Source organism: Bos javanicus, chromosome 9, assembly GCF_032452875.1.
Source record: "Bos javanicus breed banteng chromosome 9, ARS-OSU_banteng_1.0, whole genome shotgun sequence".
Taxonomy (NCBI): domain Eukaryota; kingdom Metazoa; phylum Chordata; class Mammalia; order Artiodactyla; family Bovidae; genus Bos; species Bos javanicus.
The window spans coordinates 10,222,460-10,294,548 of NC_083876.1; the positions used below are offsets into that span (position 1 = coordinate 10,222,460).

Sequence of the window (72,089 nt, forward strand, 5' to 3'; positions counted from 1 at the left end):
ATCATTTATGATGCTCAGGAAGTTTGCGAGCCAGGAAATCTGCCAGGGCACAGTGGGGTGTCTTGTCTCCACTCACCGTGTCTGGGGTCTCAGCTGGGTGTTGGAACCCTCTGTGAGCTCATCCCTTTGATGCTGGCTTTGGCTGCGACCTTGGTTGGTGCTGTCGGCTGGAACCCTTGTATGTGGCTTCTCCCTGTGGCCTGGGATTCCGCACACGTGGTGGCTGGGTCCTTAGTGTGAGAGAATCCCTAGGGAGACAAAGAGATTGCTGGGAGGGGATGTATCGGCTTTAATGATCTAGCCACAGACACCCCATAGCATCACTTCTATTGCCCTACACGTGCTGGGGCAGCTGGCTAGAGAGTCATTCCCAGGCTCAAGGGGAGGGGAAGAGAGCCCACCTCCTGACTGGGAGCGAGGAAATGCTGCTGTGACCATTTTGGGAAAGTTTGATGAGCCACAAGGACTCTGACGTGTGGTCCACTCTCTTTACTAAACCACTCAGAAGCCATAGAGGCAAATCTGTGGACAGGACATCATGTCTGCCTGATACACAGCCACCTCACTGCTGTCCATGAAAAATTCATCAGTGGATCTAAAAAAGAAACGGAAAATTTCATTTGTGCCAAATTGAGGAGTACAACCGGCGTGGGGCGGGGCGGGGGGCGGGGGTCTGTCAAAAGCTCTGAGAACTGCTTGTGCCCGTTAGAAGTCAAGACACGGTTAGACAAGTTTGTGAGACTAAATGATGTATTACTGATAGTTTACCCAATGCAGATCTAAACATCATCGTGGCCCCTCACAAGGTCAAGAAAGGACATTATCTGTTAAAGGAGTTGTCTTGTTGATGTTAGGAAAATATTGCTTTTTGTGGTTGATCAGGTATTCCTGGGGGCTTCCCTGGTAGCTCAGCTGGTAAAGAATCTGCCTGCAATGTAGGAGACCCCGGTTCGATTCCTGGGTCAGGAAGATCCCCAGGAGAAGGGATAGGCTACCCACTCCAGTATTCTTGGGTTTCCCTGGTGGCTCAGACGGTAAAGAATATGCCTGCAATGTGGGAGACCTGGGTTTGTTCTCTGGGTTGGGAAGATCCCCTGGAGGGGGGCATGGTAACCTACTCCAGCATTCTTGTCTGGAGATTCCCATGGACAGAGGAGCCTGGTGGGCTACAGTCCATGGAGTTGCAAAGAGTCAGACACAGCTGAGCGACTAAGCACAGCACACAGGTATTCCTGATGATGGGGAGGTTTGATCGAGGCATAATGCATATATATGATGCATGGTTAGGGGGAGAGGAGGCCACAGGGCAGTGAAGAATTTTTTATGTTTAGATATTTCTTGTGTTGACATAAAATATAAATTTTTATTTCACACGGCTTTTCTCTCCTTGTTTTCCTTTCCTCCTCATCAACTTTTATCTTGCAACATTTTATGCATCTTTCTGAATCACTGCAAATAATTTAGGGGGAAGACTAGATACAAATGAACTAAAATGGACCGGGCAGGGGGAGGAATTTCTGCGTACCAAATTAACTAGAAAATAAGAGCATGAAATTCAGGAATCAAATCCCAACAAATATTCTGTTATCTAAGCTTTAACCTTAACTTACATTGTTTTAGGATGGAAGCCCAGGAGAGTAATTCAACTTTTTCAATTTCTTAAGCCCTACAATGGAATGATTTTGATTTGTCACACTGGGGAATTATGTTAAATAGGTGAATTCATTTCCTAATTGTTCTGCAGTTTGGAAATATGAATCTCAAATGCTTCTGTGATACTTACATCATCTACTTAAAATGCTTTATATTGCACCACTTAAAAATAAAATATATTTTTTTCCTGAAAAGCTAAGAACTTATTAAGATTCCTGGCATTACTTTTTACAAAGAAGATAACACTATTTAATTTTTCAATGAAGCAATTATGTCATCTTCCTATCTTTTCCACTAACGATGAGATACTGTATAATTCTCCTGTGGTACAATTAACATTTTATTTGATGCATCTATATTAACAATTCCTTATCTATGAAAAGCCATGAGTTTTATTAAATATGTCATCTACCATATCAGTTTTGTTATAATCACGTTTCATTCTGCTTCATTTGCTTACTGCACTACTTATGGGCTGCAAAACCAATTTTCTCCTCTGTACATAAATTGATTATTTCAATGAAGAGGTAGCCACTGTAACTATTAAATGCAAAATGTACCATAACAGATGCTGCAATTGCCAATTTGGACACACCTAAAATGGGAAGCTAACATGTGACTCTTCTGTGAAAGGCATTAATTTAACAGCTTTGTGATTGTTTCTCATGGACATTCTTCAAGGCATCTGGAAATTTACCACACCAGAATGCTGCAAAAAAGGCAAGTTAATGTTCTCAGTGCTTAGTCGCTCAGTCGTGTCCAACTTTTTGTGACCCCATGGACTATAGCCCACCAGGCTCCTCTGTCCATGGGATTCTCCAGGCAAGAATACTGGAGTGGGTTGCCATGCCCTCCACCAAGGGATCTTCCCAACCCGGAGATTGTACCCAAGTCTCCCACATTGCAGGCAGATTCTTTACCGTCTGAGCCACTGCTGCTTCTGCTAAGTCACTTCAGTCTTGTCTGACTCTGTGCGACCCCATAGACGGCAGCCTACCAGGCTCCTCTGTCCATGGGATTTTCCAGGCAAGAGTACTGGAGAGGGGTGCCATTGCCTTCTCTGCTGTCTGAGCCACTAGGGAAGCCAAATAAGAGAGTCTCAGGTGGCTTGTAAATAACACACCACTCCACCTTCCCCTAGAGTGGGGAAAGGTGACCTCAAACCAGCCCACGAAAATTTATATGTGAAGCACTGAATCTTTCATGGCCTTAGCATAAAGATTAGAATTAATTACTTAAGGTTTTACTGACCTTTTGGGGTAAGTTGCAAGACAATTAAGTCTTTTACAAACAAAATCTGACAGCAGTCACGTGACTGTAATAACCAAGAGGACACATTCAGTCACTGTTCTCACCACAGACTTCCCACTCACTTTCCTGCCTTGTCGAGTCTGCCCCTGCCGCCTTGAGATGCCCTCCTCTGCCACCTTGTGCCCTCCTGTTGGAGTCCTAATCCGGGTTCCACGTCTGGATCCTGCGTGGACAATCGAGGGCTCGTCTCTGCTTCCTGCGTGGCGATCTCTCCTCCTGGGCACTCTTTGGCGACAGCGTGCATTGGCATGTTCTGCTCAGTACTTTATATGTGTTTGCCATTTTCTTGCAAACTCCTCCGAACTCCCCAACTTCCATGAGTTACTGGGGGCAGGGGGGGGGCGTGTTTGTGTATTTTTGTCACTCCCACAGCACTGAGGCCAAGGCTCTGCACCTAGAAGGTGGTCAAAATTGTTGACCGGATTATATATCGCGGTTTGTACGACGTTCAAGTTGACGGGAAAACGTGTAACACCAAACCATCACGAGATGATGGCTAGATTAGCATTACTGCACTCGGGTGACTGGATCCAAGTTTGGTTCTGTAACATTACTGTCTGTGAGCCCACTGGGTCTGGCTGAATGTGCGTGCGTGCATGCGTGTGTGTGAGACACAGAGAGAGAGAGAGAGAGAGAGACACCATTAGGTACCATGTGGAGCCTCTTAACACTCATGCTTGCGCCTTCTAACTGCTCTTGTTTGGTCCTTATCAGTGGCCTTGAGAGTGGAGAGACTGCAGTGTGAAGGGCCCTCTCCTGCCTTCCAGGACTCTGCGTCCTCCCCTCCCCTCCTTGTACCTCCCCTTCTTGTACCTGCGTACTCCCCTCCCCTGCCTTGCACCATTTCGGGTCTGAAAGGGACTTCAGACAGCCAGGATTCCCTCTGTCGCTCTCCAGAGCCCAACACTTCTTTAGCAGGGAGGGAATCTCAAATGATATTCTAAGTAATGGGATATTATAATGTTTCCTTCCCCTGACACTGGGAAAGATTGAGGGCAGAAGGAGAAGAGGGTATCAGAGGATGAGATGGCTGGATGGCATCACTGATGCAATGGACATGAACTTGGGCAACCCCCAGGAGATGGTGAGGGCCAGGGAAGCCTGGCTTGCTGCATTTCATGGGGTCACAAAGAGTTGGACACGACTGGGTGACTGAACGACAACAACAAAGTAATAGGAATGGGATTCATTATTTGGAATTAATAATATTACTTTCTCAATATTCATAATATTCTTTGAAAAACTACTGAAGTGGATTTCCATACGTGGGTCTTATTATTTTGTACTTTGTACTGGTTGAGTTTCTGCTGGTTAGGTTTTTACCTTTGAGGCTCTTTTTAGACTGTATGAAAAGCAGACAAAATAGAATCTTCTCAATGAGAGTGTTTCACAGTGACAGAGGAAGGAGGAAGTTTGCCCAGTGGGCAGTCAGGCGCAGGTGCCTCTTTCTCGGGCTGTCTGATTTGCTATGACTGGTGTCTCTGAGGGTTGGAACTGACTGGATTCAGGAGACACAAATCCCCTCTGTGAGACCCCACTCCCTACCCCTCACACTATGCTTCTGGGGCATGTTGATCTGTAAAGACTGTAGGAAAGTTTTGTCCTGTTTAATTTTCCTGTTGGAATCTCAAAGGCTGGGTTTTAGCTAGTTTTTATGGGTGCTTGCTACCTTGAGCTCTATTTGGTTTTCTATGAAACTGAAGAATTCTAGAGCAAATACTTGGTTTCTAAAGGGTTGAAGACAAAATTATAGTTTATACTTCCAAATATGAAGGTTTTTATAGCCTAACTTTTTGTGCCTACGTCACTTCTGGTTCCAGTTTAACTTTTTTTTTTTTTTTACTTTTATCATATCTATGCTTTGGTTTTTAAAAACCTATCTGAATGTATTTTACTTGGTTGTATTACTTGAATTTTGTAAGTAGTCAAGTCTTTTCTGCTACAAGATGGTTATCATAAACAAATTTCAGAAAGCACATATATAATAGATTTGACATTTGAAGAACCACATGAAAATATTTTCAAGAGAGAATAAACTGATAAGATTTTGACTGATTCTAACTTGATAAAGAGGTAATTCTGGTCAAATGTACCCCAAGATTCAGTCAGAGGAAATCAGAAGACCCTTGTGATTCAACCATTGCTAAGAAACTTCTTGAAGTTACCATGCTGCTCTCTGACCCCAATCAGTGGAAAGTATTGAACATAATTGATTTTTTCCTAGGTGACTAAGGCTCTCACAGAGGATGTCCTGTGAATATCCATTTGAACTGGGCCACAGCTGGAGACCGTGGCCATTATCTTCATTACCCCTTCCACAGTTTGGTCTCAGGTCAAACAACAAGAGGGAACACAGCCCCTCCCATCAACAGAAAATTGGATTAAAGATTTACTGAGCACCCATCAGAACAAGACCCAGTTCCCCCCACCGTCAGTCTCTCCCATCAGGAAGCTTCCATAAGCCTCTTATCCTTATCCGCCAGAGGGCAGACAGAATGGAAACCACAATCACAGAAAACAAATCTAACTGATCACATGGACCACAGCCTTGTCTAACAATGAAACTATGAGCCATGCCATGTAGGGCCACCCAAGACAGACAGGTCATGGTGGAGAGTTCTGACAAAACGGTCCACTGGAGAACGACAAACCACTTCAGTATTCTTGTCTTGAGAACCCCATGGACAGCATGAAAAGGCAAAAAGATATGACACTGAAAGATGAACTCCCCAGGTCAGTAGGTACCCAATTTGCTACTGGAGATCAATGGGGAAATAACTCCAGAAAGAATGAAAAGATGGAGCCAAAGCAAAAACAACACCCAGTTGTGGATGTGACTCGTGATGGAAGTAAACTCTGGGGCTGCAAAGAGCAATATTGCATAGGAACCTGGAATGTTAGGTCCATGAATCAAGGGAAATCGGAAGTGGTCAAATAGGAGATGGCAAGAGTGAACATCAATATTCTAGGATTCAGTGAACTAAAATGGACTGGAATGGGTGAATTTAATTCAGATGACCATTATATTTACTATTGTGGGCAAGAATCCCTTAGAAGAAATGGAGTAGCCCTCATAGTCAGGAAAAGAGTGTGAAATGCAGTACTTGGGTGCAATCTTAAAAATGACAGAATGATCTCTGTTCATTTCCAAGGCAAACCATTCAATATCACAGTAATCCAAGTCCATACCCCAACCAGTAATGCTGAAGAAGCTGAAGTTGAATAGTTCTATGACTACCTACAAGACCTTCTAAAACTAGTACCCCCCAAAAAAATGTCCTTTTCATCATAGGGGACTGGAATGCAAAAGTAGGAAGTCAAGAGATACCTGGAGTAACAGGCAAACTTGGCCTTGGAATACGGAATGAACCAGGGCAAAAGCTAACACAGTTTTGCCAAGAGAACGCACTGGTCATAGCAAACACCCTCTTTCAACAACACAAGAGAAAACTGTACACATGGACATCACCAGATGGTCAACACCAAAATCAGATTGATTATATTCTTTGCAGCTGAAGATGGAGAAGCTCTATACAGTCAGCAAAAACAAGACTGGGAGCTGACTGTGGCTCAGATCATGAACTCCTTATTGCCAAATTCAGACTTTAATTGAAGAAAGTAGTGAAAACCACTAGACCATTCAGGTATGACTAAATCAAATCCCTTAAGATTACATAGTGGAAGTGAGAAATAGATTCAAGGGATTAGATCTGATAGACAGAGCACCTGAAGAACTATGGACAGAGGTTCCTGACATTGTACAGGAGGCAGGGATCAAGACCATCCCCAAGAAAAGGAAATGCAAAAAGGCAAAATGTTTGTCTGAGGAGGCCTTACAAATAGCTGAGAAAAGAAAACACATGAAAGACAAAGGAGAAAAGGAAAGATATTCCCATTTGAATGCAGAGTTCTAAAGAATAGCAAGGGGACAAAAAAAGCCTTCCTAAATAATTAATGCAAAGAAATGGAGGAAAACAATAGAACAGGAAAGACTAAGATCTCTTCAAGAAAATTAGGGATACCAAGGGAAAATTTCATGCAGAGATGGGCACAATAAAGGACAGAAATGGTATGGACCTAACAGAAGCAGAAGATATTAAGAAGAGATGGCAAGAATACACAGAAGAACTATACAAAGAAGATCTTCATGACCCAGATAACCACGATGGTGTAATCACTCACCTAGAGCCAGACATCTTGGAGTGCAAAGTTAAGTGGGCTTTAGGAAGCATTACTAAGAACAAGCTAGTGGAGGTGATGGAATTCCAGTTGAGCTATTTCAAATCCTGAAAGATGATGCTGTGCAAGTGCTCCACTCAATGTGCCAGCAAATTTAGAAAACTCAGCAGTGGCCACAGGACTGGAAAAGGTCAGTTTGCATTCCAATCCCAAAGAAAGGCAATGCCAAAGAATGATCAAACTACCACACAACTGCACTCATCTCACATGCTACCAAAGTAATGCTCAAAATTCTCCAAGCCAGGCTTCAGTAGTATGTGAACCGAGAATTTCCAAATGCTCAAGCTGGATTTAGAAAAGCAGAGGAATCAGAGATCAAATTGCCAAAATCTGTTGGATCATATAAAAAGCAAGAGTTCCAGAAAAACATCTATTTCTGCTTTATTGACTACACCAAAGCCTTTGACTGTGTTGATCACAACAAACTGTGGAAAATTCTGAAAGAGATGGGAATACCAGACCACCTGACTTGCCTCCTGAGAAATCTGTATACAGGTCAAGTTAGAACTGGACATGGAACAGCAGACTGGTTCCAAATTGGCAAAGGAGTACATCAAGGCTGCATATTGTCACCCTGCTTATTTAACTTATATGCAGAGTACATCATGGGAAATGCTGGACTGAATGAATCACAAGCTGGAATCAAGATTGCTGGGAGAAACATCAATAACTTCAGATATGCAGATGACATTGCCCTTATGGTAGAAAGTGAAGAAGAACTAAAGAGCCTCTTGATGAAGGTGAAAGAGGAGAGTGAAAAAGTTGTCTTAAAACTCAACATTCAACAAACTAATATCATGGCATCCAATCCCATCACTTCATGGCAAATAGATGGGGAAACAATGGAAACAGTGACAGAGTTTATTTTATTGGACTTCAAAATCACTGCAGATGGTGACTGCAGCCATGAAATTAAAAGATGCTTGCTCCTTGAAAGAAAAGCTATGACCAACCTAGACAGCATATTGAAAAGCAGAGACATCACTTTGCCGACAAAGGTCCATCTAGTTAAAGCTATGATTTTTCCAGTAGTCATGTGTGGATGTGAGAGTTGGACCATAAAGAAAGCTGAGAGCTGAAGAATTGATGCTTTTGAACTGTAGTGTTGGAGAAGACTCTTGAGAGTCCCTTGGACTGCAAGGAGATCCAACCAGTCCATCCTAAAGGAGATCAGCCCTGAATGTTCATTGGAAGGAGTGAAGCTGAAACTGCACTACTTTGGCCACTTGATGTGAAGAACTGACTCATTGAAAAAGACCCTGATGCTGGGGAAGATTGAAGATGGGAGAAGAAGGGGACGACAGAGGATGAGATGGTTGGATGGCATCACTGACTCAATGGACATGAGTTTGAGCAAGCTCTGGGAGTTGGTGATGGACAGGGAAGCCTGGTGTGCCGCAGTACGTGGGGTCACAAAGAATCGGACACAACTGAGCGATTGAACTGACTGACAATCAGAGTTGTCTACATGTTAAAAGATGAGGCTGAATTTCTACTGACCCCAGGACACATCATAAGTTGATTAAGAAAACTTAAATTTCTTCTTTCAGTTTGTTTGTTAGCCACTCACTTCTTTTTCCTCATAGTGACTGACAGGAAATCAAATCCCCTCACCCCTCCATTGCAAGGAAAAACAGATATTTAATTAAAGACTTCCTTGTTGAGGTCACTTTGTTTGATTCATTGGTTATTTTGATTGAGACTATTATTCACTGGTTTGGGGCTGTTGGCGGTACCATTGGGGATGAGATCACACCTTCCTAAAGTGGAGTGGAAAACTTGGAATGGCTCTCTTATACTCAATTTGTCTGTGGTAACTCGGTAATCAAATTAAGCAAATCATGTATTTTTGTGCAAAAGAGAATTTTTTTTTTTTTTTTTTTAGAAAAAGGACTCTTGTTGGCCAATGAACAGGATAATTAGATTCCCAGTGAGGACAGCTGGTTTCTAATAAGGAAGGACATTTCAACTCAATAACTGGATGGAGATAAAAAGTCATCTCTGTCATGAGGTGGTTACCTGCCATTCTGAATGATGTTCCGTTCCCCCACACGTTGCAGTTTAAGTAGGAAGGTCTTCTGAGAGCTGAGGATGTTCTACAAGGTGGATTTGAACCCATCTCAGAATGCACTCTGAACTATCTTAAGACGTGATTTAGCAAGTTTTAGTGTTTGGTTCCTCAGCCTTTTGGTGACCTTCAGCACTTCCTAGGGTTCAGAAAGCAGGCCATTAGATGGAGTGAGGGAGAGAGAGATGGAGAGAGATGATGCATCTTTCATGTGAATGTGAGATTTCATGAGTGCACGACGCCTGGGGTTGAGCATCCCGAGGAATGGGCACCACTGTGACAGACAGCAAAATGGAATCTCCAATTGTACAAATACCCTCACTTAGGGAATTTTACGTACGTCTGTTATCAGCACTTGTCCGTTGTTTTTAAGTGAGGTGGTCGGTCAGTGTGGCCACAGAAGCAGTGGAAGAGCGCTCAGGAGAACCAAGGTGATGACACACTCAGGTCCTGAGGCAGGAGGCACACACGTCTCGGGCCGTGTGGCAGAGACACCGGGTGGTCAGGAAATGGATGACCAGGGTGGGGGGCACATTACCCTGGGAACTTTACTGAGGTTTCCTGAAGAAGGTCAAGGCAGGCAGAAAAAATAGGTTAGGAATGGCTAGTTTATTCAAACTTCGGTGGCTTTGGGCTATAGGGGTGTGTCTAGTTGCTTAGTACTTGCCCTGGGATGATGGAGACACAGGACTATTGCCTCGCAGGGCTCCTAGGGACATGGGCTTTGGGTTGCTTACTTTGCTTGTCAAAGGCCTGCTCCCAGCTGTACCCTTTCCTGTCTCTTAATGCTGGCCGCCCTGGGAGGGCAGACTCTCCCCAGCCACAGGGATTCTTTAAGATGCAAAGACATCCTAATACACAGAAAGCTAAGAATAATACCATACAGCATGGTAGTTCAGTTCAGTTGCTCAGTTGTGTCTGACTTTTTGTGCCCCCATGGACTGCAGCACGCCAGGCCTCCCTGTCCATCACCAACTCCCAGAGCTTGCTCAAACTCATGTCCATTGAGTCAGTGATGTCATCCAACCATCTCATCCTCTGTCATCCCCTTCTCCTCCCACCTTCAATCTTTCCCAGCATCAGGGTCTTTTTCAGTGAGTCAGTTCTTCACATCAGGTGGCCAAAGTATTGGAATTGCAGCTTCAGCATCAGTCCTTCCAATGAATATTCAGGACTGATATCCTTTAGGTTAGACTGGTTGGATCTCCTTGCAGTCCAAGGGACTCTCAAGAGTCTTCTCCAACACTACAGTTCAAAAGCATCAATTCTTCAGCACTCAGCTTTCTTTATGGTTCAATTCTCACATCCATACATGACTACTGGAAAAACCCGTGGTGGATTCATTTTGATATTTGGCAAAACTAATACAATTATGTAAAGATTAAAAATAAAATAAAATTAAAAAAACAAAAACAAAAACCCTAGCCTTGACTAGATGGACCTTTGTCGGCAAAGTAATGTCTCTGTTTTTCAATATGCTGTCTAGGTTGGTCATAGCTTTTCTTCCAAGGAGCAAGCATCTTTTAATTTCATGGCTGAAGTCACCATCTGCAGTGATTTTGGAGCCCCCAAAATAAAGTCTGTCATTGTTTCCCCATCTATTTGCCACGAAGTGATGGGGCCAGATGCCATGACCTTAGTTTTCTGAATGTTGAGTTTTAAGCCAACTTTCTCACTCTCCTCTTTCACCTTCATCAAGAGGCTCTTTAGTTCTTCTCTTTCTGCCATAAGGGTGGTATCATCTGCATATCTGAGGTTATTGGTATTTCTCCCAGCAATCTTGATTTCAGCTTGTGCTTCATCCAGCCCGGCATTTCCCATAATGTACTCTGCATATAAGTTAAATAGCAGGGTGACAATATACAGCCTTGACATACTCCTTTGCTGATTTGGAACTAGTCTGCTGTTCCATGTCCAGTTCTTAACACATATGACATTATATTTTTATTTATTTTTTTAAATTTAATTTTATTTTTTAACTTTACAATATTGTATTGGTTTTGCCATATATCAAAATGAATCCGCCACAGGTATACATGTGTTCCCCATCCTGACCCCTCCTCCTTCCTCCCTCCATGTACCATCCCTCTGGGTCGTCCCAGTGCTAACTGTTGCTTCTTGACCTGCATACAGATTTCTCAGGAGGTAGGTAAGGTGGTCTGATATTCCCATCTCTTAAAGAATTTTCCACAGTTTGTTGTGATCAACACAGTCAAAGGCTTTCGTGTAGTCAATAAAGCAGAAGTAGATGTTTTTCTGGAACTCTCTTGTTATTTCTATGATCCAATGGATGTTGTTGATTTGATCTCTGGCACTGCTGGGAAACACAGCAATATAAGGAGAGCAAAGTCTATAAGGACATCAAGCATAGATTCCCCAAAGCAGAGAACCACACATGTGTTGGGTGGATATCTTTCTTATTTATTCATTTTTGAATGTTTCATAACTTTTTATTGTTTCATAACTTTTTATTAAATCATTCACATTTAAAGTAAAAATACTCTTAGTTGAGGTTGATGGCTTAGTCATAATTGCTTTCTTTCTTTTAAAAATTTTTTGTTGGGTTATATTTGATTTACAATGTTGTGTTAATTTCAGCTGTATAGTAAGGTGATTTAGAGTGTTTTCTTTTACAAGTTATTACCAAATACTATTTTCTCGGTTTCCAAAATCACTGCAGATGGTGACTGTAGCCATGAAATTAAAAGACACTTGCTGCGTGGAAGAAAAGCTATGACAAACCTAGACAGCATATTCAAAAGTAGAGACATTACTTTGCCAACAAAGGTCCATCTAGTCAAGGCTATGGTTTTTCCAGTGGTCATGTATGGATGTGAGAGTTGGATTGGAAGAAAGCTGAGCGCCAAAGAATTGATGCTTTTGGACTGTGGTGTTGGAGAAGACTCTTGAGAGTTCCTTGGACTGCAAATAGGTCAAACCAATCAATCCAAAAGGAAATCAATCCTGAATACTCATTGGAAGGACTGATGCTGAAACTCCAATACTTTGGCCACCTGATGTGAAGAACTGACTCTTTGGAAAAGACCCTGATGCTGGGAAAGATTGAAGGTGGGAGAAGGGGATGACAGAGGATGAGATGGTTGGATGGCATCACTAACTCAATTGATATGAGTTTGAACAAGCTCTGGGAAATGTAGTCCATGGTGTCTCAAAGAGTCAGACATGACTGAGTGACTGAACAAAATATAGTAGGTCCTTGATGATTTTCTGTTTTATATATAGTACTATATATAAATTAATTCCAAATTCCCAATTTACCCCCCTCCCTCACTTTCCCCTTTGGTAACAATAAGTTTGTTTTCTATGTCTGTGAGTCTATTTCTGTTTTGTAAATAAGTTCACTTCTATCATATTTTAGATTCCACATATAAGTGACATCATATGGTATTTGTCTTTCTCTGTCTGACTTCACTTAGCATGATAAGATGTATGTCCATCCATGTTATTGCAAAGGGAATTATTTCATCCTTTTTACGGCTGAGTAATATTGCACTGTGTATATGCACCACGTTTTCCTTATCCATTCATCCGTTGATGGACATGTAGGTTGCTTCCACGTCATGGCTTCTGTAAACGGTGCTGCAGTAAACATGGGTGAGCGTGTATCTTTTCAGCGTAGAGTTTCCTCTGGATAGATGTGCAGATCTCTTTCTAGGGTGAGTTTGCCTGTATGTGCTGTCTGTGTCCTTAAGTCTCATCACCTCAGCTATAGTCTTCATTCCATAAAATGTTATTTATCCAAGCATAACATTCCTACTGATGATAAACACATTATTTATATAGTTTTCAAGGTAAGTGGTACATATGTTGTAAGGGTATTATTGTTTCCTGCCTTTATGGAAAAATTAGGTTTGCTATACCTGAGGTAAGGTCTCTGAAAAGAAGGTTTACTACTGTTCTAATGTTTAAGGAAGAAGAAAATCTGCACGAAAGTATGCCTAAACATTTTGTAAATTCTATAGCTGACTACCTCTATGTCTGTGTTTGCAGCAAATTATCGAACCAGGCCAAAATTTTTTTCATAGTTTCCCTCCAAAAGGTGCTGCAATATTCACATTCCACCTGGACAGTAACGCGAGTAAGTAAGCACTGAAAAAAGCACTGATTGATGCCTGGCACAATTTAATATTTTATTTTAAACCTTCACCTTCATAGAAAAAATGGATGTCATCTTTCGAGAATGTTTCTTTTCACTCATTTCCAGGTGTGTCATTTGAAAGGCCTTTGTGGGGGTTAAATGACAGACTTGAGCTGAGCTGGTGAATAATGTGTGTTTAATCAGAATGCATTCTTTGTTCACCAAATCCTCTGCCTTTGTTAAAGTTCTTTCTTCTGCCTGATAAGCTGTGTGCCCTACTTCCTTTTATAAAAGTGACTATTCTACCCAATCTGTTCGATATTTTCGTTTTAGGTAATAAAACATTAATAATTGCAAAAAAAAAAAAAAAAGATCAGGTTCTCCCTTTATCTTCACCCACTGGGAAAACCTAATGGGATGAATGTACTGTGGCAACTTAGGAGATAGAGAAACAGTGAAGTTAGTTGACTCTGCTCAGATTTGGAGGTGGTTTTTGACAGCTTGCATTTTTTATGACAAACATCACTTGGATCGCTAAGACTCGCTTTGGATTTTCCTGTTAGCTAATTCAGATGAAAGGAGAGAAATAACACTGTGTAAGCCACACAAAATAAATGGAAACCAAGAGAGTATTGTTGTGAAAAGAAATGACATTGAACTATATATATACCAAAGTCCCCATAAAAAATGAGGTCTCTGAGATATGTTATGATTATAAAGGAATTCAATTTGTTTAAAAAATGTATAGTGTCAACACTTAGACCTCTATCCAAACAAGACAGACAGATGGCCAGAAGACACATGAAAAGATGCTCAACATCACTGATTATTAGAGAAATGCAAATCAAAACTACACAGAGGTATCACCTCATACTTGTCAGAACGGTCATCATCAAAATGTCTACAAACAACAAAAGCTGGAGAAGGAATGGAGAAAAGGGCGCTCTCCTACACTGCTGGTGGGAATGTAACTGGGCGAAGCCACTATGAAGTGTGGAGGTTCCTTAAAAAGCTACAAATAGAGCCAACATGTGATCCAGCAATCCCACTCCCAGGTATATATCCAGAGAAAACCATAATTCAAAATGATACATGCACTCCAATGTTGCACTGGTATTCACAATAGTCAAGCCATGGAGACAACCTAAATAATAATTGACAGATGAATGGATGAAGAAGGTGTGATACACACACACACACACACACACACACACATTCATGCAATATTAGCCATAAAAAAAAGAATGAAATAATGCCATTTGTAGCAACATGGATGAAGTAGAGATTATAATACTAAGTGAAATAAGCCAGACAGAGAAAGACAAATATCATACCATATCCTTATATGTGGAATCTAAAAAAATGATACAATGAATCTATGCAAAACAGAAACAGACCCACATACATAGAAAATAAACCTATGGTTACCAAAGAGGAAAGGAGAGAGGCATAAATTAGGAGTTTGGAATTAACAGACAGACACACATTACTATATATAAAACACGTAACCAGCAAGGACCTACTATACACCCCAGGGAACTAAACTCAGTGTTTTATAATAGCCTATAAGTTATATAATAGCCTATAATAGCCTATGTATATATGTATACACATATATATTCTTTTTCAGATTCTTTTCTGAATACATATATATGTATTCAGAACCTATATAGAATTCATATATATTCTTTTTCTGAATACCTATATAAAAAAATAAATGTATTCATGCATATACATATATGTGTAAAAAAATTACGCCTCCAAAGTTGACTTTGCCGCTCTCAGAACTGTGGCAGTGTGGTCCAGAGAAGAGTGACCTTTAAGCCCGTACAAGAAGGTCATTATTCTGGCTCCTCACGCGCCCCCGGGCCACGTCCAGGCCTCAGTGTCCTCAGGCGTCAGTGATGCGGCTCCTTCTCCGGCACCAAGGACCCAGTGACTATGCTCCAATGGCCATAAACACTAGCTCTCTGCTCCTCTTCTGCCTGAGATGGGATGGCTCAAAGCATGACAGCGAGAGCAGGAGAAAATTTGGTAACCGCCTAGCCTGTCTCCCATTTACCTCACTTAACCATGTGGTGGCGCTAGTGGTCAAGAACCTGGCTGCCAACGCAGGAGACATGAGATGCGGGTTCAATCCCTGGGTCGAGAAGATCCCCTGGCGGAGGGTATGGCACCCTACTCCAGCATTCTTGCCTGAAACATTCCATGGATAGAGGAGCCTGGCAGGGTAGAGTCCATGGGGTCGCAAAGAGTTGGACACGACTGGGTGACTTAGCAATCAGCACCGACTGAAAACAGTTTCCTTTGAATATCGCACTTTAATTTTAAGTATGGGTTTGAGTTTTCAATACTTCCAGAATCCCCAGCGGAGACAGTCCATGAGGTCGCGAAGAGTCGGACACGACTGAGCGACTTCACTTTCATTTTTCACTTTCATGCATTGGAGAAGGAAATGGCAACCCACTCCAGTGTTCTTGCCTGGAAAATCCCAGGGATGGAGGAGCCTAGTGGGCTGTCGTCTGTGGGGTTGCACAGAGTCGGACACGACTGAAGCGACTTAGCAGCAGCAGCGCAGAATCCCCAGAGTCACTTCTTGTGAATACAGCGATCAAGCTTGGGTCAATGTGTTTTGATCACATCACACACACACACACTTTCTCTCTCACACACACACACTCACACACGGGCATGTGTGAGCCCACACTCCTTTGTACGCACCGATTGACCGTAATGAGACAGATCCCTGTCTTAACATTTTGTCCGAAGGCTCTTCCAAGATTGTTTGAGCTCCCACAGCACCTCCTGTCTCCCCAGGGTGAGCAGGCCCAGGGGCCAGGGCTCACCAGCACAACCCAGGGAAGCACAACAGTGGTTTCTGGAAACAGACTCTTCTGTGGGCCACGTAGACACACTTGCACCTTGCTGGCCTACCCCAGAAGGTTAAATGCGAGTCCCAAGAGAGAGAATCAGTAAGTTCATAGAAAGTGCTCCGACACTGTAGACATTTGTGAAGAGTGGACTGAGAAGGGCTTTTGAAGTCTCAGCTCCCTGCTGTAAACAGAGGTGAGCCCCAGAAAAGGATCAGGGATACCAGGGCAGTTGCCACGCTGATGACGGGAACACAGCCTTCACACTTGCTCTTTCCCAGCTGGAGCGGCCATGGCCCAGCAAGGGTGGGCGAGGGTGGGTCTCCCTGGCTCATACACAGGTGTTCTCAAAGATGCTGTCACTAAATTTACTTATAAACAAATAGTATATATGCTAAGTTGCTTCACTTCCGTCCGACTCTTTGCGACTCTGTGGACTTTAGCCCCCCAGGCTCCTCTGTCCATGGGATTCTCCAGACAAGAATACTGGAGGGGGTTGCCATTTCCTCCTCTAGGGGATCTTCCTGACCCAGGGATTGAACCCATGTCTCTTCTGTCTCCTGTATCGGCAGGTGGGTTTTTTTTATCACTAGTGCCACCTGGGAAGACCCTAAACAAATAGAATAGCCCTTAATTAAAAAAAAAAATTAGACCATAGTCTTAAAAAAAGAATATTGCCATGATCTTCTTACCTTCAGGGTCTGCGTGCAATTCCTTTCGTGTTCTCAATAAATGCCCTCCCTTTAGATTTATTGAGATATAATTGGTATAAAAAGCTGCACATAATATAATTTGGTGAGTCTGGATGTATGTAGACCTCATATTACCATCACACAGGTGATAATCAAGTAACAAACATATCCATCACCTTCCAAAAGTTTTTTTGTCTCCGTACTTTCTTGTGGTAAGAGCACCACATCTGCGATGCACAGGGTCTATTTTTCTCCCTGCAGGGCCCGCAATGCTCTTTGATCAATGCCTCCAGCCCAGCTCTGAGGTGCTTCCTGATGTCGTCATCAGACTTCTGCTCTGGTGGAATGCAAGCGTTGCTGTTACCGTCTCGTGACAGGTCACATTTCCTTACACGGGCTTCACGGATTTGGACTAGTTGGGCTTTTCACTAAGTTACATCTTCAAATTCACTCCACACCTTTGTCTTGGCTGCCCTTCCCCATGGGTTCTTCTGTTCATACCACGTTTCTTTTCCGTGACATGGAAGTCGGCAAACACGTTTGCCATGGACAATGGTGAAATGTCACAATAATGAAGAAGCTTACATAAAAGGGAAATTGATGGATGCAGCAGCATGTTTTGTGATTAAAGCAAAGCCAACTCAAGGTTGCCTAGCAATCTAACCTGATTAACTGTTTTCCGGATCCTGATATCGTGCAAAGTAATTGACAATGACAGGGACAAGGGGGAAAAACAGAGGCAGAGTTCGGTGTATCACTGGCAGATTGTTAACAAAACAAATTGCCCGTGTCTTCTAGAGTTTCCAGAGTTCTGGGAATAATTGTTTCTCTGGCCAAACTTACTTTTACAGACAATAAAATAGTTTGCAGTATCCAGAGGATGGAAAAACATTAAGCTGTTACTAAGAGCCAGTCAGCCAATCTGGACCACATGTCCAGATTAAAGGCCAGTTTTCTCGTATTCTGTACAGTTTCACCTACTAACATCATCATCATGAGCTCACAGATTATCCTGGAATTGTATTAATTCCATAGTTTTCAATTATAATGATGTTGATGTTAATAAAAATAAATCCAAATAGCTGGTAAAAGGTAGTATTTATTAGGTGCCAATAAATCTAACAGGCATTCTTTTATATCTGTTAGATTTCTAATCCTCCCACTCATATTCAGTAGAAATTACCTCCATTTTACATACGAGAAAGCAGGGAACTTCCCTGGGGGTCCAGTGGTTGAGAATCTGCCTTGCAATTCAGGGGACATGGGTTCGATCCTTGGTTAGGGAACTAAGACCCCACATGCTGTCCACATGCAGCAAGTAGAGAAGCCCCCACTCACAGCAGCCAGAGAAAAGCCCATGCAGCACGATGAAGACCTGACACAACCAAAATAAGTACATTTATTTAAAAAAGAGAAAGCAGTCTCGGGTTGTTGAATACTTTGGACACAGTAGTAAGGATTGGCACAGGTTTGTCAGATCCTAAATCTCATGATATTAATATTTCCACTCTGCTATGATCCCACTTTATTCTTGTGGCATCTCCATAGATTCGAGAGCTATAAATATTTTTGCAGCATTTTGAAATTTATTTCCAATATTATTCTAACAGATTCAGGTAATGAACTCAGCACTGGTAAGCCAGTGAATTTCTTTTTTAAGACAGAGGCAGGGGAAAAAAAATACAGGCTCCAAAGACCTGGCCCTGTCACTGATCGGCCCCAAACTTTAGTTAAGTCACTAATTCCACAGAATCCCAGTTTTTGTGATTTTTAAAAAGCAATGTGCTATCAAGTGGGTTTGCAATGATTAAATGAGTAACAGGAACCAAGGAGTTTTTGCCAAGTTAAAAACCTTCTGCAAATGTGCATTATTAGTATTAAGCAGAAGACTGTTCAGTAGGTCAGAGCAAATCGTTAGTAAAATTGATCATGCCTTTGGGAGCCTAGGAGATGCTTCTAGCTGAGAGGAAAAGACACGGCTTAACACTCATTACACCCTCTTGTTCTCACTCCTAAGACATGGACACACTTGTTCTTTTAAACATCTTCAGCAGTTTCATCAGTGCTACCTGTAAAGCCTCTAGAGACCCTTCCCTGAGACAAAGGGTGTCAGGGAGTGAAGTCACGCTGGAGGGTGGGGTCCCAATTCAGCAGGGAGAGTCTGGGGGAGGTGGATAGCCTGGGACTGTGTGTGCGCAGTGGCTGGGGGTGCGGGGGCCCGAGACTCCTGCACAATCGGTGCTGTTCATCGACTGATCCTGGCAGACAGACCCCGTGGAAACAGAAACGGAGGTGCTTCTGGAGCCCAGGCCCCCGGGGCGGGGGCCCTAGGGACACCCAGCAAAAATACCCAGAGGAGCCGAGCAAAGGTAGGGGGTTCAGGTGCCCAGGATGGACAACACTTTGGCCAAATGACAGCTTTTTTTTTTCTTTACAGAAATACAGAAATATGTTTCTAATCACTTTCAGAGGCACTGTTTTGGAGAAGGAGGAATAAAAACATTAGGTGGCGTGATCAGAGTTCTCTATGGAGTTGTTAATTCATATGACTCCAAAGACAGCCGAAACACAGAGCAAGGAACGGATTGCCTCAGCCATACTCATGAACCCAACACTCGCCTTGCGCATCTTCGCACCGAGGCCTTCGGCTGGCCCTCAGGTGCTTGGGTCTCCCCACAGGTGTATCAGTCTCAGCAGGCTTTCCTCTTCTCACTGATCCCATGGCAGAAGGTGGGCTGCAGAGGAGGCGTCTCTTCAGCTATGCAGTCAATGGCCCTGTAGCTGTTTCCATTTGTCAGGGTGACATGCCAACGGGCTGCTGAATTATTGATACTCCTTTCCAAAGCGAGTTAACCAGACAGTTCAAAACAGGTGAGAAGGGAGTCAGTTCAGTTCAGTCGCTCAGTCGTGTCCGACTCTTTGTGACCCCATGAATCGTAGCATGCCAGGCCTCCCTGTCCATCACCAACTCCCAGAGTTCACTCAGACTCACGTTCATGGAGTCAGTGATGCCATCCAGCCATCTCATCCTCTGTCGTCCCCTTCTCCTCCTGCCTCCAATCCCTCCCAGCATCAGAGTCTTTTCCAATGAGTCAACTCTTCGCCTGAGGTGGCCAAAGTACTGGAGTTTCAGCTTTAGCATCATTCCTTCCAAAGAACACCCAGGGCTGATCTCCTTCAGAATGAACTGGTTGGATGTCCTTGCAGTCCAAGGGACTCTCAAGAGTCTTCTCCAACACCACAGTTCAAAAGCATCAATTCTTCAGTGCTCAGCTTTCTTCACAGTCCAACTCTCACATCCATACATGACCACTGGAAAAACCATAGCCTTGACTAGATGGACCTTTGTTAGCAAAGTAACATCTCTGCTTTTCAATGTGCTATCTAGGTTGGTCATAACTTTCCTTCCAAGGAGTAAGCGTCTTTTAATTTCATGGCTGCAGTCACCATCTGCAGTGATTTTGGAGCCCCCCAAAATAAAGTCTGACACTGTTTCCACTGTTTCCCCATCTATTTCCATGAAGTGATGGGACCAGATGCCATGATCTTTGTCTTCTGAATGTTGAGCTTTAAGCCAACTTTTTCATTCTCCACTTTCACTTTCATCAAGAGGCTTTTTAGTTCCTCTTCACTTTCTGCCATAAGGGTGGTGTCATCTGCATATCTGAGGTTATTGATATTTCTCCCGGCAATCTTGATTCCAGCTTGTGCTTCTTCCAGCCCAGCGTTTCTCATGATGTACTCTGCATATAAGAAGGGGGTGGTCCATCTCAAATGAGGTTAACCCCGTCCATCCTGTGGACGGGAGGCTGGTGGCTGCCCCCAGCCAAGCCCAGTGTATTTATGTTGCTGCAGAGATAGGCTCTCAGGCCCCCAAAGGAAAGCACACAATGAACGACACGATTCGCCTATTTACAGAAGATGCAGATTGCTCTCCAAATAAGCCACATTTACTGGCCAATCCCCGCCCCCCCACATCCCCCCAGCAAAATGTGAGAAGCAATAGTCAGAGGGGGAGTGCCATCACAGTCTAAGAAATGCCAGGATAGCCTTGAATTACTTGGATTTTGACCTGAATTTGGCCTTCAGTCCTAAGGAGAAGGTGATCACTGGGAACACAGAGGCTCACCTCTGACTAAATTTCTGCTAATTTTCTACTGGGTGTTAGGATGCTAACAGTGAGTGTGAGGTCTGACAATGGGTTGATTTTACTGAGCAGTGTCTCGGAACATCGCAGACTTTCTCTTCCATATTCAGTGTCAGAAATTATGCTCTTTAGGGGGTACATTTATTGTTAGGCAGCGTGTAAACAGCTGCTTTATTTTAGAATAAAGAAGTGCCAGGAGGTACTTGTTTGGCAGCTGTGGGTGCTCAGGTTGGCAGTGTCATAAATAAATGCGCAAGTTTTATATTTCCATTCATTTGGATGGACCTTCTGTTCAAGGGCCTGCCAAGACGCATGCAAGGCCAGGATGGTGAAAGGATTGACTTTCATAAATTTTCAGCGTTCCACGTCGTTCCGCCTGTTACTTTTCACTCTTCAGGCCCAGAGAACTGTTACAAATACGGGTCTCCAGCGCCATCTAGTGGACAGGAAGTGGGGGGTGATGGCGCACAGACACCCGGTTCTAAAATGTGAAAGCAGGGTTCTGGGTGTGGCCCGGTCTTCCTATTCCTTCTGGAGTGTCTTGGCCATTCTCCGAGCAGGATGAAACCTGAGAAGGATGGCAGGAGCCCCTGCTGCAGCTTGGCTCCTTGGAAGGCCTGGGAGATGGGGCGGTGCATTGATCTGTGCGCTTGATCAGTGGAGAAATCAGTTATTAATCAACAAAGAACTATTGATTTCCCAGCCAGGAAGCAGTGTATCCGCTGCTCCTATTAACAGCCAGTGTGCTGGGAAGTTGCCCGAGAGCTTCTGTGCCCCAGGCTTCGGTCAGCAGGTCATTAAGGGTAGGGGATCCCGAGTCTCCAGAGTGATGACTGGGGGAGGCTGAGGCATTCTAAACAAAACACAGAACGAATTTGCATTCTGTAGTTCTAATGGGGCTGGTTATTCATTCTCTTTACATAAAAAAAGAAAGTGAAAACTGCATATTTATGGCATGTGGGTTCTCTTACTTAGCTAAAAATGGAATTACTATGATGAAGGGGAAAAAAACCAGTCATCAGCAGATATTTATCTAGTGCCTACCCAGGTCCGGATACTCCGCTAGGGAACAGACGATGCCATCCCTGCCCTTTCTTATTTATTAGTATTTTATACTCTGGGTTGGGTGATATAGACACCAGGGTGCCACCACTATTTTCAGTGTTTCTCTCATTTCGTATAAACATGTTTCAAAGGTATATTAAAATAGCATTATGGTGTGAGATATGTGTCTCTAAAGAGAAACAATAACCAAGCACATTCAGTTTTGCTGTCTCGTTTTTCCCCTACGTCTATCTTTCATGAGATTATCCTTACTGAGAACATGAAATGTTTGGGCCTGAAGGTTTCCTTGTGACAATTATCCTCTGAAACCAGTCTGGGGCCAATTATAGATAAATGACTATCTAGTCCGCAAGCTGTTGGACAAAGGCCAGTTCCCTAAACACTTGCTCACTAGGTCCATCGCCAAGGAAAAGAAGTTGGTGCTCAGGCTGCCTGGCTAGGTGAGCAGGATTTCACAGTCTGTTCTTTGGATACAAAAGCAGTTGTCCAGCCAACCTTCTCAGGGTTGACACCCATGTAGAATCTGGCAATTAAGGGAGGGCTGGATGAACAGTGTCAGGAGGAAAGTTACGGTGGTCTTTTAAAAAATAATGTCATGAATAGGAGTATAAAAAGTCAGGAATATGACTTACTTCTTGCTGAATTTGCAGAAGAAGTTGATAGACTTGTGTGCTCTGGACACTGAAGAAATAAGGATGAGATTCCTTGCATGTGAGGCTCTCCTTGTCAAGCAGTGAGGAGGAGGAACCACAGGTAGTTACAACGTGTTGTGAGGTAGGCTGGTGGCATGACCGTGGTGCTTTGAACGTGAACTTGGATATGTATCTGAATCAGCCAGTTAAACTACAGATTGTTTTGCTCTGTGGCCAGAGGTTCTGCCTCAGAAGGTCTGTGGTGGGTTCTGAGAATTTGCATTTCCAAAAAGTTTCCTGGTGATGCAATCCTGTCTGGGGACCGCTATTTAAGAGGCAGAGAAGCAGGAAATGCTTCAGGTTGTGGCATCTCTGCTGGGACGTGTGATCAGTGTTGGAAGTTTGGTTGATGGGGATGGTGTGAGAAAGCACACTGGGGGGTGGTCAACACTTCAGGGTCTCTAGGGCCCTGGGTACATGGCAAGTGGTTAGGAGTGAGGCCCAGGAGGCAGGCTGGCCAGTTCTGAAGGGTCTCGGGTGCTGGGTACAGAGCCTGGACTCTGAGCAGTGGAGCCATCATCGGGTCTTCAGGAAAGTGGCACGATTAGACTTGTTTCTTAGAAAGGAAATTGTCTACCATTTGAAGAGAGAACCAGAGGCAGGAGAAGCAACTAGAAAGCTGCTTCAGTGGTCCAGGATATGGACAGTAAGGGCCTTCACTGAGGTCAGGACTATTGGGGTGAAAAGGTAGCAGCAAATGAGAAAGGTCTGTGGGGCGGGGCAGAACCCATCATGATTAGAAACAGCTAGGACAGTGCTGCATTTAAGAGGTGGAGAAGGAGGAGCTGGGGATGGTTTGTAAGGCACCACTGGGGACCAGGTGTGGAAAAGCTTGGTGTGAGTGGAGATGCTGTAAGATAAAGAGCAGTATTTGAAGGAAAATGTTTTAATCCAATTTTGGAAAGATTAAACATGAAGCACTGCCAATAGAAGAGAGAGAAAGAAAATAAAAATGAATGAGTCTTGCCGGGGTCCTGCCCCGGTTGATCCAGGGTATTCGAAGCGGGGACGGCGTCGGCGAGGGTCAGGATACAATAGCTTCAATTAGATATTAATTAAAGATATAAAGAGTAATAGAATAAGGATAGCTCAGTAGGAAAATTCAGTGGAGAAAAGAGGCTGAGTAGCTTGGTTTACGCGGGAGACCAATAAAACTTCAAGACAAGAAGTTTGCACCACTTACGTAGGCCGCAGGTGTCCTTCCGTTCTCCCGAAGGAGAGGAGACACTGAGGCCTCCCCGGTCGGATCTTAGAAGCCCAGGCATAATTAGTAAGCATGGCGGGTTCCGCGCTCCAGATGGAGACTCAACCAGAGTGAGAGAGAGAGCGACATGGGGAGACCAGTATTTCGAGAGACTGATCCCAATTCTTTATTTTCCATGGTCTACTTTTACACACTGAGATGTTATGCAAAGGTCACGCGGGGTCAGCAGTTCTGACTTTTATCAAAGTCAGGTGCTTCATACAAATGTATACAGAGGTCTTAGGGGTGTTACATCATCTTCTGGCCAGGGGGGCCTGCTGACAATTTATGACCCTCTCCTTGTGACAACGGTCAGTCAACCAGGACACTTATTTCTCCAGGGGTGATTATTCTTAAAACAGACACCACCCAAATAAAGTTACATTCCTATAGGGTGAGGGTGTAGTGGGTTTTAGTTAAGGAAATAATTTACTTAGCCTAAGGTCTAACGTGATTAATATCAAAGGTTAATACTTATTTCTTCTATATATTCATTAATGTGTGTAAGGGCAGGGGATGTGGAGACTTAGCAACAAACATTGGCTCAACAAATGAAAAACCCTTCACCAATACAATTTCTAATCAGCCCATTATACTTATCCTAATAGTTTTCTAACTTTTCTAAGGAACCTGTTTTTAGAAGATTTAAAGCATCTCGTGCCTCTCACGGTTGGGAGGCTGTGAGCAATCACATGTGGCCGGACAAGCCTGTCAGGCAGGCTAGAGAACCTTCAGAGGAGTTTGTAGGTTGAAACACTCCTATCACGCCCAGGAATTATTATTAACTGGAGCTCTAGGTTACCTCCTTCTCCGAAAGAGGTGGTGGGGGACAGCCCCCCGTAAAGTCAGAGATGTAGGTGAGAGCACAAAGTAGTAAAGTAGGCAGGCTCTGGTTATGGGGGTAGATGCTCGAGGAGTTCCAGGGGGACTCCTGAGGCTCGATCCCGCCTTTGCATATGTCGAGCCTCCTTCCTCATGACCTTTGTCACGGGCGGAGTACCTCACTCTGGCCCCCAACAGAGTCTAGCACAGTACCTGTGTTCAACTGAATGAAACTAACGCTTGGTGGCAAGACTGATATTTACATGCATGCTTTACATATTAAGCCATTGACATAACCCTCCCAAACTTCAGACTATACTACAAAGCTACACTAATCAAAACCACATGATATTGGCACATAAACAGACATATGGGCCAATGGAATGGAACAGAGAGCCCAGAGATAAATCACACACCCATTGTCAATTAATCTTTGATAAAGTAGGCAAAAATATGCAGTGGAGAAAAGACAGTCTCCTCTCCAAGTGGTGTTCAGAAAGCTGGACAACTGCATATAAATCAATAAAGTTAGAATGCACCCTCACATCATACATAAAAATAAAGTCAAAATGGCTTAAAGACTTAAATATAAAACAAGACACCATAAAATTCCTGAGAGAACATACGCAAAGCATTCTCTGCCATAAATTGTACCAATATTTTCTTAGAGCAGTCTTCCAAAACAATAGAAATATAAGCAAAAATGAAAAAATGGGGCAAAATCAGGCTTACAAGCTTTTGTATAGCAAAGGAAACCATAAATAAAAAGACAAACTACAGACTGGGAGAAAATATTTGCTAACATGCAGTCAACAAGGGCTTAATTTCAAAATACAAAAATAGCTTCTACAAGTCAATGACAAAAAACAACCCAATCAAAAAATGGACAGAAGACCTACTAAGTAGACATTTCTCCAAAGAAGACAGGCAGATGGCCAAAAAGCACATGAGAAGTTGCTCAACATTACTGATTATTAGAGAAATGCAAAACAGAACTACAATGAGCTGTTACCTCATACCAGTCAGAATGGTCATCATCAAAGAGTCTACAAATAGTAAATAGTAACTCCTACACTGTTACTGGGAGTGCAAGTTGGTGCAGCCACTGTGGAGAACCATATGGAACTTCCTTAAAAAACTAAGAGCGGAGCTACCGTATGACCCGGCAAGCCTATCCTGGGCATGTAGGGATTATCATAGTAAGTGAAGTAACTCAGAAGGAGAAAGACAAATGACATCACTTATATGTAGAATCTAAAGCTACACAAACAAACATGCTTATAAAACAAAAACAGACTCACTATATAGAGATCAGACTTGTGGTTGCTAAGGGGGAGAGGAGTGGATGAGGGTTGGATTGGGAGGCTGGGATTAGTAGATGCAAGGTATTATAAACAGGATGGGTAAACAACACAGCTGTGCTGTATAGCACAGGGAACAGGATAAACTATATTTATCCTGTGATAAATCATGATGGAAAAGAGTTTGAAAAAGAATGCATATATATGTATGTATATATACGTGTATATGTATAACTGCATCACTTTGTTGTGTAGCAGAAATCAACACCACCTTGTAAATCAACTATACTTCAATTAAAAAGAAGAAGCTAATATTAAACCAAAGAAGATGGATTTCCTTTTCCCTTTTATTTCAACAGACCTAGTGGAGGTCGGAAGTTCATGTAATCAGGGCTTCTTTAAAGAAATGACTCATCTTACTACTCACAGACTTACTACTTACAATATGCTTAAAATATGTTTGGGGGGAATAGGTGAGGGCTCTTGAAATGATAATAAAGTTAGACTCTAACTACATATCCAATGAGTGATTTAGATAAAGGGGAGATTTCTAATTGAAATATTCATAGAAACTGCAAAATCTCATCCTCCTGCTGCTTTATTAGCTGCCTTTATTCTTTGACACTCAACAGTCAGCTGTTTTACCCCCTTCTTTGTTCTTGTCCTTTGGCTTGTGTGTCTGAGCAGAAAACATCATTGGGACATAACCCAACTGTGTTCAGAAGCCCAGAAAATTCTAAGCAGCTAGAAGCTGGAGGTCAGGTTGATGAGAGCAGAGCCTCTGCGTTCACAGTGCACAGGAATCACCCGGGGATCTTGTTAAAATGCAGATTCTGATTCTCTCTAGGGCCGACGCCCTGCATCTCTCCTGATGCTTCAGTGTTGCTGGTCTGTAGACCACACTGCCAGCAAGTGCCAGGGCACTGTCAGGCTGGTGTAAACGACTGGCTTTAGACTGAGATGGGCTTGAGGTGGAATATCGAGCCTGTCAGTTATTAGGCAGTTGACCTTGGACGGTCAACCCCACCTGGGCTTCCCAGATGGCTCAGTGGGAAAGAATGTGCCTGCAATGCAGGACACACAGGCAGACACGAGTTCGATTCCCAGGTCGGGAAGATCCCCTAGAGAAGGGCATGGCAATCCATTCCAGTATTCTTGCCTGGAGAATCCCATGGACAGAGAATCTGGTGGGCCACAGTCCATGAGGTTGCATGAAATCACAACTGAAGCGACTTAGCACGCATGCGTGACCTTGGATAAGTTATTTAACCTCAGTTGAGAGGTTTCTTCTGTAACAGTAGCATCTTACTTCAGGGTTGTCTCTATCCACATGTTTGCCGGCATCTTTGAGAATGACTTTAATATACAAGTAAGAGTTTTCAGGGACTGTTTGGTATTACAAACTAATATTTAAGTTAATTAGAGTTGTGAATTCAGAACTTTAGGAGCTTGGACCCAGGAGGCAGAGGCTGTGCTTTGAGTCTGAGCTGTACCACTTAGTAGCTCCATCCGTGGACTACTGACCTGTCCTCATAGATAGCAACTCATTATTCAATCACTACCACAACCCTGTGTAGATGATATCATCACCACAGCTGGGTCTCAGTTTCCACACCTTTAAACTGGAATACTAACTGGGTGGTTGTGAGTTCATGTGTGAAAAGCACCCAGAGAATTCTTGGCATGTGAGAAAGCTTGCACAAGCTCTGTTCCTTAAGCCCTTGGGTTCAACTCATAAGTCTTAGCTTTCTGTTTATAAGCCCAGAAAGTTTAACAATTGTTTGTCAAATACCTAAATGTGGTATTGCCCATGGATTAGGAGTTTCCCCCTTACTCCCGAGCCATGCTTCTACACAGGCAGGTGTCCAGTGATTTACTCAGTTCTGACACTATCTCCCTGGAGATAGCATCAGATCTCACAGGTTAAGGGTTCACTTTCACAAGATTGCTCACCCCCTTCAGATGCTAGTCAGAAGTCTGAGTTATCACCTTCTGACTAATAGATCAGAGGTTCCTATGAGCCCCTCCTTGGGTTTGATTGATTTGTTAGAGGAGCTCACAGAACTAAGAGAAATGTTTTACTTACTAGATTACCAGTGTAGTATAAAAAGATACAACCCAAGAACAGCCTGGGGCTTCCCTGGTAGCTCAGATGGTAAAGAATCTGCCTGCAATGTGGGAGACCCTGCTTTATTCCCTGGATCAGGACGATTCCCCTGGAGGAGGGCATGCCAACCCACTCCGGTATTCTTGCCTGGAGAATCCCCATGGACAGAGGAGCCTGGAGGGCTACAATCCACGGGGTCGCAAAGAATCAGACACAACTGAGCGACTAATCAAGAACAGCTGATGGAGGAGTAGCACAGCAGAGGCACTGGCGTCCATGCCCTCCCCAGGAGAGCCACTCTTCACACGCTTACTGACCTGGTAGCTCTCCAAACCTCCTCCTCTTGTGCTTTTATGGAGGCTTTGTTACAGTCATGCGTGGGTGCTCAGTTGTGTCTGACTCTTTGTGACCCCGTGGACTGTAGCCCGCCAGGCTCCTCTTACCATGGGTTTTCCCAGGCAAGAATACTGGAGTGGGTTGCCATTTCCTTCTCCAGGGGATCTTCCCAACTCAGGGATTGAACCCACATCTCCTGCATTGGCAGGCGGATTCTTTACCACTGAGCTACCTAGAAAGCCAATGTTAAACAGGCAGGATTCATCAAATCATTCATGAGTAGTGAAGTTGCTCAGTCATGTGTGACTCTTTGCGATCCCATGGACTGTAGCCCACCAGGCTCCTCCGTCCATGGAATTTTCCAGACAAGAGTACTAGAGTGGGTTGCCATTTCCTTCTCCAGTGGATCTTCCTGACCCAGGGATCGAGCCTGCATCTCCTGCATTGCAGGTAGATGCTTTACCCTCTGAGCCATGGGATGGCGGGGGTAGGGGTGAGGTGGGGTGGGGGTGGGGAGGAAGCCTATGTGCTAATTGAACTCAAGCACCTCTTTCCTTCCTCTTAGCTTCCCAGCTGGCGCTAGTGGTAAAGAACCTGACTGCCAGTGCAGGAGACGTAAGAGATGCGAGTTCGATCCCTGGGTTGGGAAGATCCAGAGGAGGGCATGGCAACCCACTCCAGTATTCTTGCCTGGAGAAGTCTGTGGCTAGAGGAGCCCAGAGGGCTACAGTCCATGGGGTCGCAAAGAGTCAGACACGATTGAAGCAACTTAGGATGCTCGCATGCCCCTTTCCTGGGAGGTCAAATGTAGGATAAAAAATTTAAACCCTCTAATCACATGGTTGGCTCCTCTGTTGACTAACCCCAGCCTTAGGAGACCTATGGACATTCCAAAAGTCACCTCATTAACATGAAAGATGGCGCCTTTATACCAAACTTAGAAATGAAGACCAGATCAAATATATATGCTTCTTATTATAAACCTCAGCATCACAACAGCTTAATTTACTGTATATGCTCTCAATTGCATTTCTAAGTCCAGGATTTCTTTATTTTCTTTAAGGAATTCATTTATCTATACAACAAACCATATCAAGCACCTAAATATATCTCATGAATCTAAAACATTAAGCTTATAAATATGGAGAGTCTTAAGCAGTGGTGTATCTGTGGGGGCTGGTAAGTGTAGTCTGCTCTGGGTACAGGCAACAAAGAGGTGCATTATCCATAGAGAATTAAAAACAATAATAAAACCAATAAAATGTTTATTAGCCTTCTTTTTATTGCCCCTGTGATGGCATGCTAACAGTAACTGTGATGAAACACCCCTCTGGGCTGGGCTGGACCACACCTACTCTCTGTGCCTCTGGGTGTATCTATCCTCATCTTAATTTCTCTCTAGTGTTCCCAAACTACTTAAAATCTTAGACAAATTCTCTTTTGCTTTTCAGTGGAAAATAAATCTAGTTTCCCTAGGCTTACGTATTGATTACTATGCCATTAAATATTATAAATAATTAAAATATCAGATATTCAGTAACTTTCCCCCTGAACATTGCTCAGAGTATTAATACCATAGTTCTGATTTATATCACCATTTATACGGTTACTTACAAAATTTCCCAGGATCTTATAAGGCTGACCCAATAGTGAAACACGTCATAGTAACAGAACAGTGTAGTGAGTTATGATTATAGAATCTTGGTGCAGACTGCCTGGCTTTGAAGCTTGGCTCTGCTGTTATTAACTGTGTGACCCTGGGCTGGTTATATAACCTCTCTGTTTTGTCTTTTATAAAACGGCGATACTAATAGCAAGTAGTTCTGGGCTTCCCTGGTAGCTCAGCTGGTAAAGAATCCACCTGCAATGCGTAGACCTCAGTTTGATTCCTGGGTTGGGAAGATCCTCTGGAGAAGGGATAGGCTACCCCTAGTATTCTTGGGCTTCCCCTGTGGCTCAGCTAGTAAAGAATCTGCCTGCAGTGTGGGAGACCTGGGTTAGATCCCTGGGTCCGAAAGATCCCCTGGAGAAAGAAAGGGCTACCCATTCCAGTGTTCTCGAACACCACTGACTTTCACTTTCACTGCAAACTTGTTAGTATATGTTAAAAAGTGACTGATCTTTTAAATATGAGTTTATTTTTTGAATTCTCTTTTCATTTTATTGATTTATCTATTTTCAGACCAATACCATCCTGCCTGGATTTTTGTAGCTTGATATTAAGTCTTGAAATCAGGTTGTATGAATTCTCCAATGTCCTTTTTTGAAGCTGTTTTGGCTGTTCATTAGTGAAGCTATCTGGACCTGATGTTTTCATTGTAGGGAGGCTTTTGATTTTAAATTCAATTTCTTTAACAGATATTGGGCTATTCATGTTTTTTAAAAATTTTCTTATTGTGTCAGTTTTGGTAATTTGAATCTTTCTAATATTTTTTCCACTTAATATGGGTTGTCACATTTATTGTCATAAAACTTTTTACAACAATTCTCATCATCCTTTTGAAAAACATAGTTTTTGTAGTGTTGACCTGAAATAGACTGCCAGATGTATCTCTAGTGAAGGTGCGTTTATCCAGGGATCAGCAGAGAACTGCAATTTGGGGTCTGCAACCATGTGAGCAGCCTACAAGTCACCCCTCACTCCTTCCACCCCCAGTAAGGGAAGGAGAAGATCTTTACAGAGGGGAAATGAAGCTGGGAGGGCTGCAAACAAAAAGTCCCCTGGCTTTTCACGGCTGAGTCCTTGCCAGGAAAGACAGGAGTTTTTCTCCTTCCTGCTGGGCTCTGGCACCATCATCAGTTCAGTTCAGTTCAGTTCAGTTGCTCAGTCGTGTCCGACCCTTTGCGACCCCATGGACTGCAGCACGCCAGGCCTCCCTGTCCATAGCCAACTCCTGGAGTTTACTCAAACTCATGTCCATTGAGTCCGTGATACCATCCAACCATCTCATCCTCTGTCGTCCCCTTCTCCTCCTGCCTTCAATCTTTCCCAACATCAGGGTCTTTTCAGATGAGTCAGTTCTTTGCATCAGGTGGCCAAAGTATTGCAGTTTCAGTGTCAGCATCAGTCCTTCCAATGAACACCTAGGACTGATCTCCTTTAGGATGGACTGGTTGTATCTCCTTGCAGTCCAAGGAACTCTCAAGAGTCTTCTCCAACACCACAGTTCAAAAGCATCAATTCTGCGACGCTTAGTTCAGTTCAGTTGCTCAGTCGTGTCCGACTCTTTGCAACCCCATGAACTGCAGCACGCCAGGCCTCCCTGTCCATCACCAACTCTGCTCAGCTTTCTTTCAACTCTCACATCCATACATGACTACTGGAAAAATTATAGCTTTGACTAGATGGACCTTTGTTGGCAAAGGAATGTTTCTGCGTTTTTTTTTTTTTTTGGCTCACACCGTGTTTTAATTTTTTAAAATTGTTGTCAACATCTAAAAGTAATAAATTTCACAATAAAATGCAGATTTCTTGCTTTTTCTAGCAAACAGAAAGGTCGGGTAGCACTGGGGTGCCCCCTGGTGGTGTTTAGTCACGAGGCAGAGGAGCTGTTTGCAGGCGATTGCCCTGCAGCCTGGCTCATTTCATGCTTGGCCCTGGTAAGCTCTTTTTTTTTTTTTTTATTTTTAAACTTTACAAAATTGTATTAGTTTTGGCAAATATCAAAATGAATCCGCCACAGGTATACATGTGTTCCCCATCCTGAACCCTCCTCCCTCCTCCCCATACCATCCCTCTGGGTTGTCCCAGTGCACTAGCCCCAAGCATCCAGTATCATGCATTGAACCTGGACTGGCAACTCATTTCATACATGATATTTTACATGTTTCAATGCCATTCTCCCAAATCTTCCCACCCTCGCCCTCTCCCACAGAGTCCATAAGACTGTTCTATATATCAGTGTCTCTTTTGCTGTCTCGTACACAGGGTTATTGTTACCATCTTTCTAAATTCCATATATATGCGTTAGTATACTGTATTGGTGTTTTTCTTTCTGGCTAATATGCTGTCTAGGTTGGTCATAACTTTTCTTCCAAGGAGCAAGCATCTTTTAATTTCATGGCTGCAGTCACCATCTGCAGTGATTTTGGAGCCCCCCAAAATAAAGTCTGTCCTTGTTTCCCCATCTATTTGCCATGAAATGATGGGACCAGATGCCATGATCTTAGTTTTTTGAATGTTGAGCTTTATGCCAACTTTTTCACTCTCCTCTTTCACTGTCATCCAGAGGCTCTTTAGTTCTTCTTCACTTTCTGCCATCAGGGTAGTGTCGTCTGCATATCTGAGGTTATTGCTATTTCTTCCAGCAATCTTGATTCCAGCTTGTGCTCCATCCAGCCCAGCGTTTCTCATGATGTACTCTGCATATAAGTTAAGCAGGGTGAGGATGCTTTCCCGATTTGGAACAAGAGCTCCCCCTGCTGGTTTCCCAGCTCTGTTTGTTTGTGCTCAGTCGCTCAGTCCCAGCCTTTTACTCCATGGACAATAGTCCGTCAGGTTCCTTTGTCCATGGCAGGAATATTGGAGTGGGTTTCCATTTCTTCCTCCAGGGAATCTTCCCGACCCAGGGATCGAATATGTGTCTCTCATGTCTCCTGCATTGGCAGGCAAGCTCCTTACCACTAGTGCCACCTGGGACTCTATTTGAGGCTTGTATTACTAATTTTTTCTTTTTTTTAATAGTAGTTAGGCACCATTCTGAGTATTGGTAATTTGTGTTTTGTGTTTCCTTCTTCTTCTTGACTGACCTCACTAAGAATTTACAAATCTTGCTATCTTTAAAAAAACAAAACAACAAAACAAGGAACTCTGGGCTTCCCAAGTGGTGCTAGTGGTAGAATCTGCCTGTCAATGCAGGAGAAGCAAGAGATGCAGGTTTGATCCCTGGATCAGGAAGATCCTCTGGAGTAGGAAATGATAGCCCCCACTGCAGTATTCTTGCCTGGGAAATTCCATGGGCAGAGGAGCCTGGCGGACTCCAGTCCATGGGATCACAAAGAGTTGGACATGACTGAATGAGCACACACAAGTTGAAAGGGAATCTAAAAAAGAGTGGATATATGTGTATTTATAGCTGATTCAGTTTGCTGTAGAGCAGAAACCAACACAACAGTGTAAAGCAAATATACTCCAACAAAAATTAGAAAGAGAACCAAGTTTCCCTTTGTCTATTTTCTCTATTACTTATCTACTTCATTGGTGTAGTAATGTCTATTTTATCCTTATTAATTTCCTTCCTTTTATTTACTTTGGGCTTACGGTGCCTTTCTTTTCCTAGGTGTTTAAGTTGCAAGTTGAAATCATTGACTTTTAGGCATTTTGTGTTTCAAGTATAAGCAAATTAAGCTATAAATTTCCCTCTCAGAACTGTTTTAGCTGCATTTCACACATTTTCATATGTTTTGTTTTAGTTTTTGTTCAGTTCAAAACATTTTCTAATATGTATTGTGATTTCTTGGATCTGTAGGTCATTTAATAGCCTGTTTTCTGATTCTTGTGTTTCCTGTGGGCTCTTACTTTGCTTTCTGGGCAGTCTTCCTGTCTACTGTACTTCCAGTTACTTGTGCTTATATGAGATGAGTAGGGATGAGTGGGGGAAGCAGATGTAGGTGGTGAAAAAGTACAACCTTCCAGTTATGAAATGATTAAGTCCTGGGATGTAGTTCTCAGCATGATGACTAGTTAATGATATTGTATTTCATATTTGAAAGTGGCTGGGAGAGTGAATCTTGAAAGTGCTCATCACAAGAAAAAGAGTTTTGTAACTACATATAGTGACAGCTGTTAATTGGATTTATTATGGTGATAATTTTGCAATATGTACAAATATCAAGTAGAAAAAGAACTCTATTGAACCCTAAAATAAAAGAAGGTGAGGAAAGGCTGTTGCTCTGAGGATAATTATTAAACTGATTAGTCAATCCAAGTGAAGTATTGTTGGCTAGATATTGCTCTGTGATCTTCCTTACCAAAAACTTCTGGGGCTAGCCTCCCAGTGAGAGGTAGAGAATATGTTCCTGGAGCCTCGATTGTAAATGTTTCTGGTTTCTAGGGCTGAAGACACCTGCATCTTTCTCTGAGAAGGTATTTCCGTGGTCCATATTGTTGGCACACTGTTGGTCTCTAGTGTTATTTTTACTATGTGGTGAGACATGTTCTAATATGTTGAAGGGCCCAAGTCTTTACCTTCATTTCCTCAAGGGACAGAAATCCTGATTCGAGTCAAAGACAAAGTAGAGTCCCTAGCTGCCCCCTAGGACCGCCAGTGGGAGAGTGAGCTTCTGTGTCCAGCTGTGGATCCAGAGGCCAGAAGGCAGGATGCTCAGCCTCTGTGTCATATGGGCCCTTGGGCCTCTGTCATCTAAGTCCAGGAAACAGTTGTCTGAGGGTGGTAGACTTGCTGGAAGATTCTGCTATAAACACTTGTGAGAATTTCAACAGGATAGGAGCAGTGGGTCTCTGTCACCGTCTCTTCTCTACATGACTGTCATGAGCAGGCTACCAACAACAGCCAAGAATGAGAGCTAACAGTTACTAGCCCTTTCTATGCACAGGGGCTGGGCTAAGTCATCCATATCTTACTTAAATCACACATAGCCCATAACTAAATCCTGTTGTTATCAGTCTCTTTACACTTAGAAATTCAGTGACTTGCCTCAGGTCTTATAAGGACCCCTTCAACAGACATGGGCTTTCCATATGCCGGGATAATCCCATGCACAGAGGAACCTGGTGGGCTACAGTCCGTGGGTTCACAAAGAGGTGGACACGACTGAGCGACTGAGCATGCACTTACGCACACATTGCAGGTATGTTTGCATCCAATTTGTTTGTCTGTTCAGTTGCCAAGTTGTGTTCAACTCTTTGCAACCCCATGGACTGGAGTATGCCAGGCCTCACTGTCCCTCACCATCTCCCAGAGTTTGCCCAAGTTCTTGTTCATTGAAATGGTGATGCCATCCGACCATCTCATCCTCTGTTGTCCCCTTCTCCTTCTGCCTTCAATCTTTCCCAGCATCAGGGTCTTTTCTAATGAGCTGGTTCTTCGCATCAGGTAGCCACAGTATTGGAGCTTCAGCTTCAGCGTCAGTCCTTCCAATGAATATTCAGGACTGATTTCCTTTAGGATGGACTGGTTGGATCTCCTTGCAGTTCAAGTGACTCTCAAGAGTCTTCTCCAGCACCACAGTTCAAAAGTATCAATTCTTTGGCATTCAGTCTTCCTTATGGTCCAGCTCTCACATCTGTACATGACTACTGGAAAGACCATAGAATACATAATTTGCACCCAATACAGTTTATCAAAAGGAAGAGACTTTCCTCCCCTTCCTGGGCATCTGGTCACTTTCTGTATTAGAGCCGACTTGGTTCTGGGGCAATTGGAACTCAATATATTTTGAAAACATAGAATATTCAATAGAATAAGCATCATGATGATGAAGAATCTTCTTCAGCTTGTGTGGCATCAGTTGCACTGCAAAATACAGGATGCAGAGAAACCCAGGGTTTTCCCCACCAGCTGCCAATTGATGGATGAAGAGCAGGCGCATCTCCAAACTCGCTGCATGCTAATCTCAGAGTCCATCAGTTTGAATTTATTCCCTGAAGAGTAACTCCAGGCTTCAGAATTCATTCTTATTCTGGAGGGGAAATTTCCATATCCTGCATTAATAATCATAGAAATTCAGTAGCAATGTCACTAAGAACCCTTAGAAGATTATTCTGTTCTCTCATATAGAGACAAGTCGATAATGAACTGAAAAATAAGACCTTGGAAAATAAAAAATTGCAGCATAAATCTTGTCATTCAAACATTTTTGATATGATGACTCTAATGATGTATCTCCTAAACATTTATTATGATATTAAATAGACAAGAGAGATGCTGGTGAGGAAGAGCCAGTCTATGTGCTCCAGTTTTCTCCTTTAACAGCGGACTCCAGAATGGAGGGCTGGCTTCACGGTGCCAGTGATTGCATCAGACCCCAAACTTCAATGGTCCCCAAACTTTAATGTTCTGCTGTCATCATCAGGAAATTCTTAATACTTTTATCCCTGAGCTTGTTTTTTGTCAGGTGGGTCTGGGCCCACCCACATGCAGTATTGATGATGCCCAGGAACATGGAATTCCAGGGAGCATGGAATTCAAGTACGTGGGGCGTTGGGAGTTGGAGGAGGACCTGGTATGCACAGGGCTGAGCACATGGAGATGCTGCCCATATGGAGATGGAGAGGCTGCATTTCCCTGTGAGCCAGAACTTGCTTCAAGCCCAGAAGGGAGGCGCTAGCATTATAAATGTTACCATCGAGGGTTCTTGACCTTCCCCAATTAACAGAAATTGATTAGAGGTCAGACAAGAAATTCAGGCAAGGGTCTTTTGGGACCTCTGCTACAGCAGGGAGGAGCAATAACAAGCAACAGGTTCCATTACTTCCTTGCTCCCTTAGGTAGGGCAAGCTTGTTCCTTGCATGGGGTGAGGGTAGGGAGGTGTCCAGAGGTTGAGCCGGAGGGGTGGCTTATGTGTTTTGCCCACCGCGTAGGTGGTGGTGTGTCCAGGGGGCATGCTCAGTACGCTCGCTGCTTTTGTTCCTGACACCCTACATTTGCTCCAGGCTCCTCGAAAGTGGCAGGTGGCTTTTTTCCCTCTCTTTGTAGCTTTTGTCCAGAATTTGCCCTAACTGCGCGTGCACGCAGTTGCTTTTGGTCCCATACAATTTCTTTTGCATTTGGTTTCTCAAGAAGAGGTGTGTCCAGGTGCAAGCACTGAGCAGAAGATCCCAAGGCGCAGACTTGTCTCATAAGTACGTGGATGACCAATAAACCCAAGCACATCCTTTTCCCCTCACGTCACTTCCTTATGTTAGCCAACCACTCACGGTGATACCAGTGACATTACGGAAAAGGAAAGACTGGGCAACCCACACTTCCTTTCCTTTCGGTGTCCTTACTCAACAGCCAGCTAAAGGTAGAGAGTGTTGGTAGAATATATGCATATTAAGAAGTGAAACAACACAGTTAACTTTTGTGTGGCATTTCCACTGTTTTGGTAAGAACAAAATACATATGCATGCATGAGCTACAAAATATGAGTTGTGTACTTTCAGTGATTCAGCATTTGAGTTAAATGCTTTTCTATTTGCATTTAAAAGGGCATCGTATGATATAAAGATAAATAGCAAAACATATGCCAGTAATCTAAAAAATTTAATTTACTTACAGTGACATTACACAGCTTATATAAAACACCATGAAAAATCAAGAGAACATGCCGGAGGGAAAAGCTTTATGTTTTAGTACATTTCACGACACATTACCCGTGCTTTTTGAACAAGGGACCCTCATTTTCATTTTGCACTGGGCCCTGCCTGGATGAGCCCTCTCTGCAGCCTTCAGAAAATGGCCAGTTTCCTGTTCAGCTGGCCATTTTTACCTTTCTCTAGTAGCTTGTCCCTGGCTCTCTATAGGTGGAGACTTGCACTGTGGCACTGGAAACATGAAAGTCTAATCACAAAGAACAAATCTGACTCCATATTGAATCTGTTTCTTTCTCTTTAACTTTTGCCTTTTATTGCTTTTGCTACAAGTTAAGAATATTGCCTACAGCCTGAAATATACAGGGTAGTCCATTCTGAAGGCTCTGACCTTTAAAAGTATAACAGGTTCTCATTCATATAGAGATACAAAGTTGCAGAACAGAGACTGACCTTTGTCTTGGAAGTTTACAGAAACATCCTGAGCTAATCTATGTGGCCAGCCTAAGAACAAAGGATTCTTGTGCCAAGAAGTTTGCAACAACCAACCAGGGTCCTCCCTCACCCGACCCTTGAAAATGCTTTGCTGAAAAAGCGACTCTCAGAAGGGTTCCGGAGTTGGGGTTTTAAGGGGCAGAGTCCCTTGGACCGCAAGGAGATCCGACCAGTCCATCCTAAAGGAGATCAGTCCTGAGTGTTCATTGGAAGGACTGATGTTGAAGCTGAAACTCCAATACTTTGGCCACCTGATGTGAAGAGCTGATTCATTTGAAAAGACCCTGATGTTGGGAAAGATTGAAGGCAGGAGGAGAAGGGGATGACAGAGGATGACATGGTTGGATGGCATCACTGACTCAATGGACATGAGTTTGAGTAAACTCCAGGAGAAGGTGATGGACAGGGAGGCCTGGCATGCTGCAGTTCATGGGGACTTAACCACTGAACCTCTATGGAAGTCCCAGAATCTCTTGTTCTTAATTCCCAAAACAACGTTTTCAGCATTTCAGGATAAAGTATATTTTCTGTGTTTCTTTTTCTATATACACTTTTAATGAGATTAGGGAAGTTCCCTTCTACTCCTAGTTTGGAAAAGGGGTTTATTTTTAATCTTTAATTTTTATCTTGTGAAAAATGAAATAACTGTATTTGCATCTTCTCCATTCTTTTTTCTTTTGCTCCACCACCCTTTATATGATAATATGTCTACCTTTATATAAAACACACATGCATTTTCCTATTGGATTTATATATTTAATTGCTATTTTTATCCATTTCTGTGAAAGATAAGGAGTTCAATGTACCACTTTATCTCTCACTGTTCAGTTCTGTTCTTCCTAAATGTTATTAATTACATCATGGCCATATTGTCTATAGCATTTAGATTCTGTTCTTCAACTATAATGCCTACATTTGTTTTAGTTTGATTCCTTGAGTTAGAGTCAGGATTTACTGCTAGTCTGTCCTTTGTAGTTTTGTTATCCTCTTTTGCTTGGCTAAAAGATGTCCTCTAAAAATTTCTTCAAGAGATGTTCACGGCAGCAATATTCTCTGGGATAGTTTTCAGTTTATACTTGAATAAAATTTGCTGGGTATAAATTCTTAGGTCATATATCCTTAGGTCCATATATTCTTTCTTTTTGGACTTTGGACTATTGTACTATTTTTTAGGGTCCCAGGTCAAAGGATTTTTTTTTCCTTTAGTAGATGAATGTTTTGCCTGGAGGTCCACATAACTCTTTCATTATTTCTGAAGTTCAATCACAGTTTCAGGAAATGTCACAGTGTTAATGGGTTTGTTTCATTTTTTTAAATTCAAGGAACATGGCACAGCGTTTCAGGTGCAGGTTCAAATCTAGCTTTTGTTTTTGAAAAATGTCGTGAATTATATCTTTCCTGTTCTATTGTGTGTGGGCGTGCTAACTTGCTTCAGTTGTGTCTGACTCTTCAATCCCGTGGACTGTAGCCCTCCAGGCTTCTCTGTCCGTGGGATTCTCCAGGGGATCTTTTCCACCCAGGGATGGAACATGTGTTCCGTCCTGCATTGGCAGGTGGGTTCTTTACCACTTGCAACACCTAAGCCCCCTGTTCTATTATTTCAGTTAAATTTTGGTTTTGGTGGTGGTGGGCAAGAGATAACTATGTTAGATCTCCTTTTAAAATCTTTATCCCTGGTAGCTCAGATAGTAAAGAATATGCCTGCAATGTGGGGGACCTGGGTTTTATTTTTTATCAAATGGTGACACTAATAGAAAGTAGTTTCCTTATAAGGTGACTAAATAAATTATGGGCTTTCCTGGTAGCTCAGCTGGTAAAGAATCCACCTGCAATGCAGGAGACCCTGGTTTGATTCCTGGGTGGGGAAGATACCCTGGAGAAGGGATAGGCTACCCATTCCAGTATTCTTGGGATTCCCCAGGTGGCTCAGCTGGTAAAGAATCCTCCTGCAATGCAGGGGACCTGGGTTCGATCCCTGGGTTGGGAAGATTTGCTGGAGAAGGGAAAGGCTACTCACTCCAGTATTCTGGCCTGGAGAATTCCATGGACTATGGAATAGTCCATGGGGTTGCAAAGAGTCGGACATGACTGAGCAACTTTCACTTCATGTTTATTATTTTAGCTACTATTATTTTTGGCTCTTTATTATCATTTTACTTGTTGTGTTTCTCAGTCCTGTCTTCTGTGTCCCTTTTGCTGATTTTCCTGGTGTCTGTTATCTTTGGGACTGCTCTCAGTGTGGCCTTCACTTTGGTAATGATTTTGTTTTTCTCGTCTTTCCCAGATACTGCTACTCCTGGTGTCGTGTTTCCAGGCTTCATTGGAGTCCTGCCTCTACTCTGAGCTTCACTTTTATCCTGGCAGCTGCTTCTCAATACATTTATGAATTCATGTTGATATATTGGCTCACAACCTCATCTGTCTCATGGCGACATTTTCATGGTGCCATGCTTTGGGAGCTCTCCTTATGTTACAGCTTTATAAGTGTGAATTATTTTGATTTTGATTTCTCTCTTCCTGATTGATACTGGCAGCTGCAATCTCCTCTGCTGGGGTGTCACACCCCTGTCCTGTCTCACTGACTTGCTATGTCTTACACTTGCAGACCATTTATATGAGTGTTTACTCATTCCCGCCTTCTCTAATTTTCCCTTGTGCCGAATCAGGTCCAGGGAAGCTCCCGCCACTCTCACAGGCACACCCTTCCTGCTGACAGTGCCCATCAAATGGTACCACTTGACAAAATCATGCTTTCTGCTAGGCTTTGAGCTCTGTGGCCACGGCTCTCCTCTCTCAGCATCCTCCAGAACCCATCCTGACTCTCGTGCATCTGACTGCTCTTCAACACTAGAGTTTCCGTGAAGATTGAATTTACATTTCTGACTTAGAGAACAAACTTATGGTTGCCTGGGGAGGAGAGGGGGAAGGATGGAGAGAAGGGAGAGTTAAGGAGTTTGAGATTTGCATGTACACATTGCTATATTTAAAATGGATAACCAGCTAGGTCTTATTATGCAACAGAGGGAACTCTGGCCAATATTGTGTGGCAGCCTGGGTGGGAGGGGAGTTTGGGGGAGAGCAGGTACATGTACATGTATGGCTGAGTCCCTCTGCTATCCATCTGAAACTATCACAGCACTGTTAACGGGCTATACCCCAATGTGTGTATATGCTTAGTTGCTCAGTTGTGTCCGACTCTTTCGAGTCTATGGGTCGAGTCTATGAGCCTGCCAGGCTCCTCCGTCCATGGGATTCTACAGGCGGGAATACTGGAGTGGGTTGCCATTGCCTTCTCTGGGGATCTTCCCGACCCAGGAATCGAACCCGGGTCTCCTGCACTGCAGGCAGACTTTTACTGACTGAGCTACGAGGCAAACTCTATACCCCAATGCAAAATAAAACGTTTGAAAAAAGAATGTGCATTTCTGTCTCTTATCCTCCTTGTTGCTTCTACATGATAATTTAGAGAAGAACTGCTACCCTGACTTGGCTATTTAAAACTGTTTACAGACTTCTTATTTTGCTATTTTGCTATTTTGCTATTGGATGGCCTCATCCTGGGCCCGTCTCCCACTCCACCCCACCTTCCAGGCTGGCCTGCATTGTTGTGGTTCAGGAAAGATGCACCCTCAGCCCCTTGCCACCTGGGTAGCCTATACTGCTTGCTGGATGAGGCTCTGAAGAGTGCCTGCGGGTATTAATCACTAACGACGGGTGGAACTTTGCCCTTTAAAAGAAAGGAAAATGTGTCAGTACTTTTAGTCACTCTTGAGAAATCTAATTAGATTTTGAAACTAGTCCTATGGGATCTGAAAGCTCTGTATTTTTATATTAACAACAGAAGAGTTTGCCACTATCTCCTTGAGAAACGGCAAATCAATGTTCAATTCTGGGCTCACTTCATCTAGAAGCTCTTCAGGCATTTCCTGCTCTCAGGTATGACATTCTGGCTGCAAGACTCATAGTGGTTCTTTAGTAATTTTCTTATGTGAATGCACAGCAGTGGTTTCCTAAACTGAGACTAATACAATCAAGACTAGTTTTACTCTCTCTGTATATAACCAAAGTCTAAGTGAAAAAAGAAAGAAAAGGAGTGTTGCACAGGGGTGCTGTCAGCTCAGTGCTGTGGGAGGGACATGGCCAGGCTGATAGGACTGTAGTCCCTGTTTCTTTGTGCCTTGGTGGTCTGCATGTCTTAGAGGAGACAGGACAGGAAAGAGCCAGGGTGCCTCTTGCACATGGAGGAGGGCACGATGCAGCGATCTTAGGCTCTGGGGTCAGGGTGCCTGGCTTCTAGCCCTGACACAGCCAGCAATAAAAGTGTGATTTGGGAGTAAGTTCTTAATTCTTCTGTGGAGTAGAAATGGCAACCCGCTCCAATATTCTTGCCTGGGAAATTCCATGGGTGGAGGAGCCTGGTGGGCTACCTTCCATGGGATTGCAAAGAGTTGGACCACAGTTGAGTGACTGAGCACACAACTCTTCTGTACCTTGCTTTCTTCTTCTGCAAAAAAGGGAATAAAGATGCTAATAATACTACCTCATCAGGTGTTCTGAGGAGTAAAGTAGGTAATGTACAAAAAGTGTCTGTCAAGTAATATGTAGTGCATACACAATGTTAATCTCATTACAGAGCAGGATGTTAGCTTTTTAATGAAACCCCAGTGGGAAGGGTCAGGTCTTGCTTGTGGCACACGGGTTCTCTAGTTGTGCTGCGTGGGTTCAGTAGCTGTAGCACGTGGGCTTAGTTGCCTCACGGCACGTGGGATCCCAGCTCCCTGACCAGAGATCAAACCCACATCCCTTGCATTGTACGGCAGATTCCTAGCCACTGGACCACCAGGGAAGTCCCCAGAAGGTCGATTCTTGATACTGAGACCCTAGAGCTGACTGCAGGTGAGAGGACTTTCAGGGGCAGGCACGGCAGCTGCATATCATGTCCCCTGGCTGTGGTCAGGGCTTATCTCTCTACGCTGGCCAGTGTCTGGGGGCTCAGGCAGCTGCCACCCCAGCAGCAAAAAATGCAGCTGCACCATCACTGGCGTGACTCTTGTAGTTTATGCAGCACTTTGATGTGCACTTTCCTCTTTGCCGCTTTAACAACCCTGTGAGGATAGGTTGTCATTCCCACTTCATGAGACCTCAGCTAAATGACTCACCCATGGTTATGCCCCTGCAGAGATGCAGAAGCCATACTCAGACCCAAGTCTTGGCCGTGGAGGTATCTGGAGATTGGCCACAACAGTCTCTCAAACAGAATTTCCAGCAAGCTCCTCAAATCTCAGGCTCTGTAAGAATGAACAACAGGACCGTCAACATAATGGATTCCTAGACCCATAGCTGGAGATCTGAGGTCAGGAAGGGATCCCTTAGAGCAAGGGATCTGTCAGCATCTTCCAGGCCCCATCTGAACTGAACTACATTTGGCTACCATTCCCTTAAGATGGGGTGAGTAAGACAGACACAGTCAGTGCTTTTGGGGGACAATCCCCTGCCACCGTGTCACCAGGCTGGCACCCCCATCCTGCCCCTTCTGTGGTTTTGCTTGCATGCAGCTTGTACATATCCCCTTATTTATCATCAGCACAGTCTGGGGAGACATCTGATTCTGTGCTTATGAAAGTTCTCTGTTCGACTGTGTCAGTTGCTTGGTTGTGTCCGACTCTTTGCAACCCCATAGGCTGTGGCCCATCAGGCTCCTCTGTCCATGGGATTCTCCAGGCAAGAATACTGGAGTAGGTTGCTGTTCCCTTCTCCAGGGGATCTTCCTGACCCAGGGATTGAACTTGGGTCTCCTGCATTGCAGGCGGATTGTTTACTGTCTGAGCCACCAGGGAAGCCCCGTATTCAACTGACCCAGCTGCATCAAAATTGCATCAAAATCCTGTGGACTTAAAACAGGCCCAAGTGTGCTCACTTGTGACACTTGCCTTGCACAGCACCATCCTTTCTTCCCAGGCACAGCGCAGAATATCTCCCCACAGCATCTTGGGTGACAAATGCCATGACCGTATGTTCAGTCCTTGACTTATTCCTTATCAAATGCTTTTGCTTATCTGTATTACTGGATTCTCAGATCGATCTGGTAAAGTGGAGAGAAGGATTAGTCATTTGTTTACAGAGAGGAGGCAGAAGCTGAGGGAAGCTTGACTGCTATTACCCAGCCGGTCCATGGAGGAGCAGGAAGCAGAGCCCTTTCCCTCTGGCTCCTGGTGCAGGGCTATTCTGGGGACATCAGTTGCAAAACAGACCAGGGAGCACCCATCAAAGTTGCAGAGACTGGAGCCTGCTGGACCTGAACTGGCTCCACACCATCAGCATGCAGCTTCCGTCTCCTTTCTGTAGTGGTACCAGTGGATGACCACTCTGCCCAGTCCCCAGAGCTATGTTCTGAGTATGGATGGTGGCAAGCTGAGTGCGTTGTAAGGTGAGAGCAGCAGGTTTGCCAGGCCCATTTAGCCTTGAGGAAATGAGCACCTTTAATTTTGTCTATGGGATGGGCCTTACAGGGAAACACATGCATTTATGAAAAGAGACCCAGCCTGGCAGCTGAACACCTTTGAAGTCAACCAAGAAAACTCATCTCGAGAAGGACTAGGGCTTCTAGCAGAGAGAGATGAAACATCAGGGTCTGTTCCTAGTGTTCTTTTCCTTAGCAGTTTTGACCTTTCTTTCCCAAAATAACAGTTAATTACCTGTATTGCTCTGAAGGTAAGTTAATTCCTTCTTGGCTCCACTTGATTATTTTTATTGGTGTACCTCTTTGTTTGAACACACAAGGCTGTGTGAATTGGTTAGCAACACACAGTTGTGAATGGGTAGATTCATTAGGGAATTGAAAGATTCGGTCCCAGGGCAAATGATGTCCAGAGCTGGGGGGAAGCCCTGTTTGAATATTTACTTTACCCACGCCCTCAACAGCAGCTGGGGATGGAGGGCATGTAAATCACCAGCTTCAGATGTGGCTTCACAGAGAACAAAGAAGTTTTATGAAAATCAATAGAGTGACTACAATTACCAAGTACATTACTTGAAAGATATTAGGAACCATAAATCAAACATGTCAGCTGGAAAATAATGATAGCTTTCTGTGTAAATGAGAAAGCACAATATCAGTTGAGGAAGTGGCCAGGTTCTCATTCTAAGGTTTCTTAGGAAAATATTAATAAAGTAGTTGCTGTTTGCTTTTTTTTTTTTCCATTACTTTTGAAGCGGTTTGTCACAGTCTAACAAAATATGCAATTCTGTAATCACTGACAGATAGTTGGAAGGGAGAAGAAATCCAGTCATGCTGAAAGGTTTGGCTGAAATTGTCTCCACTCGGGTAGCAGAGATGGGTCTGGCTGGGGAGCCTTACTCAACGCCTAGGGCACCCCGGCAGCTTAACAGAGTGCAGGCTGGGCCAGAGCTGCTGCAGGGCAAGTGCCTGACGTGCTAATTAACTTGGCTCTGGGGGTGGCAAGGTTGCAGAGTCTGTAGAAAACCTCCGGTCCAAGCGTCCTCATGATGAGTGCCCACAGCCCTCTTGCCTCTCCCAGGGACACCCCCACGCTCAGACCCTCGAGTCCCTCTCTCCCTTCCCTGTCTGACCGGTCAGAATTTTTGGCTTGTGGTTGAGCCTCATTGCAACCATGTGGCGGAGTCTCAAGAATTTGAAGGTCGTCTTCTTTGAGGTGAGTCTCCTTAGGTTCTCCAGCTGTTCGTGAGCTTTCACAGTTTCCAACCCCCCACTCCTGGAAGGCTGGCAGCCAGTGTGGAATATCGTCGTCAGCCTGACTTGTACAGAGTGCGGTGGGACTAGCAACTTTCTCATTCCTGGTATTTCATTTTGTGTGGACAATGAACAACTTCAGGGTCTAAAGCTATCTTATAATAACCTACAATAGAAAAGAATCTGAAAAAGAAGATATTTGTATATCTCATTTTGCTGTACAGCTGCAATTAACACATCATTGCAAAACAACTCTATTTTGGGCCTACTGTACAGCACAGGGAGCCATATTAAATATCCTGAGATAAACTGTAATGAAAAAAATATAAAAAGAAGGTATATACGTGTGTAACTGAGTCACTTTTCTATACAGTAAAAGTTAACACAGCATTGCAAATCAATTATACTTCACTAAAGAAAGAAATTAAGAGAAAGAATTACAATGGAACTCTTGTCAAAAACAAGGAAGCGAGAAAGAAGTGCTTCCGGGTCGCCGCCGGCTGCCGCCTCCCGGCGCGTCTAGGAGCCATGTCCACCTTGTTCCCCTCACTGTTGCCCCGTGTGACTGAGACACTGTGGTTTAATCTGGATCGACCCTGTGTGGAGGAGACAGAGCTGCAGCAGCAAGAACAGCAGCATCAGGCCTGGCTCCAGAGCATTGCAGAGAAAGACAACCTGGTACCCATTGGCAAGCCGGCCTCAGAGCACTATGACGACGAGGAAGAGGAAGATGAAGATGACGACGAGGACAGTGAAGAGGACTCAGAGGATGACGAGGACATGCAGGACATGGATGAGATGAATGACTACAATGAGTCACCTGATGACGGAGAGGTCAATGAGGTGGACATGGAAGGCAACGAACAGGATCAGGACCAGTGGATGATCTAGGTAGACAAGAAAGGGTGGTCTCAAGAAAGGGGGTCCAAGGACCGCCCTGGACCCCCTGCAGAACCAGCTGATCACCCACCCCCATGCCCCACCCCAGTGCCTGAATCCTCATCCTCGGGCACTTCCTCAGCTGCTGCCAGGACCTGATCTTCTTGGTCCCTCCCAGGCCATAAGTCTGCCCTTGAATCCCCCGGGCCTAAGCCCAGCCCCCTCCCTTCTAGCCAGCACGTCACCCATTGTTTGTCAGATTTAGTTTCTTTCTAACTTTCTTTAATAAACACACAGGACTGATTCCCCCCCGCCCCCCCCCCAAAAAAAAACAAACAAGCAAGAAAACTTGGAGTGGGATCTTTAAATATTAAAAGAAAAAAAAATCTTGCTAACCTAGATTTACATAATCAGCAAAATTTCCCTTTAAAAGTGAAAAGGGTAATTTAAAATTGCCTTTTGAAAGATATTTTTTCAAATAAAAAAATAAGACAATAACTATATTTCAATAAAAATTAAAAATCAAAGCCTACAAGTGATGACTGATGAAATGACACTGATTTTCTCAGTATTTGTTGAGGTCTCATATGTGTCAGGAACAGTGCTGGGCGCACATACATCTTCCTGGCAGAAATCTGTGGTATGAGAGAGCAGATGACACTAAATGTGGCTCGTTGGGAACTGGCATGAGAACGCGTGTGGCAGAGGGAATCCAGGGCTGGATTCAGACAGAGGAGCGGCGCCTCCGGCTGCGGGGGCAGTGGTGATGGGGTGATGGGCTTGAGGAGGATGGCGGGGCGGCTTCAGGGAAGACGCAGCGAGTCTGGCTGCTGGTGGGTGGCGGGAGGCGGGGGACTAGCAGGCAGGAGAGAAAAGTGAACACCTCCGAGCACCTGGGTGTTGGGCATTGGGGGTCTGGCAATGGAGGTGGAAGGAGGGGGCTGAGGGGAGCCTGATGCTATCCTTGCCAGAGGCTTTGGGTTTTGCTCTGAGTGCAAAGGGAAAGCGCTGGGCACTCTGCTGACCAGGTGTGGGAACCTCCAGGGGAGCAGGGGTGGAGACCTGCCAGACCCCGGCACCTGCCCAGCAGGGACCACAGGATACCAAAGGCAGACTTGGGCCTGAGTGAGTGGCTGCCGAGGAGCCTCTACACAGCTCTATATGGTAATACAGGTTGCTTTGGGTGCTGAGTCTGCTGGGCACATGAAAGGGTGTGACTGTCTCTAGGTCCATCCATGTGTCTGCAAATGGCACAATTTCATTCCTTTTTTTTTGGTCAGAGTTGTATTCCAGGGCTTCCCTGGTGGCTCAGCAGTAAAGAACTCACCTGCCAATGCAGGAGATGCTGGATCAATACCTGGGTGGATCTCTGGGGTCGGGAAGATCCCCTCAGGGAAGGAAATGGCAGCCCATTCCAGTATTCTTGCCTGGGAAATCCCGTGGACAGAGGAGCCTGGCGGGCTACAGTCCATGGGATCACAAAGAGATGAACATGATTTCGCTACTCAATAACAACAAGGACATTCAATTGCATATGTGGACCACATCGTCTTTGTTCACTCATCTGTTGATGGACACTTAGGTTGGACCTACAGACTGTCATACACAGTGAAGCCAGAAAGAGAAAAACAAATATTGTACATGAATGCATATATGTGGAGTTTAGAAAAATGGCACTGATGAATCTATTTGCAAGGCAGAAACAGAGACACAGATGTAGAGAACAATTATATGGATACCAAGGGGGGAAGTGACGGTGGGAAAGACTGGCAGTTTGGGATTGACATATATACAGTGCTTGGTGTGAAACAGATAACCAGTGAGAACATATTGTACAGCACAGGGAACTCTGCTCAGTGCTCTTGGTGACAAAGAAGGGTACATGTACATGTGCAGCTGATTCACTTTGCCGTACAGCAGAAACTAACACAACATTGTAAAGCAACTAAACTCCAATAAAAAAATGAGGGGCATAGGCCCACAGCTCTGTGGTCCTGGAGCCCTGTGGTTTTCTCCTTACAAGAGCTGCTAAGACATGATACTTCTGGTCTACCTCCACCAGATAAAAGGCAAGTGGTAGAGACTGTGTCCACCCACATTCAAGGGATATCATCTATTTTGTTTGCCTTGCTTGTTGAAATAAATCAAAGGAGACATAAGCAATTTTGACCTGAATACAAGTCCTCATTCTTGCCTGTTTACGGCTCTGACGTGACTCTCTAGTGTAGCCTAATGCAGAAGGGAGGTGACATCTGAATTTCCTGGGCTGGAGGCTGGGAATTGGCAGTGGCGTCTCTCCATGAGAGTGTGTTATTGTCCAGCAGCAAGCAGTGGCCCAGGTGTAGGTGGGAAGAATGTTGAGGGTTTCTGGATGGCAGGGAAGGATCAGGGGAGCAAAGCAGTAGAGAATATTGATGAATGTGTGTGCTTAGTCAACCAGTCATGTCTGACTCTGCAGCTCATGGATTGTAGCCCGCCAGGCTCTTCTGTCCATGGGGATTCTCCAGGCAAGAATACTGGAGTGGGTTGCCATACTCTCCTCCAGGGGACCTTCCCAACCAGAGATCGAACCCAGGTCTCCCACATTGCAGGTGGATTCTTTACCATCTGAGCCACCAGGGAAGCCCAAGAATAATGGAGTGGGTAGCCTATCCTTCTCCAGGCAAACTTCCTGACCCAGGAATTGAACCAGGGTCTCCTGCATTGCAGGCAGATTCCTTACCAGCTGAGCTACCCAGGAAGCCCAAAGCAAGGGTAGTGGTTGAAAAAAACCAGGGCTGTAAAGACCTACTCACTTCCCAACCCCTGAAACTCGTGAATATTACTGTATATGTTGAAAGGTGTGGTTACATTAACAGTTTTGAAAGGAGATGCTTATCCTGGCTTATCCAGGTGGGCCCTGAGTGTCTTCACACATATCCTTTTAAGAGAGGGGTTGAGGAGACCTGAAACACACAGAGGGAGAAGGCAGTGTGGAGATGGAGGCTGAGACTGGAGTGATGTGACCACAAGCCAAGGAGGCCTGGCACCTCCTGACCATCAGCAAGGGGCTCTGAGTCATTCTGTCTCAGGTCCCTCAAGGGGGTCTGGCCCTGGGGTGCCTGGATTCAGACTGTTGCTTCCAGACCCACGAGAGAATAAGTTTCTGTCCTTAGCCTCCATCTTTGTGGTATTTTGTTGCAGTGGCAACAGGAATCTGATACCGTGAGACAGTGGTTAAAGTAGGGAGTGTGAAGCCTGGATGAGGTAGAGGGGATGGTGCAGACAACGAGATGTGCTCTAGTGGAGAAGATGGAGGTCTTAGTGGGCCCCGGGGTGAGGAGAGATGGTTGTAGTCGAGAAGCGTCTACATTTCAGGGAGGGAGCCCCGCAGCCTCGTGGTGGCGGTCCATGTAGTCCTATTAGTGGAAGATGCTCTGAGATGCGTGGGAGAAGGTAGAGGAAGTGAGTCCAGGGTTCTGACTGGGCGCGCGTGCTCCCTGCAATAACTCAGGGTAATGGCAGGCTGTGAGGAAGGTGGAAGACAGTATCGGGCTCCAAAGTCCTCAGGGAATCAAGAGACAGTGAAGGGAGGTAGCAAGTCAGGGCGGGAGGATGGAGAGAGTTCCGGGTGGTAGAGCAGAAAGGCAGGCCCCTCAGAGGAAGCTCTGAAGAACTGTATTCAGGAGAGAAGAATCGTGGTCTGGCAGAGAGACTGGAGCAAAGAAAATGCCACCTGTGTTCTGAGCACAGGCATGTGGGATGTTGGAAAGAGAGCAGCTTGTTCTCAAGGGAGCTCCTGGGGCAGGGGACTGGACATAAAGGTGTAAAGGGCACATTCCTGGGTCTCTAAGCCTATTTCTTCTTTTTTGTCTTTCTGCCCGTTACCCTCCCCCTTGCCCACCATCTAGATTCATCCACCCTCCCTCTGGGAACTCCTTACTCAGACACAAGATTTCTCTGTTTTCTTTCCTTCTTCATCTAGTGACCCACTCTGCACAGGAATATGATTAGCCCATCAATACTTGTTCTTACTGATAATCTACACTGGTTCTAAGGATCCTGGCGTCTTTTCCTCAACCTTCCCAAACCATCCTTTTGAGAATTATTAATCTGAGAATCCAGTTGCAGTTTATCAGATGAATGTCTATGGTTTATAGAATTTCTAGTTTTGGCAACAATAAACAGTTTTTGCCCATCTTCAGGCATCGAGCTCAGGCGGGGGGTCAGGGACCTCTGTGGGTCTTCCTGTGTTTGGGACATAGTTCATCAATACCCAAGATTTAAGCCCACTGAGAGAAGCTAGAAGCTGTCTAATAGTCTCCGTGCCTTTGTCAGGACCCCAGCTCCCATTAACAATGTCCTATCTTATTAGCAAAGGATAGCTTCCATTGACAGAGAAGACAAGAGCAGAGAGTTTTGGGAGCTGAAGTTTGGTGTCCAGTAGCAACACTCCATCACCCTAAATAAATAATTTCCACTTTCCTCCTGGAGCCTGGGTAATTAAATCTTTTAGTTTACAGTTGAAGTAAGCAATAGGAACTAGAACTAAAACCCAGATTCCCCCCTTCTAGTCTATACACTTGCTATTTTTGAGTTAAATTTTGCTAACGTGTTCTTTAATTGAACATATGTCCATCAAACACACTACAAGCATTTGGAACTTTGGGTCTTCAAAGCATTTTCCAATTCTTCCTTATTTAAGGGAATTTATTTAGGGACATCTTACCAATTTATCTCATGCTATGTAGAAAAAGCAAACGGCGATATTCAAAGATTGTGGAGAACAGTAAAGATGATGTGTTGGTATAGATTTTGGCATCACTGGCATTTTGACTAGATGGGGACAATGATACCAATATTTGAACTTACAAAGAACATTAATAGAATAGCCCCTTAGAACCCATTATTTGAAATTCAGCTTGAAATAAAAACACCCAAGTAAATACAGACATAATAATTTGTTATTTTATTCTGAAATCATGCACTTTTGGCAAGATGCTGCTGCTGCTGCTGCTAAGTCGCTTCAGTCGTGTCCGACTCTGTGCGACCCCATAGAAGGCAGCCCACCAGGCTCCCCCGTCCCTGGGATTCTCCAGGCAAGAGTACTGGAGTGGGTTGCCATTTCCTTCTCCAATGCATGAAAGTGAAAAGTGAAAGTGAAGTTGCTCAGTCGTGTCTGACTCTTTGCGACCACATGGACTGCAGCCTACCAGGCTCCTCTGCCCATGGGATTTTCCAGGCAAGAGTACTGGAGTGGGTTGCCATTGCCTCATAGTCATCCACAAAACACTTCCAGTAGCAAATGGGAGTGAGAATGACTTTGTCAGCAGGTGTGTCCTGGGATTGATATAAAACGTGGACCAGTGACGAGTGATGGGGGCTGACAGAGATCCCAACACAGGTGTTTCCTTGCTGCCTTTCACAGGAGGAGCCTCAGGTTCATCTGAGGCTGCTCCTTGTAGAGGGTCTGGAGATAGGTTCAGGAAGGTCAGATCCTGCTGGATGTTGTACATGGTTAGGTGGTGACTGCAGAGTCGGAGAAGAAGAGCTTCTTCCCACCCACACATAGGCTCAAATCCATCCCTTTTTTTCATCTATGGATAAAAAGTTCCATTATCATGGAATTTCATTCATTAATATTTATCTCTTATTCAAATGAAGGAAGAGAGCAGTGGATTAAATTATGAAACAAGCTGTGTTGGAACTTCCCAGGCAGTCCAGTGGCAAAGACTCTACACTGCTAATGCAGGGGTCCCTGGTTTGATCCCTAGTTGGGGAACTAGAACCTGCATGCTGCAACTACAGATCCCTCATGCTTCAATTAAGTTCAAAAATCTTGAGTGCCTCAACTAAGACACAGAGCAGCCAAATAAGTAAGTAAATGTGTGTGTGTGTTTATTTTTTTTAATTTTTTTGGTTTTATTTCATTATTTACTGAAGTTTTAAATATAATCACGTAAAAAAACAAACATTTCAGGAAGTGCAAAATATTAGAAAGCTAATCAGTGCTATTAATCTTTCCATGCAAGCAATCTCTCTTGCTGAGATAAGCAATACCAATTCTGCAGCTGGGAATATGTATAAAATGATACTCTACCAGAGTTTAAAAATAGGCTTGGTCAAGAGATTGCACATGATACAACTGAAGTAGTGCAAAAAATATACAACTGAATAAGAAATTTAAGTCAAGCTTAGTACCCTGTGTAAGTGCATCCATGATACCAACACAGGGGGATACACAGGATATAAAGCTCTTTTCCAGTGTGTGTTTTTAAAAGAAATAAGCTGTGATTTCCATGGCAGGTGGAATTCCTATGAGCGGTGAGCTCTGTTGTGGGGAAGGAGGAGGCATGTGGCAAGGAGCTGAGGGCACCCTCCAGGAGCTGAAGGCACTCCCGGTTGACAGTCAACAAGACAAGGGCACCTCAGTCCCACAGCCACTAGGACTTCAGTTCTGCCAGTAATCTGAGGGAACTTGGCAGAAATTATTCCAAGTCTAGGTTCTAGATTATATGCCTAGCTGAAATCTTGATTTCAGCCTTAGGAGACCCTAAGCAGGGAACCCAACTAAATGGTTCCAGACTACTGACCCCTGGGAATGGCGAGATAACGTGCCTGTATTGTTGCAAGCAGCTAAATTTGTGGTAACTTACTACACAGCCATAGAAAAGGAACACAACTGTGCTCCAGGCATTCTCTGAAATCAATTGGGCTTTCCTTAGGTCCACTTAACAGTACTCTGAGACCACTAGATGGATGGGGCAGCCTCAAAGCAGGGCTCATCAACAGTGAGAAGCCAACGTGCCACTGAAAATTGGTGTGAAAAACCTAGAAAAAATTTAGCTGTCTTCCCTGGTGGCTCAGATGGTAAAGAATCTGCCCGCAGTGCGGGACACCTGCGTTCCATCCCTGGGTTGGCAAGATCCCCTGGAGGAGGGCATGGCCACCCACTCCAGTATTCTTGCCTGGAGAATCCCCATGGACAGAGGGGCCTGGAGGGCTACTGTCATGGGGACGCAAAGAGTCGGACATGACTGAGCAACTAAACACACAGCATAGAATAAGCATAGTGATCATGTGCAAGGACATTGGAGTCTGGACTCCCTCATCCTGCTATTTATTTGTGGGACGTTGGTTAAGTTACTAAAGCCCTTGTCTAAGTTGGGATACGAATATTTACCTTGTATACTTGTGTAGTTTTAGTGCAATGCAGTGTTTAGCACAGCGCCAGCATATAGTACTCTTGCCTGGAAAATCCCATGGATGGAGGAGCCTGGTAGGCTGCAGTCCATGGGGTCACGAAGAGTCAGACACGACTGAGCGACTTGACTTTCACTTTTCACTTTCATGCATTGGAGAAGGAAATGGCAACCCACTCCAATGTTCTTGCCTGGAGAATCCCAGGGACGGGGAGCCTGGTTGGCTGCCATCTATGGGGTCGCACAGAGTCGAACATGACTGAAGCGACTTAGCAGCAGCAGCAGCAGCAGCATATAGTAAATATTTAATAGTGGTCACTAATATTGTTCTAATTTAGAAGGAAAAGTGGTGGGGATTGTTAAAGGACTGTGCCAGCAAAAAGGACGAAAAAAAGCAAAGCACATCCAGGGCAAAATGCATCTATCAGCCAGCCTTTGCTGTGGGTCACCAGCTCTCACAGGTACTCAGCAACCAGATTTTATTCATGGGAAAACCTTCAAAGAGCCTGGAGATAGAGCGAATGAAAATAGATTGCATCCCTGGGTTACGTGTCAGCCGCCTGAGGTCTATTCAGATTCCGTTCCTGTTTTGAATTTAACTTTCTGTCTATCTGGCTGAACCCCAGGCCACTCAAAAGTGAAGCTGAAACTACCGGTGATGAAGAAACGGAGGGCACAGAAGGATGGGACGCGAGTCACAAGATGTGGCTTTCCAACCTGACCCCGCTGGCGGAGAAGGAGCAAGAGCTTTGTTTCAGAGGCTCTGGGCATCACCTCTAACAGTGAGAGCCTGTCTCTCTATTCATACAGGAGTTCAGAAATGCAAGAGGGGAAGAGGAAGCAAAGACTTGGTACCTACAGTTTCCACCCCCCCCCCCAAAATTTAATAAGCCCAGTATACTCTGCTTTCCAAACACTGGAACAGGGAACAACAGGGTGAAGTCAAACACATTAATATTTGATGGCCATGTATTTCTCATAGAGTTGGTTATAAAATGGAAGATACTTGAATGTTTATGAATTTAGTGTTAATTTTAGCACTAAATTCATAAGCGTATATGATATATGAATTTAACATGAAATCATTAACATATAAAAATGTGTACAAATAGAATGTGTACAACTTTTTTTTTTAATTAAAATATAGTTGACTGACAATGTTGTGTTACTTTCAGGTGTATGGTAAAGTGATTCAGTTATCTCTCTCTCTCTCTCTATCTATATATATATACATGTATGTATATATATATAACTTTTCAGATCCTTTTCCATTCTAGGCTATTACAACATATTGAGTATAGTTCCCTATGTGATACAAAGGGTCTCTGTTATTTATCTGTTTTTTATATAGTAGTATGCATATGGGGTTTTTCCGGTGGCTCAGATGGTAAAGAATTTGCCTGCCAAGAGGGAAACCCAGGTTTGATCCCTGGGTTGGGAAGATCCCCTGGAGGAGGGCATGGCAACCCACTCCAACAGAGGAGCCTAGTGGGCCACAGTCCATGGGGTCGCAAAGAGCCGGACATGACTGAGCAACTAAGCACAGCACAGCACAGCACAGCACAGAATGCATATGTTAATCACAAATTTCTAATTTATCCCTCCTTCTTTTCCCCTCTGGTAACGATGAGTTTGCTTTCTATGTCTGTGAGTATGTTTCTGTTTTGTGAACAAGTTTGCTTGTGTCATATTTTAGATCCCACATCTAAGTGGCACCATACGGCACTTGTCTTTGTCTGACTACTTCAGTAGTATGGTCATCTCCTGGCTACTTCAGTAGTATGGTCATCTCTAGATCCCCCATACTGCTGCAACTGGTACAATGCTATTTTTTTTCTAATTTCTGAAAACTCTCTAAGATGCTGTCAACTTATTCTTTTCTAGCTTTCAAAGACATTCGTTTTGTTTCAAGAGTGTCTACACTGTGGGTGATATCTATACGAATATTAAATATTAGTTTTCTCTAACATCACCAAACAGGAAAAAATATAACTTTTTTGTGGAAGATTTTCATCTTCCACAAAATCTTTATTACTTAGTGTCTCTCCTTAAAAACAAAATCATTAAGAACTGAGCGGCCCTCGAAGACTAGTTCTTATCCTATTCTTTTCTTATCTTGCCCATGTCCTTCACTAGGACCACACAGTACTGGCTGCTAAGTGTCTGTGGAAGGAATGAAATATTTCAGACTTTGTTGCCCAAGGAGGAGGGTGGGCTGAGATGCAAAGTCCAGTGGCCAACTTCATGGGGTCTTGGCAAAGTCATGGCACCCAGGCTGTGGTTTCCTGGGCAGGGGTCTCGAAAAACAAGATGGCAGACCTGTTCCCTTCCAGCTCTGACATGCGGGAATTAATGAAGCTAGGAAGACTCCCCAAAGTAGGACAACCATGCTTTTCCTGATTATGCAAGAAAATAAACACCATACAACAAGTAGGGCTTGTGGAGTGTGTGCATGTAGAGTGGGGCTTTCAGGTTGACTCCTGTATTTTTGACAACATCTGCCTCAGAGGTGCCAAAGAGCTTTGAAAAGTGCTCTATTTAAAAAAAGGCTGTTTTCTTCTCCTTGAAAAAGTGACCTGTGATCTACTGGTCACTGATTTCGTGACTTCAGAGGACATTCCTTGGAGGTCACAGGCATTTGTAGGAGAATGTGTTTGTGCATGCTTGCCTGCCATCACATCCACATTTGTGTTGTTATAATTATGATCAGGGGAATCATCTCCATTAAATTCCTGCAGCAACAATTCACTCACAGAGCCTTCCCCCCACCTCTGTTTTCCCCTGTTTTATGTCTGCTTTGTCCTCAGGTATCAAGCATAACAGGTTTCAAGAGCAAAGGAGGAATGTGAAGGGTGACAGTGAAAGGAATCACTCTTTGAAAACTGATGTCAAGTGATAAAAATAAGCTCCTAAAAGACAGAGCACCTTTTGATACAGAGCAAGCTTTGATTCTGACAGGGCTGGCTCTTGCTGGAACCAGCAGAGAGATATGAAAGCCTTGGCTATTTCAATCCTTACCCACCTACCCCAGAAAATGCTGCTGGAACGAATTACCAGGCATTAAATCTGCTGAAGACGCCATCTGCTCAGAGATGCCCAGCACTGACCTGTTGGCTTCCTGACCCACACAGGTCTGGGTAGGATGCAGCTCCTAATACAGCCAGTTTTCCCCAAACCTCAGGCTCCAAGTTAGTTTCACAAAGAGCTTAGATAGCTAATGGGTGAGCCGGATTGCAGTGCATCCAGAAAATGAGGTCATGTGAGCCACCAGCCCTCCAGTTTCTCAAGGGTAATGAGCTACTGGGAAATGCATTGAAACGGTCCACTTTTAAGAAGACATTGACAAATACATAATCTTTTTTTTTTTAACCACTGTGGCTTGTACCTGACTGTGGAAAAAGCTTTCCAAGTGAAAAATTATAAACCATGATGCAGTGAAACAGAACTGTCATTCTCGTGTTATGTGGAATCAGGTCACTGGGGAGACAGCCCAAGTTACTGCTCAGGCAAATGGTCTGAATGTGAAAGGGACTCAGAATCTTGAATGTTCCAGTCTCAGATCTTTGCCCACTGGATACATGGATTATTTGGGAGCCTTCTGTTTGCTGAGGGAGGGAGATGAGAATGATCCTTTTGAGAAACTCTGCAGTGGAGAAGAGGGGTGAAAGCATTTGGGGAATGGGAACAGGAGACTTGAATGGGCCTTTTGTTCAACTCATCACCAACCCTGTCTCTTACTGGTTTCTTAATCTTTGTGCATCTCAGCATCCTTACCTCTAAGGATCCATCTCATAGAGTTTTGAAAATTGAAAAGATCATACATATATAAAAGTCTTTGAACACCCTTCCCTACAACCCTAAAGAGTAACAAGACAAATTGTGATACTATTAATACTGTAAAGTCATTTGTGCATGATCACATTTTTGTGTTGCTCAGCAAAAGATTCTTAAAAGATCATATCCAGATGCTGAAATCAGCACTCAGAGAGACTGTGTTGACATTAATAAATGCTCAGATTGAACCAAAACTTTTCCTTGCCTTTTTCCAAACTTCCAGGTGACTGAGTCTCCTTGTGGGGGAATTCTCTACATTCAGCGCTACTCAGGGCACATTCAAGCTTCTCCTTCATGTGTCCAGATTTTGGGCACTGAGATTGGAGATTTAGCAGGCAAATGGTCTCTTCAATCCCCGTTGATGAGTTAGTAGAAAACTGTTTCTGGCTTCTTAGGATTTCTCAGGATTCTAATAATTGTTCTTTATCTATAAAATCTGATCTCACAAATCTTGTTTTCATTTTCCAAATTACATATTTCCAAGGTCTAATTTGGAACATTACACAAAAAATATATTTTTGGAAACAGCAGCATAAAATATAATGCATTTTATTTTAATACACTCTTGAGCCAGGGAACCTTTGTGACATGCTTAGATCTCTGCAACCTAAGTTAAATTTCCTATGCTCCTGTTTTAGCAACTAAGTGTGGAAATTATGACTTGGAACATTGGATAAAATAAAAGTCCTGGCCATATTTTGAGAAAATTAATACTTGGATGATAGAAAACAAAACTACAACCATTTCAGAGGAAGGAAATTTACCATCTTTTTAAGATAATTCTCTTGAAGCTGGAATTTTATTTTTTCTTGCTAATAATTGAAAGCAGGTCTTATTATTTAAGAATAGAAAACAAGCACGTACCATACCTATGCCTCCTTCACGGATCACAGCCTAGTTGTAGCAAAGGGGCTTGTGTAACTCAATGAAGCCATGAGCCATGCCGTGCAGGGCCACCCAAGATGGATGAGTCACAGTGAAGAGTTCTGACAAAATGTGGTCCCCTAGAAGAGGGAATGGCAAACCACTCCAGTATTCTTGCCATGAGAACCCCATGGACAGTATGAAGGGGAAGAAATATAAGAAACTGGAAGATGAGCACCCTCAGCTTGGATACCCACAGCTTGGGTGTGGCATCCAATATGCCGCAGTAGAAGAACAGAGGGCAGTTACTAACAGCTCCAGTAAGAACAAAGCTGCTGGGCCAAGAAGAAACAATCCCCAGTGGTGGATGCATCTGGTAGTGAAAGTAGAGTCTGACACTGTAAAGAACAATATTGCATAGAAACCTGGAATCTAGGTCCACGAATCAAGGTAAATTGGATGCGGTCAGGCAAGAGATGGCAAGACTGAATATCGACATCTTAGGAATCAATGAACTAAAATGAATGTGAATGGGTGAATTTAATTCAGAAGACCATTATATCTACTACTGTGGGCAAGAATTCCTTAGAAGAAATGGAGTAGCTCTCATAGGCAACAAAAGAATCTGGGTTTTGAGATTGGGTGCAGTCTCAAGAATGACAGAATAATCTGTTTGTTTCCAAGGCAAACCACTCACTATCACAGTAATCCAAGTCTATGCCCCAACCGTGATGCCAGAGAGGCTGAAGTTGACTGCTTCTATGACGACCTACAACACCTTTTAGAACTAATACCAAAAAAGATGTCTTTTTCATCACAGGGTATGGAATGCAAAAATAGGAAGTCAAGAGATAACTGGATTAACAGGCAAGTTTGGCCTTGGAGTACAAAATGAAGCAGAGCAAAGGCTAACAGTTTTGTCAAGAGAACATGCTGATCATAGCAAACACCATTTTACAACAACCCAAGAGATGATTCTACAACGGACATCACCAGACGGTCAATATTAAAATCAGATTGATTATATTCTTTGCAGCTGAAGACGGAGAAGCTCTATACTGTCAGCAAAAACAAGACCTGAAACTCACTGTAGCTCAGATCTTGAGCTTCTTATTGCAAAATTCAGGCTTAAATTGAAGAAAGTAGGGAAAACCACTAGGCCATTCATGTATGACCTAAGTCAAAGCCCTTATGGTTATACTGCTGCTGCTGCTGCTACTGCTGCTAAGTCACTTCAGTCGTGTCCAACTCTGTGCGACCCCATAGTGGGTGACAAATAAATTCAAGGGATTAAATCTGAAAGAGTCTGAACCAGGGATGGAGGTTCTTAACATTGGACAGGAAGTGGTGACCAAAAGCATCCCCCAAGAAAAAGATGTGCAAGAAGGCAAAGTGGTTGTCTGAGGAGGCTTTACAAACAGCAGAGAAAAGAAGAGAAGTGAAAGGCAAAGGAAAAAGGGAAAGATATACCCAAATGAATGCAGAGTTCCAGAGAAGAGCAGGGAGAGATAAGAAGGCCTTCTTAAGTGAACAATGCAAAGAAATAGAGAAAAACAAAGAGTGGGAAAGACTAGAGATCTCTTAAAAACTGAAAATATCAAGGGAACATTTCATGCAAGGATGGGCATGATAAAGGATAGAAATTGTAAGGACTTTACAGAAAAAAAAAAGAGATTAAGAAGAGGTGGCAAGAATACACAGAAGAACTATACAGAAAAGGTGGCCACTCACCTAGAGCCAGATATCTTGGAGTGTGAAATCAAGTGGGCCTTAGGAAGCATCACTACAAACAAAGCTAGTGAAGGTGATGGAATTCCAGCTGAACCATTTAAAATCCTAAACGATCATGCTGTGAAAGTGTTGCACTCAATATGCCAACAAATTTGGAGAACTCAGCAGTAATCACTGGACTGGAAAAGGTCAGTTTTCATTCCAATTCCAAAGAAGGGCAATGTCAAAGAATGTTCAAACTACCATACAATTGTGGTCATTTCACAGGATAAAGAGGTTATGCTCATAATCCTTCAGGCTAGGCTTCAGCAGTATATGAACTGAGAACTTCCAGATGTACAAGCTGGGTTTTGAAGAGGCAGAGGAGCCAGAGATCAAATTTCAACATTTGTTGGATCATGGAGAAAGCAAGAGAACTCCAGAAAAACATCTACTTTTGCTTTATTGACTATGCTAAAGGCTTTGACTGTGTGGATGACAACAAACTGGAAAATTCTTGGAGATGGGAATACCAGACCACCTTACCTGCCTCCTGAGAAACTTATATACAGGTCAAGAAACAACAGTTAGAACTGGACATGAAACAAGGACCGGTTCAAAATTGGGAAAGGAGTATGACAAGGCTGTATATTGTCACCCTGCTTATTTAACTTATATGCAGAGTACATCATGTGAAATGCTGGACTGAATGAATCACAAGCTGGAATCAAGATTGCCCAGAGAAATACCAGTAATCTCAGATATGCAGATGATACCACTCTAATAGTAAGAAGTGAAGAGGAACTTAAGAGTCTTTTGATGAGTGTGAAAGAAAAGAGTGAAAATGCTGGCTTAAAACTCAACATTCAAAAAACTAGGATCGTGGCATCCAGTCCCATTACTTCATGGCAAATAGGGGGGAAAAACACTGACAGATTTCATTTTCTTGGGCTCCAAAATCACTGTGGATAGTGACTGCAGCCATGAAATTAAAAGATGCTTGCTCCTTGGAAAGAAAGCTCTGACAAACTAGACAGCATATTAAAAAGCAGAGACATCACTTTACCAACAAAGTCTGCATAGTCAAAGTTAGTTTTTCCAGTAGTCATGTGTGGAGGTAAGAGTTGGACCACAGAGAAGGCTGAGTGCCAAAGAACTGATGCTTTTGAATTGTGGTGCTGAAGAAGACTCTTGAGAGTCCCTTGGACAGCAAGGAGATCAAACCAGTCAATCCTAAAGGAAATCAACCCTAAATATTCATTGGAAGGACTGATGCTGAAGTTGAAACTCCAATAATTTGACCACCTCAGAGGAAGAGCTGACTCATTGGAAAAGACTCTGAGGTGGGAAAGATTGAAGGCAAAAGCAAAAGGGTGTGGCAGAGAATGAGATGATTAGACAGTATGACTGACTCAACGTACATGAATTTGAGCAAATTCCAGGAGGTAGTGGAGGACAAAGGAGCCTGGTGTGGTGCAGTGCATGAGGTTGCAAAGAGCTGGAAACAAGTTAGTGACTAAACAACAATAACAAAAATACCTATGTCACAAGCTTGAAAATAGATACTGGGAAAAAAGTTGTTTCTGCTTTATTACAGATTCTTACACTGGGTGTAATCAACATTCGTTTTATTGACACTTCAGAAATTTAATTACTTGCTGTAGTCACTCTCCAAAGAATAAGTGATTGGCCCCCTGTATTATTAAAATAGCTAATCCACATCCCAGCTTTGTCATCCTTTCCTTCCAATATGCTTGACAACATCTCTCCCCAAAGGCTCATTTGCATACTTGTGGTGTGTAAAATAAGGGGACTGGCAGAGAGAGCTATAATTGAGGGAAAATATTACTTTGCCCCCTCCTTTGGAAGGGCTTCATTTGAGTGTAATTTGCATTATTCTCTGGAATTATCCCCCACCACCCTCTGCGCCAGCTGGAATGTAGGAAGCCCTGCTTCCCAGTATGTGCACTGATGAATGCAGGTTTTTGGAAATGATCACAGCCTCAGATAATTAAAGGGAGTCCTTTGTCGGCCCCTGTGCTCATCTAGAAAGCAGAGCTCAGTCGTAACTTCCAGGACCCAAACGGCTCCTTATGACACTCACGAGCAGGTGCTACCTAGTCCCCAGGTCAGCAGCCCAGCTGAGTGTCAAATGAGAAATCTGAGTTAGGAGAGGATTCAGACCTTTTAGGACTGTGCTAAGGATGAAATAGATCTAGAGTTAGAACCACAGAACTGGAGGGAAACGTATAGATTATAAAGTCCTCATTTTAAACAAAAGCACCTAAGGCTCTAAGAAGTTAGGTGGCCTGCTCAAGGCCACAGAGAGGATGTCTAGTGTTGGTGACTTTTTTTTTTCATGTAAGGATTATCATTTCCTATCAGTATACTTAACTGACAAGTTTCTGTGAAGGACAAAAAAGATTCTATTTAAAACCCATCCAACCAACCAACCAACCAACTGACCAACCAACAAACCAACCAACCTGCCTGAGGCCCCCTGTTTCTGTGTGTGTGTATGCTCTGTATACACCTCCATGTTCTCTTGTGTGCTTGCAGAGATAGGTTGGCAGTACAAAGAGGGAGGGGCTATGTCTAGGAATTTTCATGTGTACCATTAACATCATATAGGTTATTGAATTTCCTTCCAAGAGCACTACTTCTTAAGGATTAACAAACAACACGTAGGCATAGATAGCCAGCAAAATAACTCTTCAAATGATTTTGAGAACTTGTTTTGCAACTTCTGTTCATAGCTTTCATTCATGTGTAGGTATTATTCCCAATACTGCTAATATTATAGAGGTACTATAGAAATAAATCCAAAATGTTATTTGGATTTCTACAGCTCAGCAGTGTCTTAGGAGATAATATTAACAGATCAGCACTTAAAGTAATGATAACAATAATTGAATAAAATCAGTAAAAAGTATGCATCTGCACATAAGATGCCATGATCATGATATGATTTTTCACTTTTTCACATTTTGAGTTGTGTCCTGAAGCAACATGAAACAAACCTAAATTTGCTTTTTCTAGATATATTCTTTTTTTTTCCCCCAACTCCTCAGACCCCAAATGATCACAAAATATAATAATTGATAGACTTTTCCTGGAGTGTGCTCATTCGCTCAGTCATGTCTGACTGTGGCCCCATGGACTGTAGCTCACTAGGCTCCTCTGTACATGAAATTTTCCAAGAAAGAATACTGAAGGGGATTGCTGTTTCCTTCTCCAGGGGATCTTCCAGACCCAGGGATTGAACCCACATCTTTTGCATCTCCTGCATTGCTTTTTTGGATTGGACTGGATTCTTTACCACTAACACCACCTGGGAAACCTTTCCAGGGGGAGCAGTTTTTAAAGATGTGTTAGTGTCCACAGAGGCACCATAATGACAGCAGCTGCGTACCCCTGTTCACCCCAGCTCTCTCACACCAGGGGTGTAGCTTCCTGCACTTGCTGCGTCCCAAGGGCATCTGGTTCCTCTACACTGGTGCCAGCTCACTTGTTTTGGAGCCTTTATTTTTGTAACTCTAACAAACAGAATAATAATAAATTTGAATAATAAAATATCCAGTGCACACACTGAAGAAGTAACTGCTTAATTATTAGTCTTAAAATCATGTCCCTACTGTGAATCAATGATGAATAAACAAATTGCATTTGTACCTTGGTTTTCAAAAATCAGCTTTAATGAGTTGTTTTCTGAAAATGCTGTTAAATACTCTGACTGTTTCCCAAATATATTGTCTTGTTAAGTTAAAGCTACATACATATTTGGTGTCTCAAGTTAGAAAATCTTGAAATAGAGGTTTTTGGAGGGCGCTACATACACAAAATAATTTAGTAGAGTGTTTGTATGTATGTGTGCACGTGAATGCACATGTATGTGTGTATGTATTTGGGGAGTTTGATAGAGGAAAAATAAATAAGAAATGTAAAGCTGAGCACCGAAGAATTGATGCTTTTGAACTGTGGTGTTGGAGAAGACTCTTGAGAGTCCCTTAGACTGCAAGGAGATCCAACCAGTCCATCCTAAAGGAGATCAGTCCTGAGTGTTCATTGGAAGGACTGATGCTGAAGCTGAAACTCCAATACTTTGGCCACCTCATGCAAAGAGTTGACTCATTGGAAGAGACCTTGATGCTGGGAGGGATTGGGGGCAGGAGGAGAGGGGGACGACAGAGGATGAGATGGCTGGATGGCATCACCGACTCAATGGACATGAGCTTGGGTAAACTCCGGGAGTTGATGATGGACAGGGAGGCCTGGCGTGCTGCAATTCTTGGGGTCGCAAAGAGTCGGACACGACTGAGCGACTGAACTGAACTGAATGTACACAAAGGCCAAAAACCTCCTTAATAAAATCATTTTAGTGAAAACGATGACTGTAAATACTTTGGTAAATATCATTGCTTAGGCACTTTCATTACTGAGGTTTCTTAACTGATGCAAAATCATAAATAATTTATATACTATGGAAGGTAAGCCTTAGGGAGAGAGAAGAATGCTTCTTTGTGTGTTTGTACGTGTGTATGTATGTATGCGTGCATGTATGAGCGTGTGTGTATGCATATATGTATGTATGCGTGTGATATGCACACACACATGTATGCATATGTGTGTCTTGTATACATGTGTGCATGGGTAAATGCATTCATGCACGTGCACATGTGTATGTATATGTGTGTATTGTATATATGTGTGTACACGTATGTGTATCTCTATATGTTATGTGTCTATGTGTATGTATGTGTGTATATGTAACTTATTTTCTTTCACAGTAGACTACATGGATAGGATAATTTAATCTGCTATATTCTTGTTGCAAAGTGATTAATTTATGAGTAAATCAATAAATCCAAAATAGTCTGTCTTGAACAGCTGTCTGAACAGACGGAAGAAATGAGAGAATACCCTGCTGGTGGTAGAGGGGCTGAAAGGGAGGAGAAAGAGCAGAGAAGAGAGATAGGCTACCCCCGGGGGGGGGGGTTTAAACCTTGGAATTCTGTGATTCTTTCATCACCACCCTCTGTTTTGCCCAAATAAAAAAAAATACTTTAATGCTTATTTCCTTCTTTCTGAATTGATATATTTCTATGATAAGCTATTTTTTTTACATTGTAAGTATAAAAGCATATCACAAGATAGTTTAAAGCTACATAAGATGTAGTTATTCAAGACATAGAAAGAACGCTTTGAATATTGATTCACTCATTACCTTCACAGTTTCTCTGTGTTAGTTTAAAGAGGAACTGCTATTTCATGCTGCAGAGATGTCAGTGCAGGGGTGAGTTGATGATGATCAGGTATAATGTGTTGGCATACACTTCCAGTTTCTAGTTGGTGTAAATTTCCAGTTTCCAGTAAAATTGACTATGATGGGGTTGAAATTCTCAAGATACTTAGAATCACCCGACTCTGACTTAGTCAACAAGATGAAAACAAAGGTGGCTTAGAGGGTGGGGGAGGAAGTGCAGGGGAGCGGTAAAGCACACTTTGGTTTGAGAACTATGATGGAATATAAATTCACTTGTGGGATTTGGATTTATCTCAACTGTCAGAAAATATTGACCCCAGCTATTAGAAAGTATAATAGCAAGTCAATTTCCCCCAACTTTGTATCTTAATCTTTCCTATGACACGGTATTGTGATAAGTGAGACTTGAAAGGACTGAGTTTCTATGTCTGGTTTATTGTATATTTATTACATCTAAATAATTGGTGAAATGTGCTTCCTCTCCTCAGTTGAAACATACTAAATATTTTATGTATTCTACATCAGAAATGGAAGGTCCCACAGGAGTTCTATGAAAACAAATCCTGGATCATTTCCAAAAAGTGATAAAAACAACATTATGCAATCATTATAGTCATTTGTAAATATAAATATGATAAATGCAACAGCTGCTTGAGTGAACTTAGGATGGTTGCATTTTATTAATGAGGGAAACCATTCACTGCAGCACTTGGAATAATGTAAGCTCTGCTTGGTCGTGACCTGCTAATTGATCAGAAAATCTAAGTAGAGTAAATCTAAATACTATCTTCCTACACAATAATTTAAAAACCACTTACTTGCTTTCGATGTTGTCTCTGATTATTGACCTCAATACATAACAAGATATGGACTCATGAACATGACTTTCCATTAGCATAGTGTAAAGTGCCAGGGTTCACCCCAGACGTGAGTCTCTGAAGTGTATCTGGAAGCCGCAGCTGCTGGAATGCATTTACAAGTGATATCCTAACTAGTTTACAGCTTATGTTTGCAACTCTATATATTGGTATGAATACATCATTACTCATTGTTAGTATAGCAATTTTAGCATAATAGTTTGGCTAGATCTTTGTTATGATTCCTATCTCATAATATAACTTATAGAACATTGTAACAGTAAAAATTATAGATGGCATTTCAGAATAATTAAAACTGGTGGGATGTAGTAGGCAGGATTTTGTAGGGTTTTTGTTTGCGTGTTTGTTTTTTGAGCAGAGAAATGTTTGTTGTAGGGCCAAGCAAGAAGAATGGGTGGCTCATGCTCAAAAAACCTGAACTCAGGATTTTGTGCGTTTTTGAAGACTTGAGAAAATATGGCCTTGCATCTATTCTCATGGAAAGCCAGCAAGCTGTATGGGTCCCCAGCCTGCAGTGCTGACAACTCCGGATGCTGGTCGCGCTGAGAACCAAGCTGACAGGGCTCACCATAGAGAAGAAGGCAGGCCGCCTGAGCATTTCCCCACTTGAGCAACTAGATTCTCTTTTTTGTTCCTCTAAGTCCAAAGTGGGACGCTGTCTTAGGTCCCCCATTCAGGCTCCATGTACTGAGGCACATGGTTGAAAAGTAGATTTGTCCTTGTTCTCTCCAGTCCAACCATGAGCAGCGGTGGCCTCTCTAGAATGGAGAAAGCCATAATGCTTTGCTGCTGCTGCTGCTGCTGCTGCTAAGTCCCTTCAGTTGTGTCCAACTCTGTGCGACCCCATAGACGGCAGCCCTTAGGAAGGGTCAATGGTTTTTCTTTGAGTGGGAAATTCTGATCATATTGAGAGAGTTAGCTTAGGCATGTTGACAAGGAGTCCAAGCCTAAAGCCCCTTTAAAGAGGAGGTGAATGATCTTTCTTTTTCACCTTCTTTTGCCTTAGACAAGTAGGCCTCATAGGCAGCAGTATCTCTTGTTCAAGGACATGCCTTTTTTTGAGCTCAGAGTGTATGTTATGGGAGAAGGTCTGGGTAAAACTTCCACAGCCTTGAGCTCTGGGTTAACCCGCTCCTTCTGGTTGATCTCATGCTGATGTCATCCCAGGATGTATGTTACAGGAAGGGGTCTGGACGAAATTTTCACAGCCTTGAGGTATTTTTTTCCTATTCTCAGCAGCTAGAAGAAAAGTATATAACACCCTGCTTAAAATTAGCAAGGAGGGCAATCTTTTTACCCCCTTCTGAAGTCTACATCAGAAGCTTTTTTTTTGGTCGCTATCACTTTAACAAAGTTTCTACTGCACAAAACTCTGAGTGACAGTCTGTCTTTGGTCCTGGAGTTAAATCTTCTTTGGAGACAATGAATCTGGCAGAACATCATAAATGTTCATCTATCAACACGTAGCATTTCTTTAGGAAGTGAACAGATGCTTTAATCATTGAACACAAGCAGGGTGTTCAGTTAAGTTCAGTTCAGTCGCTCAACTGTGTCCAACTCTTTGCAACCCCATGGACTGCAGCATGCCAGGCCTCCATGTCCACCACCAACTCCCGGAGTTTACTCAAACTCATGTCCATTGAATCAGTGATGCCACCCAACCATCTCATCCTCCATTGTCTCATCCTCCTGCCTTCAATATTTCCCAGCATCAGGGTCTTTTCCAATGTGTCAGTTCTTTGATCAGGTGGCCAAAGTACTGGAGTTTCAGCTTCAGCATCAGTCCTTCCAATAAATATTCGGGACTGATTTCCTTTAGGATGGTCTGGTTGGCTCTCCTTGCAGTCCAAGGGACTCTCAAGAGTCTTTTCCAACAACACAATTCAAAATTCTTGAAGAATTTCATCAATTCTTTGGCACTCAGCTTTCTTTATAATCCAACTTTCACATCCATACATGACTACTGGAAAAACCATAGTCTTGACTAGATGGACCTTTGTTGGCAAAGGAATGTCTCTGCTTTTTAATATGCTGTGTAGGTTGATCATAACTTTTCTTCCAAGGAGCAAGCGTTTTTTAATTTCATGGCTGCAGTCACTATCTTCAGTGATTTTGGACCACCCCCCCCAAAAAAAAGTCTGTCACTATTTCCCCATCTATTTGCCATGAAGTGATGGGACCACATACCATGGTCTTAGTTTTCTGAATGTTGAGCTTTAAGCCAACTTTTTCATCTTTCACTTTCATCAAGAGGCTCTTTAGTTCTTCTTTGCTTTCTGCCATAAGGGTGGTGTCATCTGCATATCTGAGGTTATTGATATTCTCCTGGCAACCTTGATTCTAGCTTATGCTTCTTCAAGCCCAGCATGTCACATGATGTACTCTGCGTATACATTAAATAAGCAGAGTGACAATATACAGCCTTGACGTACTTCTTTCCCAATTTGGAACCAGTCTATTGTTCCATGTCTTTTTCTAACTGTTGTTTCTTGACCTGCATACAGATTTCTCAGGAGGCAGGTCAGGTGGTCTGGTATTCCCATCTGTTTAAGAATTTTCCACAGTTTGTTGTGATCCACACAGTAAAAGGCTTTGGTGTAGTCAATAAAGAAGAAGTAGATGTTTTTCTGGAACTCTCTTTCTTTCTCGATGATCCAGCAGATGTTGGCAATTTGATCTCTGGTTCCTCCACTTTTTCTAAATCCAGCTTGAACATCTGGAAGTTCATGGTTCATGTACTGTTGAAGCCTGGCTTGGAGAATTTTGAGCATTACTTTACTAGCATGTGAGATGAGTACAATTGTGCAGTAGTTTGGGCATTCCTTGGCATTGCCTTTCTATGGGATTGGAATGAAAACTGACCTGTCCCATTCCTGTGGCCACTGCAGTTTTCCAAATTTGCTGGCATATTGTGTGCAGTACTTTCACAGCATCATCTTTCAGGATTTGGAATAGCTCAACTGGAATTCCATCACCTCCACTAGCTTTGTTCGTAGTGATGCTTCCTAAGGCCCCCTTGACTTCGCATACCAGTCTGGCTCTAGGTGAGTGATCATCCATCATGATTATCTGGGTAGTGAAGATCTTTTTTGTGTAGTTCTTCTGTGTATTCTTGCTACCTCTTCTTAATATCTTCTGCTTATGTTAGGTCCATACCATTTCTGTCCTTTATCTCACCTATTCTTGCATGAAATGTTCCCTTGATATTTCCAATTTTCTTGAAGAGATCTTAGTCTTTTCCATTCTATTGTTTCCCTCTATTTTTTTGCACTGAAATAGAGGAGGGTGTATGGACATTTAATTAGAACTCTGTGTCCCTTCAAGGTTGAATTTTCTGCTCTAGTCATGTCAGCTCTGGACTCAGGGCTGGATTTGAATCCTGTCCTGCACAGAAAGTGCTGAATGTGGCTCCCAATGTGCATATTCCTTTCTGAGCCTTTTGATAAATCCTCCCAGTAATCTTATGTGATACATGCCACTGTGATCCCTGTGATAGATAAGAGGAAATTGAGGTCCAGAGAAGCAATGCAACTTACTGAAAGTCACACCAACAGTGAGAATTCAAGCCAGGTTTTGGCCCCAGGCTGTGGGCTTCCCTGCTAGCTTAACTGGTAAAGAATCTCCTTGAAATGTGGGAGACCTGGATTTAATCCCTGAGTTGGGAAGATTCCCTGGAGGAAGGCATGGCAACCCACTCCAGTATTCTTGCCTGGAGAATCCTCATGAACATAGGAGCCTGGCGGGCTACAGTCCATGGGGTCACAAAGAGTCGTACAGACTGAGTGACTAAGCACAGCACAGCACAGTCTGGCTCCCAGAGCTCAGATTCTTAATTTCTTCTCATGTCGTTCTCTTACTCATGTTTCCCTGATAAACTGCTAAGGTTAAAAAAAAGTCTTTAATCATGAGAAAGAACTGATGTCAACTCCACTCAACACTAAAATTGGAGGGTTATGAAAGGATATTCAGAATGTTGCAGAATCTTTTAAAGAATGCCACACCTCTTGTTTCCAGTGACATTGTCTACAGATGACACACTTGTGGTCATGCGATGCCTTTCCTGGTACTCCGACCAGGTTCAGGGTGCTCTGACCTAAACCGCCAGCCTGAAACAGTTCTCATCACAAGGAAATGGAGACGGGCTTCAGTGGGGTTGCAGGAGCCAGCGGTGGGGAAAGGCTGATCTCTCTGGCTCCCTCTTCCTTTCTTTTCAATTTATTTTATTGAAGTACAGTTGATTTTCAATGTTGTGTTCATTTCTGCTGTACAACAAATTTACTCCATTTTACATATGTTAATATGTACATTCTTTTTCATATTCTTTTCCATTATGATTTAAATGGTAGGACCTTGTTGTTTATCTATCCTCTATGTAACAGTTTGCATCTGCTAATTCCAGTCTCCCAGTCCATCCCTCTTTCCCTCGCTCCTTGGCAACCGTAAGTCTGTCCTCTGTGTCTGCATCCAGCCCCCTCTTCTGAACTTGTGTCTCTAATAAGATGACCAGCCTTGACCCAAAGAGAGTAACTGTAGTGGTTCTCTGCCTTCTAGGCACTCACAGTGGACATGGGGGTCATCTTTGAATATAATTTGTGAAAAGAATGAAAGAATGTTCTGAGGGAAAAGGCTAAGGCATTTAAAGCTTTTTTTTTATTTTTAAAAAATTTTCTTTTATTTGTTTACAATTCAAGTTAGCTTCTGTGGGTTAAAAAGTCAAAAAGTATGAAAGAATGTTCATTTTTCCTCCTCTTATCCTTGCCGTGATCTGCTTTGTTCCTACCTTCTTCTGCCTAGTCACTGCTGTAGTCGCAATATCAATTGCAATATCAATTCTTTCAGAGATTTTTATCTCTGAAATTTGTTGAAACTTCTAAGCAAATACTAACATTGGCTTGCCCATTTTTTACACAAAATGTGTCAGAGAAGACAAACCACTAAATTTCACTGTTTTCATCCAATAAATATGTAGCAGTTCTTCCCATAAGGGTACATAGAGAACTCTCCTTTTAAAAATTAGATCTGTCTATTGACACAGCATCAAATATTCTTTCTATTGTATAGATATACCATAATTTCTTTCCTTCATTGATCCTCTACTAATGGCCATCTGGATTGTTTCTAATCTTTTGTATTACACACAATAATGAATGAATAACACTGTATGCACATAATTTTAGTGTTGTTCAAATATATTTGTAGGGTAGGTTCCCAAAAGCAGAGTTGCTGTGTCAAAGGCAATTCAATTTTATTTGGGTAGATATTGCCAAATTGTTAGGGGAAGCACGCTGATTGAAACCACCCACCCTGGTCAGGCACCATAGTAACCATTTGCATGAGTTGTTTTATGACAGGAGGTCCTGGTAAGGAGCAGGAAC

At 43.3% G+C, this 72,089-nt stretch overlaps 1 protein-coding gene and 1 long non-coding RNA gene across 2 annotated transcripts; both read left to right on the forward strand.

Annotated features, from left to right (window-relative positions):
• The first annotated feature begins 18,442 nt into the window (after nucleotides 1-18,442).
• LOC133253670 (uncharacterized) lies at nucleotides 18,443-40,789 on the forward strand. The gene is made up of 2 exons (XR_009738370.1): nucleotides 18,443-19,301; nucleotides 40,679-40,789. It is a non-coding gene; the product is annotated as an uncharacterized LOC133253670 (long non-coding RNA).
• A 5,793-nt stretch (nucleotides 40,790-46,582) lies between these two features.
• LOC133254407 (anaphase-promoting complex subunit 15-like) lies at nucleotides 46,583-47,101 on the forward strand. Its single transcript, XM_061428678.1, has one exon. It carries the CDS (start codon nucleotides 46,634-46,636, stop codon nucleotides 46,994-46,996), a length of 363 nt encoding a protein of 120 aa, XP_061284662.1. The 5' UTR covers nucleotides 46,583-46,633; the 3' UTR covers nucleotides 46,997-47,101.
• The last annotated feature ends 24,988 nt before the right edge of the window (nucleotides 47,102-72,089 follow it).

Coding starts and splice junctions, on each gene's coding strand:
- LOC133254407 (XM_061428678.1), top strand. CDS start 46,634: ATGTCCACCTTGTTCCCCTCACTGTTGCCCCGTGTGACTGAGACACTG.